Genomic DNA, 72,089 nt, shown 5'->3' with positions numbered 1-72,089 from the left:
ACATAATCTCTACGTTCCTGAACAAGCTCACCACCTGCAGGGATGAGCTTCCAAGTGTAGGGGTCATGATTTCTGATGACGACATGGTGAGTCTAGCACTCCTCGGTCTTCTTAAGAGCTGGCATAGCTACCAAGACTCAGTTAATGGAAGAGAGAAATTGCCAGATTGGGAATGACTTTGGTCGAACCTAATGCAGGAGGAGATAAGGCGGAGCACCAGGGATGGATCTTCATCAAAACAAGATGATGAAGAAAAGCTAGCTTTAGTGAGTAAAGCTAAGAAAGGGAAAGGGAAGGTGTCCCAATCCAAATCTTCTCATTGTGGGAAGAAGGTTGACAAGTCAAAGGTACGATGCTTTCACTATCATGAAGTGGGCCATTATGCTATGCATTGCCCACAGAAGAAATCCAAGAAGGGTTCCTCAAAGAGATCTGATGGTGATGCACTAGCTTCATAATTTGACCTGGATTTCTCACTTATCACATGCATGGTTTCATCCATGGTGGTATGTGTTTGGTACCTGGAAAAGGGAGTTTCTTTCCACATGTCGGGTGACAAGAATCTTTTCAGTACATTGGAGGAGAAGGATCTCCAGACGCAGATCGATATGGGTGATGATGGAAAGTACTGTGTCTCAAGTGAAGGTACAATTGTGTTTCAGATGGAGCATGGTGCTCCTCTCACCCTATCTGTTGTTAAATATGTACCAGGTTGAAAAAGAATCTGTTGTCTGTTGCTATGCTAGAAGATAAAGGCTATGATGTAGTCTTTAGTAAAGGAAAATGGTTCTTAAGGCATATCGGCACTGGACAGACCAAGCGAATAGGAATTTGAGTAAAGAATCTCTAGAAGCTAGAGGTAGATGATTGTGCTGCACTAAGTTCCAAAGCAGAGGTGGTGCAAAGCCAATACGTTGGCGAGCTATGGCATAGGAAACTGGGCCACTTGCATCACGGGACCTTGAATATCATGCAGCAAATTTCTACCGGCTTACCCAAGGGAAAACTGGAACAAACAGACACATGCAAAGGATGCACCTTGGGTAAGTATGCGAAATCTTCCTTTCAGGATCAGGATAGTAGAGCTGGAGCAATCCTAGAGCGAGTTCACTCAGGTGTATGTGGACCATTCTCTATAGCCTCCACCTCTAAACAAAGGTACTATGTTATTTCATTGATGATTTTTCTTGTAGATGTTGGATCTACTTTATGCAAAAGAAGGATCAGACCTTCTTGAGGTTTTGTGAGTTTAAAGCCTCAACAAAGAAAGAATCTAGGAAGAAAGTAAAAGCCTTGCATAGCGACAGTGGTGGAGAGTATATCTCCTAGTAGTTTAAAGACGTTTGTGCAGCAGAAGGAATTAAAATGGAACTGGCGGCACCCCATAACCCACAACAAAATGGGGTGGCTGAAAGGAATAACAGATCTATTGTGGGAGTAGCTCGAGCAATGTTGCATGACCAAGGCCGACCTCTTCATCTATGGGCGAAGGCATGCAATACAACAGTGTATCTTCAGAATAGAAATCCTCATCGTGTTTTGGGGATGAAGACACCTATGGAGGCTTTTTTGGGGAAGCGACTAGATGTGATTCACTTTCGCATATTTGGATCACCAGTTTTATGTCATGTGACCAAAGATGCTCGGAATAAGCTAGACCTAACAGCCGAGTTGGGGATACTTGTGGGGTACATAGATACACCCCACAACCATCATGTGTTTCTACCTGGTAGTCAGAGGAATGTAGTGCGCAGGGATCTGAAGTTTGACAAGCAGAAAGCCATGCGAGTGTCACTTGAGAGGGAGCTCAAGTTGCATGGCGATGAGGAAATTTTAGTTCCAAAGGAGGAGGAGCCTCCTGATGATGTGGATCAGCCACATGCAGAGGATCCAGTAGTGGAGACCAACACTCTTGGAGAGTCTTCTATAGATGGGAAAAAATGCTCGCGGGAAGCTGACATATTGATGCAGGATGCGAGAGAGAATGTGGGGTAGCCATCCTCTCATCACAGACAGAGGAGATATCTCGAGAGATACACTGGGTACATGACATTCTCCCAACCCATGAGAGTCACTACTGCGTAATATTGCCCAACCGTCACCCAGTTTGTTGCATGATCGATCATTGAAGTGTTTGTGTTTTAAACTGACATTTTCTTGTCGTGAGTGTCCGATATGTCTCTAGGTACATCATTTGTTGAGCTATATCTCAACAGTACAAGCATCATGGTTTCTAGGAGATCTGGATCAAAGGACACTGTAGAGAGTAGCATTGGAGATGTAATTGAATAGGTGACAATGAACTTATCTATCTATGTCGACATGCAATCATTCATAGAGAAGGACATGAATATCACATGGAAAGAAATAAAGGACATATTTTTAGGTAGTTTCAAGGAAGATCTAGAAGATCGATGAGTCTATGTCAACATACACAAGTCAAGCTTGTACAGGGTTGCATGTAGGTACCCTGCCTTCACGTGCATAGACATAATTCACTAGGCTGTCTCACATATTGATCCTGAGATGATGACATTGAGCAAGGCTGGTAGAACACAACATACCACCTTTGAGTCAGAAAGTTACCATCAAATGCATCATTTGTCACAGCTAGTGAATCAAATGGATGCATTGTTCTTCACTCTCAACAGGCTTGTGAACACCAGAGACATCATGAAGCATTGGGTAAAAGGGCCATCAACGTTGAGGATGACACCCAACCATCTCTATAAGACGAAGTCACTTAGGAAGTCATACCAACTCTTGGTCATCTTCGCCTGTCACTTGTATGGTCAAGAGAGCACGAAGACCTTCCCACAAAGTTAGGTCATTATGTTAGATTAGTTGGAATACGAATGAATTCCTTTTAACTGGTCTGACATGTTGGCTCTTCAGCTGAAGGTGCATGTGTCAAATGCTCAGAATCCGTCTAAGGATGGGCAAGAAAGTTTCTACATGTCTATGTACCTTCTTGATGTAATTTGTGCCCAACAACAATTCCCTAGCATGGGTTGGACATGGACACCATCAGAAGATGTTGAGAACGTATATTTCAAGTTTCTCTTTGAGTGAAGATATCGAGGAGTCATGGTGATACTATCTAACCACTTCATTGCTCTTTTTTACACGATGATATTTGAACAATATCCACCTTGCATGTCCCAAGAAGCGACGTAGGCATTTCTTAACATCGCAGTTTGGCATGCCTCACTCGATGGCACCTTCATAAGGATGTTTGGTGTAGAGAAGTCTCTGCATGAGTTACCGAGGTTTTCCACAGACATGATGGTCATGCAAGAGGTTTCATACCGTATCTCCATAATGTTATCAACAAGACTACACAAGAGGAAGAAGGGCCCATGGGCCACTATTCCTTTTCAGATTGGGTTGCACGAGATCCATACGTTGAAAGATGCAGATGTTGAGGACAAGGACTTGAAGAAGTTTGGATTTGGAACCAAGGGTTTCAATTCGTACAATCCCCACTGCATATGAAAGAACACTACGCGAAGGTGTACTACCCATGGATCCACAAGGCATGTCATTGGTGAGAGGAAGATCCTTGGAGATATTTCTACAACTCTTTTAGGCTCAATGAACCGGTCAGCATAGAGATTGAATGAAAAACAACCCTCCAGGAAGCTACACCACAAGAAGCAACAACAATAGCAATAGTGAGAAGCAAACCGATGCAAGACAAGGGCAAGAGGAAGATTTCCAATAGCGCAGAGGCATAGAAAAGCTACAAGTTCAAAGAATATCCACTTATTGAGAAAGTAGCTTTAGAGATAGAGGCGAAAAGGTGACAACGTGAAAAGGGAGTAGAATGGAGAAAGAGAGAGTTGAAAAGGTTGGAAGATACAAAGAAGAAGTTGTAGGAGATGGAGAAGAAGTTGAAAGCAAAACAAGAACTCAAGAGGAGATAAAGGAGGAAAGGCAGAAATAGGAATAGGAGGAAGCACAAGGTGCATAGACAAAGAACATTGCGTAGATACAAGTTGAAAAAGTAGATATATTACAGAGCAATGGAACACATAAAATATTGCAAAAATATAAACATAGAAAACACATAAAACAAGAGAGACACAAATATACGTGGTTCACCCAGTTTGGGCTACGTCCACAGAGAAACAACTAGTCCTTCCTTTATTATATTATCTAGCAAACTAAAGAGGTACAACCTACAACAGATCCGCTGTAACTCCCTCTTTGCTCTCAATCTCCTCTCTCTTCCTCACTCAAAATACAAATATACATGGACGTAATACAATTCCCTCATATATAGCGAGGGGTTGCCTTCTAGGGCAAAAAACCTAAATTAAACATAACTTTTGCCATAAGATCTCCACCTAATGAACAACCCAGATTGACTATGAAATTACAACATTTTGCAAGGAAATTTTACATTTATTCTTAGCTTCGGGGGTGCAGCCCCACCCCCTGCAACAAATATTTTACGGGTGGCGTTGCCACCCCATTACGAACTGGGGTCCAATACGGTGATTCCTTTGAATACAGAAGATAATCAGGCTCCATACCCAACAATCTCCCACTACGAGACTGATTATAGCAACTCCACTGCTGCTTCATTTGCTAGATAATGACTCCTCTTTGGACCTGGTTGTTTCTCATCTTCTTCATCATACTTGAAGACCAATTGAAACTAAGCAGATTCTTAGCTTCTCCCTAGTTACAACTTTTCTTAACATATTTGCAGGATTCTAGCTAGTGTGTATCTTTTCCAGCTTCAACTGTCCATCTTCCAATGTTGACCATATGAAAAGGTACTTGAGTTGTATATGCTTAGTCTTGGAATGAAATGCAAAGTTCTTTGCAAGATGTATGGCACCCTGGCTATCACTGTATAACCTGCCCAACTCCTGCTTCTTACCCAATTCATCCAGAAACCTTTGTAACCAAATCATTTCTTTACTAGCCTCCATAGTAACAACATATTCTGCTTCTGTTGTTGAGAGTGCAACAACACTTTGTAGTTTTGAGACTCGTCTGACAGCTGTTCCACCTACAGTAAATACATATCCTGTAGTGCTCCTCCTGTTATCTTTGTCACCTGCCATATCTGCATCAACATATCCCTGTAGAGCAATGTTTGAACCACCAAAGCATAATGCTTGATTTGTGGCACCTCTCAAATACCTGAGAATCCACTTTACTGCCATCCAATGTTATTTTCCTGAATTGTTCATGCATCTACTTACAAATCCCACTACATGTGCAATATCAGGCCTTGTGCATATCATTCCATACATTAAGCTTCCAAATGCTGATGCATATGGAACTTTAGACATATGAGCCATTTCTTCGTGAGTCTTGGGAACTCCTCCTTATTTAATTTGAAATGGCTAGCCAAAGGTATACCAACTAGTTTTGCATTATGCATATTAAACATTTTCAACACCTTTTCTATGTACTCACTTTGAGACAATGTTAATTTGCAATTCTTCCTGTCTCTAATTATTCTCATACCAAGGATTTGTTTTTCAGCACCCAAATCCTTCATTGCAAATGAGTTTTCCAATTTCCTTTTGAGCACATTTATTTCCTACATGTTAGAACCTGCAACAAGCATGTCATCTACATACAATAACAATATAATATAACTGCCATCATTTTGCCTTTTGAGATAAACACAATGATCAGAGTGACATCTAGTATAACCTTGTTCAGACATAAACCTGTCAAATTTTAGATACCACTGCCTTGGAGCCTGTTTTAAGCCATACAAGCTCTTCTTCAACCTGCACACTAGTTTCTCCTTCCCTTTGACCTCATATCCTTGTGGTTGTTGCATATATATCTCTTCCTCCAAATCCCCATGGAGAAAGGTTGTCTTTACATCTAACTGTTCAAGATGCAAATCTTCAGCTGCTACTAGACTTAGAATAGTTCTGATTGAATTCATTTTCACAACTGGAGAGAATATCACATCAAAGTCTATACCCTTTTTCTGTGAAAACCCTTTTACCACACGTCTAGATTTATACCTTTTTCTTCCTCCATATTCTTCCTTCAACTTGTAAACCCATTTATTCTGCAATGTTGTTTTACCTGCAGGAAACTTGACTAAGTCCCATGTCTCGTTATGTGCTAAGGAGTCCATCTCTTCTTTCATGGCTTGCTCCCACTTCTTCCTGGTTTCTACCTGCACTGCTTCTTCATAACATTCTGGTTCACCAGAATCAGTCAACAATACATAATATAATGAAGGAGAGTATCGTTCAGGGGGTCTACTTATCTTGGTAGATCTTCTAACACCACTTTCAGGTGTTTGGGGTGCTTGTTACTGTTGTGGTTGTTGTTATGGATGTTGATCATTATGATTTTCAGGCGCCATCACTCTTCCTATGATATCGTCAAGCATTGTGTATTCTCTGTTTTCTTTTTCCTATTTCTTTTCGTGTAGCTGATCCTTATACAAAACCTTTTCATTGAATATCACATCTCTGCTCCTAATGATTTTGTGTTTTTCATAATCATAAAAGCGATAACCAAAATCATTAACACCATATCCAATAAAGGTACATTTCTTTGGTTTTACCTTGAAAGCTTTGTTCTATTTTCTTTATTAATGTGGACAAAGGCCTCACAACCAAAAGTCTTTAAAAAACAGTAGTTTACCTTTTTACCTGTCCATGCCTCCTCTGGAATACCACCATCCAAGGAACCTGAAGGCCCTTTATTTATTAGATAAACAATAGTATCTACAACATCTGCCCAAAATTGTAAAGGCAATCCTGCATGCTATCTCATGCACCTTGCACGCTCCATGATTGTCCTGTTCATCCTTTCTGACTCACCATTTCCTTGTGGTGTTCCTGGATCTGTCTTCTCTCTGGGAATTCCATTCTATAAAAAATACCTATCAAATTCTTTGTTGCAATATTCACCTCCATTGTCTGATATGAGACACTTCAACCTTTTTCGTATCTCATTTTCAATCAAAGCTTTCCATTTCTTGAAAGTATCAAATACATCAGATTTATTTCAAATACAATAAATCCAGGTTTTTTTGGTTGCATCATCAATAAAAGTAACATAATAATGAGAGCCACGAAGAGATGATACCTGAGCAGGTCCCCATACATCTGTATGCACATGCTCTAATTTTTCGCTCTTCTTTTCTTTCCCAACTCTAAGGAATCTAAATCTCTTCTGTTTTCCATAAACACAATTCTCACAGAATTTTAAATCAACATGCTTGAAACCTGGCAACAAATTTCTTGAGTGAAGAATCTGCATCCCCTTCTCACTCATGTGTCCGAGCCTATGATGCCACAATGTCGTATCTTCTCCTGTAGAGGTTAAAGCATTAACAGAATTAGAAATACCATTGCATAAATATAATGTACCAACCTTTCCTCATTTCACTATTACGAGGGATCCTTTAGTGACCTTCCAGGTTTTATCTGTGAAAGTGGTTACGCAACCTTCACCTCCCAATTGCCCTGTTAAAATCATATTTTTCTTTAGATTTGGCACATGCCTTACCTCCTTTAGTAGCCATTGATTTCCATTTTTTTGTTTTATGAAAACTGTACCCATTCCAACAATTTTACAGGGTTTATCATCACTCAATCGAACCTGTCCAAAATCTCCTTGAACATAATCATGAAAATGTTTCCTATCAGGTGTGGCATGGAATGATGCCCATGAATCTACCACCCAGGCATCAATAATATTTTCTAATGAAAGGATCAAAGCATCTTGCAACACATCACCTATTACATTCGCTTCATTATTAGTTTCTTGTTGTGCGTCTCCTTGTTTTCCCTTCCAAGACTTGCAGTCTTTCTTCAGGTGTCCTTTCTTCCCGCATTTCCAGCACACTATCCCTGATCTGGAATTGGATCTGGCTTTTCTTGACTTATTGTGATATCCTCGGCTCTTTCCTCTTTCCATTTTTCTTTCCCTAGTCTCTGCAGTCGAAGCATTACCTGATGTCTCACCGGAGATTTTCCGTCGCATTTCCTTGCTAAGGATTGCACCGACAACATCATCAAACTTTAAAGTACTAGATCTAGAGACAGAGTTACTAATGGCCATAACTAAACCATTCCAACTTTCTGGCAATGAACACAAAAATTACAGAGCCCTAACTTCATCATCAAAGGTACCCCTACAGAACTTAACTGACTGGTAACTGTATTAAATTCATTTAAATGATCAGCAACAGATCCACCTTCTGACATCTTCATATTAAATAAACGCTTCATAAGAAATACCTTATTTTAGGCCGAGGGTTTTTCATATAGTTTGGCTATTTCCAACATTAAACCCTCTGTTGTCGTTTCTTTTGAAATATTAAACCCTACCGACACTGCTAGGCACAACTGTATTGTTCCAAGTGCTTTTCTGTCGAGAATATCCCATTCTGTGTCTGTCATACTCGTCAGTTTCTTTGTCTTTCCGCTCAATGGTAGGTACAGATATCTCTGATACAGATAGTCTTCCATCTGCATCTTCCACAGCTGGTAGTTTTGGCCGTTGAATTTTTCGACCCTAAACCTACCATCTTCCACCATTGCTCCCACTCGAACCAATAACCCTTCTCTCCTACAAGTTTATCAGCCAATAGACCTTCGACTCTGATGCCAGTTGCTAGAAAATTATATATTATAGAGCAATGGAACACATTAAATATTGCAGAAATCTAAACGCAGAAAACACATAAAACAAGAGAGACACAGATATACGTGGTTCACCCAGTTTGGACTACATCCACGGAGAAACACCCAGTCCTTCTTTTATTATATTATCCAGCAAATTGAAGAGATGCAACCTACAACAGATCCATTGTAACTCCCTCTCCTCTCTCAATCTCCTCTCTCTTCCTCACTTAGAATACAAATATACATAGATGCAATACAATTCCCTCATATATAGCGAGGGGTTGCCTTCTAGGGAAAAAACCCTAAATTAAACATAACTTCTTATGTCAGATCTCTGCCTAATGAACGGCCCAGATTGACTATGAAATTACAACATTTTACAAGGCAATTTTACATCTATTCTTAGCTTCAGGGGCGCAGCCGCCCCCCCCTCCCCCTTGGACCCCCCCTGTAGTGAATATTTTATGGGCGGCATTGCCACCCCATTACGAACTGGGGTCCAATGCGACAATACCTTTGAATATAGAAGATAATCAAGCTCCACACCCAACAACAGAAATACTAGTGGATGGAGAACAAGGTGAGAAGCCATAGGAACAAGAACTTGCTCAACAAGTTTAACAGATGATTGAATATATGGACATGGAGATAGTACAAGAGAATTAAGATCAAGATACCAACGTCATGCCAAAAGTAGTCGAGGTCACCCCACAGGCTTCACCAACTCCGACAGTAGATCAAGTCTCGAGTGAAGAAGGAGAGAATTTTCTCCTTGAAGTTGATTCGTGGACACATGTGTACAACATAGTCTTTGATGAGTCATAACACAGATTTGTACAGGCGTACAAAGCATGCACCCCTGATGATCATGCATCTCTTGCGCACTTTGAAGAAAGGGTGATTGTGTCAGATGTGCGAAGACATCTAGCTACCTTGGTTTATGCTACTAAGGCTTATGCCAAAGCCACAAGCTTAAGTGTGAAGTTCTTGATACTAAAGAATGAGTGCATGGCAAAGGACTTGCAAGAAGCTAGGTAGAGAGAGGAAAAATCAACAGGATCCGCCAAGTTAGAAATGAAGAAAGCGATACTTGTTGAAGTATCAGCTCTTGAGACTATCATGCAAAGATTGTATGACAAGTTTTCACTGTGCACAAGGCAATTTTCCATCTATATGGCTATCAACAACGGTGCATCAATATTGCATGCAGTCTCATAGATATACATGCCTCTATTGAACACATGCAAACATGAACAATGAGGTACAAGGGAGCCCCACTTTACTTGCACAAGGTCATGAATCCACAAGAAGAGTTGGACAAAGCATGCATCTGGAAGTTGATACGGAACTAAGAGGAACTCCCACTTCTCATTACCATCATTGAGGCTTCCTATGGATGGTCTTTTAGGAGTTTGGATGTCATGGTGAGAACACACAAGATCCCTACCATCAGAACACTCACTAAGGCCAAAGAAAAGAACCAAGTCTGAGTGGATATTGATACGTACTTCAAGCAGTTGATGCGCACGACCACCAGTTCTCACGTACAGATCAGCATTGAGAACATATAGAGGTACGTCATTGGTCCACCCACACTTAGGACAATGTTGCACATTCTACAAGACTAGTTGGGCAGAGGTTCCAGATCAGTATACCCGAAAGCAATGGAGGCAAGAGTCTGTTTCCAGAAGGACATCATCAAACACTACACAAACACCATTGAGCGCTACTAAGCTTCGAATAAGTTTTTCACTAAGGATCACCAAGAGGATGTTGCCGAGTTGACCTTCCCATAGCAGTCTGAGTCTTAGCATTGTCGTGTTTGGCTAACTCGAGCCTATTTTGTCCCACATGGGTATATGTGGAAATAGTATTGTATTTTAAATATGTTGTATGTGAAATTCCAAGTGTCATGAGTGGAATGTGAACAGGCACTATTGTAATGTGAACAATCATGAGGGTAGTCCAAGAGTCAAAGTGGAATGTCAAAGGTCACCCCACCCTTTTCTATATATAGAACCTCATAAATCATAGTACAAGCTTTTGGGAGCCAAGTGTTTGGCTAGGCATTGTTAGAGAAGGCTTGTAGAGTATTGTGATGACCCTTGGTTTCTCCACAGTGCAGAGCGAGTACATCTCTTTGGAGGAGCAGACGGTGCTGACTGTAATGTTCTAGTATTGGGGTAAGTGGTTGTCATGGTGTATATATGGATGGAACTTTCACTTAATATATATATATATATATATATAAATAAGGAAACACGTTTTCATGCATGCATTGTTATTGTAGTTGGACTATTCTGCTTGCTTTAGCAATGCATGTTATTTAACTTACACATTTGTGTATGAACTATTTTGTATGTGATTGTATGAATCTTGTTGAATATGTGTTGTTGTGTTAACCCATCACTTCGGATTTTGGACTATTCTGCTTCTAGGCCATGATGTCATTTCGCTCCTGTGTTCCCTTTAGGTTGTGTACTATTACAGGGTTCTAAGGGATACATTTCATTTCCCCCTCTGTGTGTTAGAAGTCCCATGCATCTCTCTTTACTTGCTGCAAGGTCACAAACTTGCTTTCGACAAATATATCTTGTTTACCTATACGCACTATTGTAGTCAAGGTGCTATTGTACGACCCACTATTGGGGCTCCTACTCCAAATGGTCTGAGGTCTAGTTGGGACTTCTTGCTGGGGAGATCCCCTGACACGTTGGCAGGTCCAGCACCATCAAAGATGGTTTGAGGGATTATGGCACAAAGAAGTAGATCTCATCCTTTAGATTATGGAAAATAATGGGAAATAGAGGTATGAAGTTGGACTTGCTATCGGAGTTGCACCATTATTTTTTATACTAGGTTTTGGGATGTGAGAGTGGACACTAGGCACCGATAGGAGTCTCCATGTTCTTCTGAAGTCATAGCCTTAACTTGAGCATGACATGATCTTGAGAGAATTGAAACACTAGAGTCGATGATTGGGTAAAAAATAAAACATTTACTTTTGGTTGTGTAATTCATTTGAAAAGACAAGTGACAAATTATTTGTGATGTTTGTTGTGTAAATGTTATGTTGAGTACTCTACTTGATTTATGTTTCATGTGTTTAATTCCATTGTACACATTTAAATTAGTTGTATTCACATTTTTAATATTTATCGCTGATTGCATGAGCATATATGTGTAAGTTATGCATGTTTATGCATTTTAGTTGGTATCACATACACTTTATTACTAATGTGCCTCGGACATGGATCTAGTGCTATTACGCTAATGCATTGATTTTAGTTTACACATCAATTTCCAGATGTGTTGATTTAGAATTGATGAAAAATATATATTGAAATCAATGTGTTTATTTCACTATACATTGTTAATTTCAATTTCTATGCCAATTTCAACTTCTACTTCAATTTCTATTTTATATTATTTATGTTGCCTATGTAATATATACACATGAAATTCTCTAACTAAACCAAATCACAAAAAAATAAGCACCTCACTTCACTCATTGCAAGTATAAGAGATTACATACATTGAAGTATGAACCTTTTTACCATTTAAGATTGATCATATTGGATAATTGTATTAGTGTGCTCAAGATTTCTTAAGGTTAGAAAAAATCATTCTTACAAATAATAAAGGACATGCTCATGTTTTATTTTTATTCCATCAATATGTTGGGATAATAGTATTTGAGATATTTAAAACTTAAATTATAATTTTGAGTGACATTATCCAATATCTATCTTAGTATGTTAGAGATTTGCAATGTCTTGTAAACATTGTGGCTCAGTTAAAATAAAACATAATCCTATGTTAAAATAAAAATAATATCAAATTAAAATAATAAAAATAAAAATTCTACATTGTTCTTGGGTGCAACTAAATTGACAATCCTAATGATATGAAGTATTGTGTAAATAGAGAGACTTAAGGTTCAAATTCAGTGGAGTAGCACAATCTATAGAGAGGAGGACATGTCTTAGACACCAAAAGTATAATGGTAGTGGCAAGAATTGGCCGTGTCTCTAGATTCACCAAACACAAAATGAGATCAAATTTCTTGAGATACCAACCTATTTTAAAATGAAAAAAACAATATCCAAAATATTTCTTAAATGAATAATTAACCTAAATATATATTTAAAACCATTATCCTCAGTTAATGTTATATTTTCAATTATGTTAATTTAGTAAGGAGGAAAAACCTTGTGTCATTTATAAGAATGTAATTATTAAGAGAATAAGTGTTGTGTTATAGGTTTTTTTTTTTGGTGCATTGTGGCAGCTCGGCGAAGTTGAGCTTTTGAAAGTTTAGCATGCGCTCGTGTTTTATATTCTCTACTTGATTTGCAGGTAAAAATTTTAATTTCAACTGGAATTTCTTGGGTGTTATAGTGAAATTTAATCCTATTTTTTCATACAACAACATTCAATTCAAGGCGAGGAAAATTCACTTTTTCCTTCTTTTCAATTTTTTTTTATTATTAAACCAAAGAATTTTGAGCCATTATTATTTCTTGTCTGTTATCATTGTATCTATAATGAACCATAATTTTGAAGACAGATCTATGTGGAGCTTATACATTGGAAAGTCTGGTCAATGTGTTTCTCTATTCCTGCTCATTCATGTCCAGAATGTTCGCGCATTCGTTTTTCGGTTCTTTATATAATATTTCATCTCAAAAAATTTTGGGATATAAAATTAATTAAATTAAAATTACTAATTAACATACTAATTGAAAAAATATTTAATATTTATTGAAATATATATATAAATAATATTGTTTCTCATAATAGATCAGTTAAATCAAAATCACGCCACATGGCCAAAGTAGTTTTCCATTAAACTTCAGTTTTGGTACAATATTAACTGCTTTAATTCCACCATTATTCATTTTAGGATTATTTTAATTTCATATTTGTTTCAATCTCCAGTTATACGTCGGCAAATTCCATGCCCTGGGAGTGCGAGTTTATATAAGCGGTGCCACACTGAAGACTGCCGTGGCGAAATGCAGAGGATGATCAGGTTGCTACTCCCCACAATTTTAACATATAAATTCCACGTGAAATATATGGACAGCTGGGATTAGGTTTGGTGTTTATCCGTCCGCTTTGATCTCCGTAAGACTTGTTCAGTTCATATTCCCCTCATGGAAAGCAAAGCATAGAATATATATATATATATATATATATATCACCACTTTGAAATTTGAATGAACATATCCATCTCGACAGAATGGTTATGGTCGATTGATATTAATTTAAACTTTGTAAAATGATGAAGAGAAGTTTATATTATAATTTTTCTCAACAGAATGGTTATGGTCGATTGATATTAATTTAAACTTTGAAAAATGATGAAGAGAAGTTTATATTATAATTTTTTCTTAAAATATGATGAAGTTTATATTTAATGTGATTGTGGGATAGTTTAAAAGGTATATATATATATCTATATATATAGATATAGATATAGATATATATATATAGAATGGTTATGGTCGATTGATATTAATTTAAATTTTAAAAAATGATGAAGAGAAGTTTAAAGAAATAAAATCTTCACAAAAATAATAAATATTTGAATAAATTCACATTAACATGATCAAATATATAATTTAAATCTTGAAATTATATATATGATTGAATGAAAATTTTGATTTGTTTTTTTTTCTTTTTTCTTTTTTCTTTTTTTATATGTTTTATTATAAAAAATAATCCAAATATATAGTTTAAATTTTAAAATAAATGAATTAATTTAAATAAATTGATTTATCATACATATAATTTGATTTCCCTTTTGTCTTGAGGAGGATGAACCACATTAAAGGGTTAGAAAAGCCAAAATCAGTTTGGATCACAAAAGTCTAAATTCAAGTATTGATTTTATTTCATTTATTTTAGAAAATATTCCTCAAAACTAATTATTTATTGGTGAAAACATATGACCTTCATAATTAGAAAATAGAATATGTTTAAATGATGCAAATAATACATATTTAGATGACTACAAGCATGTTTAAACCAGAAAATTAAATTTGAATTAATTAAAAAAAAACTTCTATTCATATCATTTTTCATATATATATATATATATATATATATTAAGCATGGTAGGACTACATCTTCATCATGTCTAATTTCTCACCTTGATCAGGGAGTACAAGATTTAAACCCAAGATTTCCAATTTTGGAAGACTTCATTTCCACGACTATTGCCAATAGAGCTACCCCAAGTGGATTTTGATATATTAAGTATCTAATCATAATTATAATACTCTTTTTTATTGAAAAAAATTCAATTTATTTTATAAAATTAAACATTTAATATATTATTTTAAATTTTAAATTTGTAAAATATAAAATGATTGATTGATAAAATATTTATAAAGGTTATTATCTTATATTTCATTTTCATACTCTAACTCGACATTAAAATAAGTTTAATGAGATAATTCAATTAGAAGTTGTTAATAATAATAATAAATATGGGCATTAACATGATCAAATGTATAATTTAAATCTTCAAAACATATATCTGTGAAAGAGAAAAAATTGATTTAATTTTTTTCATATATATATACATAAACATGACTAAATATATAGTCTAAGTCTTGAAATAAAATGAATGAATTTAAATAAATTGAGATCAATATATATATTTTGATTTTTCTTTGTTATATATATATATATATATATATATATATATATATATATATATATTATTTTTTTTTTTCCTTTTGTTTGGAGAATGAATTACATTAAATGGTTAGAAAGATATAGATTACAAAAATTTATAATCCAATATTGATTTTTATTTTTATTTTTTTATTTTAGAAAATATTCCTCAAAACTAATTATTGATGAAAAAATATGACTTTCTTAATTAAAAAATAGAATATGTTTAAATGATGCAAATAATACATATTTAGATGGCTACACATATGTTTAAACAAAACAATTACATCAATCATAACATATTAATATTCCTCAAAATTATTGGTGAACAACTATAGTTTTCATAATTAGAAAATAGAATAAATTTAAATAGTGCAAACAATACATATTTAGATGGCTATAAACATGTTTAAACGAGAAAATTACATGAATCATAATATATTTTTTATAAAATGTATTTTAATTTGAGTAAAATAATGATTATAAATAATTATATAAATCCCTTTTAAATTTTTATATAAATATTAATATTTTGTTTTCAAAATTTATAAATTTTCAAAATTAAAATATAATATATAAATAAAATTATAATTTAAAAAATAAAAAATAAAAAATTAATAATATATTTATTAAAAAAACCAAAATTAAAAACGTGTTAAATAATTAAAATTAAATATTCACATTGGATTGATGTGGATTAGTGTATTGTTTAAAAAGACATTTCATATGAAAACGTTGTGGGTGTTTATAAAAAAATAAAAAAAAATTAAATATTAAATATTCATTGTGGATTGATGTGGATTGTGGATTGATGTGGGTTAATGTATTGTTTAAAAAAATATCTTATATGAAAATGTGGTGGGTGTTTATGATGATGATGATGGTTAACGTCCGCTGAGACCAAATAATGGTCTATCGGACCTAAAGAAACAAATTATCTATTTTGATTTAAGATTTTATTCCTATGCTCAAAAAGCTTGGAGAGAAGCCTCCCGAGCTCACTATAATTTTGACATTGTAAAAGGCTAGGAAGGTCAATATTGTAACAAAGATTGTGAAACTGAGATCTAATGTGGTTATACGCGGGGCACTCTAAGAGGAAGTGGTTTTCATCCTCGATGTTCCTATTCTTACATATATGGCAGATCCTTTCCGTCCATGGCGTTTTAGGAACTTCCCAACGACCTCTTTCACTATGGAGCTCATGAGAATTCGTTCTAATCTTTGCTATATTAATTTTCTTCTTTGAGCTAGTTAAAATAGAGAGATACTTTTGATCTTCTAGGGTGGGGTTGATGACCTTCTTATAATAACTTAATTTTGTTTTAGCCGCTAAGTCTTTCTCACACCACATTTTTTCTTTGAACTTAGAAGTAACAATATCTTTAATGTTATTTATGTTTTGCAATGCATCATTTTCGTTGATCTCCCAATAGTTTAACCAGGCCCTTGTGTCTTTATGCCATCCTCGATTGAGCCTTAGGTGGTTTTGGCTAGAATTTAAAGCTAGCTTAGGAAGTCTATGATCGTTTATGTTACTGATTTTGTGCCTGTACAACAGAAACCTAAGCATAGCTAGGCTCTCAACAGGGGAAAGACCTGCTTCTATAAGGAGAATAGGATAGGGTGTATTACTTTTAATTTTCAGGTTATAAGTTATAAAACGCTTCTGGATTTGCTCAATCTTTCTCCATGATTCTCTGGAGATGCTGCAACCCCAAACCTCACAGCCATATAAGATAACAGGAGTGACTAAAGTTTCAAAGAGGAACTTCTTTTTATCCCACATTACAAGGTTTGCAATTTTACAATTATTTTCAAGACCATAGTAAGCTTTCCACCCCCCATTAATCCTTTTCTCAATGCTATGGTTCCAGTTGAGCTTGTGATGAATATCAATTCCTAGGTACTTGTAAGAATACACTTCCTCCAAGTTATTATTGTCATACATAAAATTAGTGTAAGTGTCCTTCTTGGATTTGATAATCATAACTTTTGTTTTGTCAGTGTTAACAGTCATACCCATGGTAGAGCAGAAATCCTTAAGAAGCCTGAGTTGCTTATTAAGATCAGATGGGCACCTTGCAAAAAGAACAATATCGTCAGCATAAAGAAGAAGGATGACGACTATCCCAGCTAAGATCGTGCCATCACATCCTGCTTCCTCTAAATAGCCTTCGAGCTTATCGATGTAAATGCAAAATAGGGTAGGGGAGAGGGGGCAACCTTGTTTAACTCCGATGTTACACTTAATATCTTTCGAACACCCTTCATTTCTCTTTAGCTTGGAAATTACATTCTCGTATAACCTTATAGTGGCAGCTCTCAATTCAAGAGGAACCTTTAGCTCTTCTAATCTATTCCAAAGGTTGGATCTAGGAACCGTATCGAAAGCCTTTCTAAAGTCCACAAAGCAACAAAATAAATTGGATTTATCATTACGACATTCCTCCGCAATGATCCTAAGCGTAACAAGGTGGTCTGTTGTTGAGTGATGCCTTCTGAAACCTGTTTGGCCTTTAGCCCGCTTACCTTCACTTTCAAGCCATATGCTTAACTTTTTTTTCCAAAATACTACCATATAACTTGGCTAAGAGAGGGCTGATCATAATTGTTCGATAATTAGAGGGGTTATTTGCATCCCCACTTTTAAAAATAGGGATAATGAGGCTCTTAGTCCAAGGTTTAGGGAACCCTTGCTTGACTGCTTGATTGAAAAGCTTGTGGATGTGGGGAATGAGGACAGGACCTCCAATTTTTAAGATTTCCGCTTGGTAACCTTCAATGTCCTTAGCTTTCCCATTAGCGAGGCGATTAACCCCAAACTTAATGTCTTCTAAAGAGAAAACTTCTTTCGTTGTGAGAAGGGTTTCCAAATTATCCATGACATTTGGAGATTCATAAAGCTTTTTAAGATAGGAATTCCAATCGCAAAGAGGAATTTTATTATTATCCTTAGTCTTCCTAGTTAGAATCTGCCTCCAAAATTTCTTAGGAGCTACCTTAGAGAGGTGTAAGAGATTCTCCTGTCTTTGACGAATGTACTACCTCTTTTTCCTTTTAGTTAGGGCTTTGTATATTTTTATCTTGTCCATTTTAAGAGATTCATCAACAGCTTCCTTAATTGCTCTCCTTGCACTTTTACAATCTTTGTCATACCATGGATTGGTTTTGCTATTTCTTTTATTATTTGAAACTTCAATTGAGAACTTGTTAATAGAATATGAGAGGGTTGTAGTAAAATTATGATAGAGGTCTTCTATGTTGTCTATATTAGATAAAGGAAGCAAATTAGTTTTTAATTCATTTAGAAAGAGATCATTTTTATTTCTATCAAATATTAAGTTCTTTTGGCTATAAGTATTATTTTCTATGGGAACTTTATGCATGAAAAAATTGAGAGTTATAAGTAAAGGCCTATGATCAGAGTCAGGTTCATGGTCGTTTAAGATGTCAAAATTTATTATTTCGTTGTATAATGGGAGATCGGAAATAACATAGTCTACCACGCTGCTATCAAGCCCATGGATGCAGGTCATCTTGCTAGAATTGGGCCACTTCTTTAGACCGTTGCAAATTATGAGATCCTGAGAACTACAGAGCTTGACTAGCTCCGACCCAAACAAATTTTCCCCGAGATCTTCAGAGTTCCTTTTGTACCTGCTAGCCAGAGTAGGGTCTTCATCTAACCAAAGAGGATTAGGGTTGGAATGATTGCTTAGAATAATAGCTTGGTTGTTTGAAGTTCGAGCATTAAAGTCACCTATTAAAAGGATATTACCGTCATTCCTTAGGCTATAAATATCATTCTCTAAACCATTGTAAGGGTTAGTTTTATCTAGATTCTTCTTCTTATAGAAGTTAGAATTAATGGGGGGAAAATAAAATATTGCTATGTAGGACTTTTTATTATTAATGTCTTTGATCTCTATCCAACTATATTGGTTGTGAGGCTCGTTTTTATAAATCCTAACATGGGGGGAGATGTTCTTCTTAATGTAACAAGCTATTCCCCCAATGCCTCTATGGTAGGATCGCTTGTTCCAGGTATACCATAGCGTAAAGCCATCTATGTTAGGCACCTTAGATTCTTCGTGCTCCCAAGTTTCAACAAGCAAAATAATATCAACATCATTTGAAATTCAACTTAGCTTGGGGCCTTTGTTCCATGGGAAGCCCCGACAATTCCAAGAAAGGATCCGGAGCATGTTTAATTGCTATTGATTACTATCTTTTTGGTTTTTATCTCGAATAAAGGCTTTTCTATTTCTGATTATTGCCCATTTTCCTTCCTTTCTAGCTTCTTTTACCTTTTGAACCTCCTTTATTAATTCTGCTTGGTCTTCTGGAATGAGATCTTCATTTATGAATATTCCCGTTCCTTTTAGACTTGAGGTTTTACTAAGTATGTCATGCTTATGATCAGTGGAGTTCACCTTTACGCAGATTAGTCTTCCTTTTTTCTCGGTTAATTTCCCCAACCTTGTTGCTTCTCTGAGACACAATGTTTCAATTTGTAATCTATTATGTAGTTCTGTCTGGGCTAAGGCTAAAGTATCCTCATCTACTTCCTCTTTTAAACTGAATATTATAAGGTTTAAGGCCCTTTTGTTACGTTCGTGGTCTAATTCTATTAATTTTTTCATTTCATCTTTACTTGGTTTGATATCTAACTTATCTACCACATTATTTAGGGTGAGGCGGCTATTAACTTTTTCTTCTAGTTCTTTAATCATGTCTTTCATTTTAAGACTCTCTAAAGTATCAACATCTCCTTGCTGGGATGGTTGGTTAGTATCTTGGTTATGTTTTTCTATAACTTGCAGTCTAGTCTCCATTGCCTCCATTTTATTCTCTAGTAGTTCTATTTTATTTTCTATTTGTTTTTGGATCGTGTCTTCAAGAGATGCAAATTTATTTTCCAGCATGGCTTCTAACTCTTTTTGTAGCTTGGCTTCTCTTTCTTCTCTACGTTTCTCTAAAGACTCTATATACTCATAAAGGCCTTGTAGAGTAACTGTGCTAGGTCTCCCCTTGGTAATCTTTGGTAACTGTGGTGAAATATTCATACTTGAAATTATATGAGAAAATATGTATTAGAAAAATAAAAAGATAAGGAATGTGTGCACCTGATATCAGAAAACTTGACTGCAGATCTCCCGTCTGCCCTTGGTAATCTTTGGTAACTGACTGCAGATCGCCCGTGCCCACCGCAACCCGCAGACTCTTTCACCGAGCCTCAGAACACTTTCACCGAAGAATATATAGAGTACGTTTTTAACTCTTTCACCGAGCCTTAGAACTCTTTCACCGAAGAATATATGCGAAGAATATATAGAGTAAGAATATATGCCAAGAATATATAGAGTATGTTTTTAACTTTTTCACCGAGCCTAAGAACACTTTCACCGAAGAATATATGCGAAGAATATATAGAGTATGTTTTTAACTCTTTCACTGAGCCTCAGAGCACTTTCACCGAAGAATATATAGAGTACGTGTTTAACTTTTTCACCAAGCCTCAGAACAGTTTCACCGAAGAATATATGCGAAGAATATATAGAGTAAGAATATATGCCAAGAATATATAGAGTATGTTTTTAACTCTTTCACCGAGCCTCAAAACTCTTTCACTGAAGTATATATAGAGTACATGTTTAACTTTTTCACCGAGCCTCATAACACTTTCACCAAAGAATATATGCGAAGAATATATAGAGTAAGAAAGTATTCCAAGAATATATAGAGTATGTTTTTAACTCTTTCACCGAGCCTCAAACTCTTTCACTGAAGTATATATAGAGTACGTGTTTAACTTTTTCACCGAGCCTCAGAACACTTTCACTGAAGAATATATGCGGAGAATATATAGAGTAAGAATATATGCCAAGAATATATAGAGTATGTTTTTAACTCTTCACCGAGCTTCAGAACACTTTCACCGAAGAATATATGCGAAGAATATATAGAGTAAGAATATATGCCAAGAATATATAGAGTATGTTTTTAACTCTTTGACTGAGCCTCAGAACTCTTTCACCGAAGTATATATAGAGTACATGTTTAACTTATTCACCGAGCCTTAGAACACTTTCACCAAAGAATATATGCAAAGAATATATAGAGTAAGAAAATATGCCAAGAATATATAGAGTATGTTTTTAACTCTTTCACCGAGCCTCAGAACTCTTTCACCGAAGTATATATAGAGTACGTGTTTAACTTTTTCACCGAGCCTCAGAACACTTTCACCGAAGAATATATGCGAAGAATATATAGAGTAAGAATATATGCCAAGAATATATAGAGTATGTTTTTAACTTTTTCACCGAGCCTTAGAACACCTTCACCGAAGAATATATAGAGTATGTTTTTAACTCTTTCACCGAGCCTCAGAGCACTTTCACCGAAGAATATATAGAGTACGTGTTTAACTTTAACACTTTCACCGAAGAATATATAGAGTATGTTTTTAACTCTTTCACCGAGCCTCAGAGCACTTTCACCGAAGAATATATAGAGTACGTGTTTAACTTTTTCACCGAGCCTCAGAACACTTTCACCGAAGAATATATGCGAAGAATATATAGAGAGAATATATGCCAAGAATATATAGAGTATGTTTTTAACTCTTTCACCGAGCCTCACAACTCTTTCACCGAAGTATATATAGAGTACATGTTTAACTTTTTCACCGAGCCTCAAAACACTTTCACCCAAAAATATATGCGAAAAATATATAGAGTAAGAAAATATGCCAAGAATATATAAAGTAAAAAATAAAATAAAAATAAAAATTAAATAATTAAAATATATATATATATGTTTATATTTAGTGAAAGCCATATTTTCAAAACAATTGATCAACTCAACACAAAATTATAATATAAAAAAATTAATCTAACTAATAATAATAGTCGTGAGTCATGACCGTGTACTTTTCATTTGACCGTCTGACTATCCGCTTTTCAGGGCGAGTCGATGACTTCTTGTGGTGGGGTCTCACTCAACGAGAAAACCTCTCTGATCTTCATCACATTCATTTTTATAGAAAAACAATAATTGAAAATTATTTTTAGAATTGAGAATTATTTTTAGATGATTTCACTCTCGGCTTCACTTGTGACCAGAACAACATATCAATCCATTATCTAATTTATTTTAAAAGTCTCTGCACGTGACTTAATTGCCTTTTGCTTTGCTTCCAAACCAAGCTTACTAACATCCAAATTCAAAATCAAAATCTACATGTTGATAATGCTCAATTTCTCTAGAATTCAATGCACATATTATTTTATTCGAAATTATTTTGCGGTGTTTATATTTTAAGCCTCAACTTTATTAATTATATATATCTATATATATATATAACTTTTTAAGTTAAATTTTTCTGGTTCTTAACCATATATATATTATATTAACAATAATTATTAAATAATTTAAATAAATAAGTGAATTATCTTCTTAAACTAACCATTAAAATATTTTATTTATTTTTTAATTCTATTTTTTATCTTAATAACCTAATATTATAACTTTAATATATATATATATATATATATAATTATTAATATATAAATTAATTAATTTTTTAAAACTAACTATTAAAAATATTTTATGTATTAATATTAAAAATAATAATAATATTAAATTAATGAATAATAATTTGACCTGGTCCAAAGGTCAAAATTAGCCATTAGAGTCTCTGCTCAGACTATTTAACTTGCTAAGTTGGATCTGTTTCTTCAACTTGTCCTGAAGATGAACCACACTGGTTGGTTCGAAACGTGTCGACAAAGGTCTTTCTATATGTGATTTACGCCGAAGCTCTTCTTATAACTGTTATGGATCACAAAAGTCTCAATTCAACAAAAAATATTTAATGTATGTGATTACATGTTACAAGTGGTATTAGAGTATCAAGGTCACAACATTGTGGCCTAATGGGAAATTGTGAAGTAACACAATATAAATGATGCACAAAGAAGGAGGATCATGAGGAGGGGAGAAAGAATCACTCCACCCAAGAGATCAGCAGGAGGACCTGGATTGGTTTCGCATAAAGAAGCTAATCCTGAAATGTGGGTTCCATTAGGGGGAGAATCTCATGACGCAAACGGTCTGTTTTTAGAAATAGTTCAGTTGTTACAAGCTGAAATGACAAATTTAAGGGCTGATAACGAGTGGGTAAGGCTAGAACAAGAGAAAATAATGAAAAGCCTCTCAGAAAGACAGAGTAAGAGAAATGTGAATCCTTGTCTAGAAGATGGAAACAGAGGAGAAATTCATCAACAAGGGGAGGAAAACCCAGAATTTGAAGGAGGTAGGATTGAGAATGAAGAGGAATTTGAAAATGCTTCTAGAGGAAAAGGGAACAAGAGGCCCCTTATAGAGCTGTAGGGAGAGTTTGAGAAAATTAAACCTCCAACATTGGATGGAGGAGCGGAGGAAGCCGTCGAGACTTGGTTAATTAATATGAAGAAGAATTTCTAGATTTATGAATACGATGACAATCTGAAGACATTGTTGGAAATATATCAACTACAAGGTAAAGCCAACTTATTGTAGGAGGAGGTTAAAATTGTTCGAATAGTGGATGAACACAAGGTAACATGGGACAATTTTCAGAAGCACTTTAAAGATAAGTATATGGCAGAGTGGTTCTATGATGAAAAAGAAAAAGAATCTCATGACTTTAAGTTGTGCCAGCAGTCCATGGATGAATTCATAACCAAGTTCACCTCCTTATTATGATATGTTCCCTATATACGGGAGAAGAAAGCTAAGGTGCAACATTTTATCAGCAGTTTACTGATTTTCATAAAGGAAAGACTGGAATTTGACAATCCAAAGCACTTGAATGAGATTATCTAGAAAGCTTGAATTTATTATTAACATTTGAGACAAAAAGACGATGCCATCAGGGAATGGCCGAATAGAAAAGGGCAGAAGGGTTTTCAAAATGCCAAAGGTGCAAAAAAAAATGGAAATGAGATTCAACATAGGAAAAACCAAATGGATCATGAGGGAAAAATTTGTAAAAACTTTGATTGCAAATCGAAGCTAGACCAATAGGCATCCAACAAGCCAGAACATAATGAAATGAAGAAACCTAGTTTATATTGTTGGGGTTGTGGGGAGCCCCAATATTATAAAAAATGTCATCACTGTGTCAAAGGAGATCCAATTGGTACTATACAGGAAGCCTCTACAATTAGGGAGGTACGAAGGAGTATACAACCCCAAACCTCACATCCATCTAAGATAACCAGAGTTACTAAAGTTTCAAAGAGGAACTCCTTTCTATCCGAAATTATGAGGTTTGTCATTTTACAATTATTTTCAAGACCAAAATAAGCTTTCCATCCCCCATTAATCATTTTCTCAATGCTATATTTCCAGTTGAGCTTTTGATGAATATCAATTCCTAGGTACTTGTAGGAAGACACTTCCTCCAAGTTATTGTTGTCATACATAAAATTAGTGTAAGTGTCCTTCTTGGATTTGATAATCATAATTTTTGTTTTGTCATTATTAACAATCATACCCATGGTAGAGTAGAAATCTTATTAAGCCTAGCCCAGTTATTAAAGACAACCCAACAAACAAATGGGAAATCTATAAATACTTACTCAGATAATCAAAATATTCAAGGTTGGCATGATGGAAAAGCAAGGAGAAATAGAAGTAGGGCAAGTAATTTGTGGCCCATCGCTACACGGATTATTGGATTCATCTTCTTGTATTTGTGGTCAATATGATGGTGAGTGCGAGTTTATATAAGTGGTGCCACACTGAAGACTAGGTTTCCGTGGTGAAATGCAGAGGATGATGAGATTGCAACTCCCCAGAATTTTAATATATAAATTCTACATGAAATATATGAACTAGGATGAAGTTTGGTGTTTATCCGTCCACTTTGATCTCCGTAAGACTTGTTCAGTGTATAATCCCATCATGGAAAGCAAAGCATAGAAAAATTATATATATATATATATATATATATATATATATATATATATATATATATATATATATATACATACATACATACATATACATACATACATACATATATATATATACATATATATATATATATATATATATGTATGTATGTATGTATGTATGTATGTATGTGAAATATATGAAGTGGAATTAAGTTTGGTGTGTATCCGTCCGCTTTGGTCTCCGCGAGACTAGTTCAGTGTATATTCCCGTAATTGAAAGCAAAGCATAGAAAAATTTATATAGATGTAACATCTTGGAATGAACATATCCATCGAGAGAATGGTTATGGTCGATTGACATTAATTTCAACTATGATAAAAGTGTGAACTTAGTCAGAGTTCATGTGAATGTGGGATATTTTAAAAGAGTGTTTTTTAAGACAAACTGAAAGATTTAGTTATTAGTCCTTGCCTCCAGCATAGCAGGGACTATAGTGTTCGATCGAATGTTTGACCGCCTATTAATTCATTAGTTGACGCGTTTTTTTTTGGGATTTGTTGGATTTTAACCAAAGTTTAATCATAATAATTTTATTCACTTAAATTTTAGCCAAAGTTTTAAGTCTAAAAGCATTCTACCTCTTATCAGAGGCTTCACATGGCCTGATGCAAGAAAATTGTGGCAATACCATTTTATCCAAAGTTCTGTGATTTTATATCAAAGCGTTTGAACTATTTTATGCAAAGTTTATCAACTCCACTTCCAATGGCAGTTGCATGCCACCTGCATGTTCTTCAGGCCACTTGTCACCTCCTCTATCTCCTGTCCCGTATTCGTTCCACGCAATAAGCAATACATGAAATATCTATTCCCTGCAATAGTTGAGCTTACAATTAACGCTATTCTTATTTGAACTTGCAGCTCCATATCATAGAGAATCGTCATGGTTTCAATCTCTTGACCTTTGAAGGTGCTCTTATAGTGTCGAGAAGTCTCTGACAAACCAACCTCAAGGCCAAGGAAATCGGCGATACCATTCAGAAATGGGGCACAAGTTACAGCTGGTGAAGTAGAGAACCGATGCAGCCATGGATCCCCTACTACCAAAGCCTACAGAATCCCTAGATTTCAATGAATGCATACATGTCCTAGTTCATGTCGATTCTGTTTGAGAATAGCTTTCCGAGGGATCTCAAGGTAAGCAATGAATTCTTACAATGGTTGTAACGATGGGAAAGCAAGTGCGCCTAATTAAAGTTCAACAATATACTAACCCATTCCTGTATATGAATGAAATATCCAGCTAGATTTCCTATTTCTAGTTGTTTCAACCCATACCAATCCTCTTGATAAAAGAAAATAGCCTTACCTGTAGCAAAGAAAATACATAATCATGCTACAGGAAATGCAAATACACTAAAACCATTCCTGTAGTGAAAATCGGTACACCATAGTATTGAGTCTCCAAGATAATCCTAAATAATATATATTTGTAATAAAAAATTCTATGTTAAATAAGAAGTGCCTGGATCCAATTAACTTGGCAGAATTCCCATTGAACCTACCTCAAATCCCCATTGATTTCGTTCCACCTCAATATTTCATTTATAAGTTCCTAAAGGTTCCCCTGGAGCCGGGTGACTAACCCCAATTAAGAAGTATTAATCCGGGTGACAAACCCTAATTAAGTTCCTAAAGGTCCCTGTGGAGCCGTGTTTTCTCTGTGACCAAATTCTATAAAGCGTAGTTTTGTGCATACTCATGTTCAAGGATTAACTTCTTCTGTATCCCTCCGAGTTTTTCATGGTTTTACTAGTTTAAACGTTGGTTAGAGTTGTAGATGCAATATAATTCTGTGTTTATTTATTTCCTTCTCTCAGTGTTGAATTTCTGCCAAATATGAAGCAGCCTATTGCAAGTTTCGAGTTATAGTTTTCATGTGCAAGAAACTACCCCCTAATAATATAGAACTAGACATCTTGAAACTATGATGCAAAGGATCTGGATAAGCAAGCACACTAAGCAACCTTTACCATGAGTAGAACAAGCATAGACATGCGAAAAATTGAGATTGAAACCATGACGCAAAGGATTTGGATAAGAAAGCCCACCAAGCAACCTTTACCAGGAACAAAACAAGCATAGACATGTAAAAAATTAACACAAAGACAAACACAAACTAATGAAAAATTGAGGCAATCATAATTATAAATGGGGTTCCATTTGCAGTACCCAACCAATAAATGCAAGAGCTTACAGAAACTACCATTGAGCATCGTATGATTCTTTGCCATAGCTGCTGCTTCCACTATGGAATAAAATACTTACTTTGTTATCGAAGAAGTGTTTGTTCTCGTGGGTAAATCTTTGCGACTAGATTCTGAGTGTTCTGCATAATGTTGTTGTAGCAGAACAGGTGATTGATTTTGTAAGCCATACCTTTCGAAGGAGAGTAGGCTGAACAAGATCCATGCAGCCTTTGCGGTAGTGTTTAACTTTTCTATGTAACATGGAACCTTCTTTGATGTTTTCAGCCTCCTGGTCTTCCATTTCATGGCCGAAATTGTTCATTAGCCGACTTGAATTGTTCTCGGCATCCATTTCTCTGATTCCAGCCTCTTGGTCTTCCATTTCATACCTGGAAAAGTAAATTATTTGACTTGAACTGTTCCAGAATCCATTTCTCTGAGATTATGAAAGGATGTACAAGTGAAAAACAAATTATATCATATTAGGTCAATCTCTGCATATAACAGTAGGATGAAATCATATAAAGCGACCATGAGAAACATATCAGACTCAAGAAAGTCCCTTAACATAAAACTAAGGAATCATGGGGAGAATTTACGATCAGAGAAGTTGTGGGATCAACACAGCAGTTGTTGTATTGAAAAAACGCCAGGTAGAGTGCACACGTGGTGCATGCATGCCAGGTATGTTACCCAAAAGATTTTTACTCTTTTATCTTTTTAATATTTTATTTCAATTATTAACATTTAATATTTTATTTTATTTCAATTATTAAGATTTAATATTTTATTTAAATAAATAAGTAAATATATTAAAAGATGTAAATTTATATTAATTTATCTGAGTTTACTCTATATGCAAGGTACAAAAATTATGGCCGACTTCAAAAATGTATTCATGGTCAATTTTCTTGCAACCCAAACTCATTCTCTTTTCATTTAAAGTTGCTTGTTTCGGCCATAGGTTGGGCTAACTAGCTTCCTATTTGGAATTTTTAGGTTCGAATTCCATCTTTTCCTAGCTACTTGCATGGTTACTGCATCTTTGAATTCACTCTAGATACTATGTTCTTGTGTTTAATACTCTCTTTGATTTATTTATTTTAGGTCACTGAAAGGTTGTGACCAAGATTTAGTGTAGGGCTTATGCGATATTTTTCATGTCTTTTGGAATTATAATTTTCACTGTATAGCTTGTATTAGGTTTATAACGTGTTTAACATCTTTCCATATCCAACGAAGATTCAGCCTTCCCAATCAAGTGAATTTGTTTCATTTGTTGCAAGTAGACAACCTTTCCCTTAGGCGTCTCCAGTTCCAATTGCCATTCTGCAATTAAGATTTTTTATTAAAAGCAGGGTCATGTTGAAATATGCAGAAAAATATGATTATTGGAAGTTTCATCTCCAGTTTCAATTGACATTCTGCAATCAAGGATTTTTCTATTAAAAGTAGGGCCATGTTGTTGAAATATGGACAAGTTATGATTATCGGATGCTTCGTAGGTTTCAATGAACTAAATTTATAAGTCAATATTAATCGAGTCTTGATGTAGAGAAATTCAGAATATCTAGAGTGAAGTCTTGGTTAGTGCTTGTTTAAAATAATGGTGAATGGAATTGAACGAGTTTCTATTTGACTGGTGTTATCGCATTAGGCATTTCGAGTGAGATTGGAATTTTTTAAAATTATGTAACTATATTTCATACTTTTGGTTGATTTATGGTAGTGTTAAAAAATTGTTTTAAGGTAACTTAAGATATGCCTTATAGCAGAGACAATGCAGAAACATAATGGACTACCTCTACAAATAGTTGGCACACAGTTCTTGCCAGGTTCTTTACGAGTTTTCGAAGCACTGTCTGAATTTTCTTCAAAGTCTTCTGGAAAACTGAGACATTTTATTCTGATATATTGATCACTTTTCCAGGGAGGACTTTGGCTTCTTTGCAGATCAACACCTTACAAATCTTTGATTCCTTAAAATACCAGATACAAGTGGCACACATGCATGATGGAAGTTGACCGGAAGCTCACATGCAAAATGGAACCACGACTATGTGGAATGCATGCATAGTCTCTTATAGGCATGGACTTCGCTACGCAGTTGCCCTTGTTATAGTTTAGTTTTTAAATTCATGTTTAAAAAGTAATGAGAGAAGTTGATATAATTTTTGTTAAATATGATAGCCATAATAATTTGGGAAGGTGGGTAAGAATTTGTTGATAAAGCTAATAGTTTTGGAGGGTGGATAAGATTTTATGTAAATATGAAATGATGTTTTTATAACATTTTTAAATTTGTTTAAAAAGACTATTTTTATTTTTAAATGTTTAATAATTAATTTAAAATTTATTATTTTTATGTAATATTTTTAAATTATATATAATTTGTAGTTTATTAAGTAATTTTTATTTAAATTTGAAATAATTAAAAAATCTTTTATTTATATCATTTTTCATCATATATATATATATATATATATATATATAAGCTTGGTAGGACTACATCTTCATTATGTCCAATTTCTCTTCTCATCTTAATCAGGGAACCTAAGACTTCCGGTTTGGTGAGGCTTCATTTCCAAGACGATTGTCAATTGAGCTAACCCAAGAGGACCCTTCTTTTGATATATTAAATATCTAATCATAAATATAATAATATCTTCTATTGAAAAATTTTCATTTTGTTCTACACCATTAAACATTTAATATATTTCTGAATTTAGACTTCTGTGATCCATAATGTTTAAAAAAAAACTTCTTTCAGAGAGATCACACCGAGTAATTACTCGGAGCCAATGTTTTGAACCCTCTACTATGGTTCATCATCAAGGCAAAGGTGGAGTATCTAATCTAACATCAACTATATATATATATATATATATATATATATATATATATGAAACATAAGAAATAAACTAATAAATTAAATAAATAATAAATAATAAATAAAATAAAATTGGAAACATAAGAAATATGCAATGTCTAAAAAAACTAGGAGTGGAGAGCAGGGATTTGCTGCTAATTTTCCATCCTCCATCCCTATTCAGATTGTTACCATGCTTCTCAATTTCTAATGCCTCCCTAAACTTCCTATGATGAAAGTGATCAATTTTGACTAAAACACGGGAGTCTTCAATACATATGTGGTGTTTATTTTAGATGCATGCTCTGCTAAGGCAGACAAATGGGATCTATTATGTCGGCATGCTCTTGGATCCTTTACTTGATGGAAGGACCCGTTTCTCCAATATAGGGTGTTCCCCATTAGCAAGGGACTAAGTAAACACCTTTCATATCTTTGGGGTCAACATGATCCTTCACTGACTTAAGGGAGCTAGGGATGGTGCTGAGGAGTTTAAAGGAAGCATGCACCTTATTCTTGCTCACAATGCTTGCGATCTTGTCAGTGGTTTCTTGTATGAAAGAAAGTTGCACACAAAGGGGTTTAAAGGAAGCATGCACCTTATTCTTACTCAGAATGCGTGCGATCTTGTCAGTGGTTCCTTGTATGAAAGGAAGTTGCAAGTAGCGTGCTATCTTGTCAATGGTTCCTTGTATGAAAGGAAGTTGCACGTAGTTAGCAAAACCAAGGGGATCCTTTTTTGGTTTAAGACCGAGGATATCTTTTCTAAAAGCTTTGAGACCGAGGCATCTATTATAGCCATTTTCTTCAAAAACTTCAAGCATATGATATTTTTCACTCTTAAAGTGACTCTCATTAGAAATCCTCAGAGCTCTAGTGAAAAGTGTTGAAAACACCGAATTTTAAAATTGTAAAATATAAAATAATTTGTTTATAAAATTCATTTATTTTTATATTTAGAAATGTTATTACCTTATATTTCATTTGATTTATTAAAAATCTTCTCACACATAATAAATATTTGAATAAATTCACATTAACATGATCAAATATATAATTTAAATCTTGAAATTATATATGTTTTGAATGAGAAAATTTTGATTTGTTTTTTTTTTTTTCATTTTATATGCTTTTATTATAAAAAATAATCCAAATATATAGTTTAAATTTTAAAATAAATGAAAATTTAAATAAATTGATTTATCATACATATAATTTGATTTTTCTTTTGTGACCCACATTAAATGGTTAGAAAAGTCAAAATAAGTATGGATCACAAAAGTCTAAAATCAAGTATTGATTTTTATTTCTTTTATTTTAGAAAATATTTCTCAAAACTAATTATTTATTGGTGAAAAATATGGCCTTCATAGTTAGAAAATAGAATATGTTTAAATGATGCAAATAATACATATTTAGATAGCTACAAGCATGTTTAAACTAGACAATTAAATTTGAATTAATTAAAAAAAACTTTTATTCATATCATTTTTCTTCTTTTAATATATATATAAAGGTTGGTAGGACTACATCTTCATCTTGTCCAATTTCTCACCTTGATCAGAGGGATAGCACAAGATTGAAACCGAAGACTTTTGATTTTGTAAGACTTCATTTCTACTACCATTGCCAATTTAGCTACCCCAAATGGATTTTGATATATTAAATATCTAATCATAATTATAATACTATTTTCTATTGAAAAAATTCATTTTGTTCTATAAAATTAAACATTTAATATATTATTTGAAATTTTAAAATTGTAAAATATAAAATGATTCATTGATAAAATATTTAGAAATGTTATTATCTTATATTTCATTTTCTTACTTTAACTCCACATTAAAATAAGTTTAATGAGATAATTAAATTAGAAGTTGCTAATAATATTATATATTTGAATAAATTCACATTAGCATGATCAAATATATAATTTAAATCTTTGAAATTATATATGTGTGAGGGAGAAAAAATAGATTTGTTTTTTTTTTTTATAAAAAAAAATTCATAAACATGATGAAATATATAGTCTAAATCTTTAAATAAAATGAATGAATATATATATATATATATATATATTGTTTGGAGAATGAATCACATTAGATGGTTAGAAACGTATAGATTATAAAAATTTATAATGAAGCATTGATTTTTTTTAATATTTCTCAAAAATAATTATTGGTGAAAAAATATGACCTTCATAATTAGAAAAAAAACTATATTTAAATGGTGTAAATAATACATATTTAAATGGCTACAAACATGTTTAAACAAGACAATTACATCAATCATAACATATTAATATTCCTCAAAACTAATTATTGGTAAACATATATAATCTTCATAATTAGAAAATAAAATAGGTTTAAATAGTGCAAACAATACATATTTAGATGGCTATAAGCATGTTTAAACAAGACAATTACATGAATCATAATATATTTTTTATAAAATGTATTTTGATTTGACTAAAATAATGATTATGATGATGATGGTTAACCTTCCCTGAGACCAAACAATGGTCTATTGGACCTAAAGAAACAAATTATTTATTTTGATTTAAGATTTTATTCCTATGCACAAAAAGCTTGGAGAGAAGCCTCCCCAGCTCACTATAATTTTAACATTGTAAAAGGCTAGGAAGGTTAGTGTTGTTACAAAGATTGTGAAACTGAGATCTAATATGGTTGTACGCGGGGCACTCTAAGAGGAAGTGGTTTTCATCCTCGATGTTTATATTCTCACATATATGTTTATATAAATAATTATATAAATCTATTTTAAAATTTTATATAAATATAAATATTATGATTTTGTTTTCAAAATTTATAAAAAATTAAAATATAATATATAAATAAAATTATAATTTAAAAATAAAAATAAAAAAAATAAGTATTATATTTATTAAAAAATCTAAAATTAAAAACGTGTTAAATAATTAGAATTAAAGAACATGTTAAATAATTAAAATTAAATATTCACATTGGATTGATGTGGATTAGTGTATTGTTTAAAAAGACATTTCATATGAAAACGTTGTGGGCGTTTATAAAAAAAAACAAAATAGAATTAAATATTAAATATTCAATGTGATTGATGTGGATTAGTGTATCGTTTAAAAAATATTTTATATGAAAATGTTGTGGGTGTTTATAAAAAATAAAATAAAAATAATAATTAAATAATTAATATATCTATATATATATATATATATATATATATATAGCAAAAGCTATATTTTCAAAATAATTGATCAACTTGTCCTGATGATGAATCACACTAGTTGGTTCAAAATGCGTCGACAAATTATATTCCATGTGATTTTCGCCGAAAAATCTCTTACAAACAATTGATCAACTCAACACAGCATTATTGACTGTGTACTTTTCATTTGACCGTCTGACTATCCGCTTTTCATGGCGAGTCAATGACTTCTTATGGTGGGGTCCCACTCAACGAGAAAACCTCTCTGATCTTCATCACATTCATTTTAATAGAAAAAAACAATAATTGAAAATTATTTTTAGATGATTTCACTCTCGGCTTCACTTGTGACCAGAACAACATATCAATCCATTATCTAATTTATTTTAAAAGTCTCTGCACGCGACTTAATTGCCTTTTGCTTTGCTTCCAAACCAAGCTTACTAACATCCAAATTCAAAACCTACAAGGGAAAGCAAGTACGCCTAGTGAAAGTTCAACAATATACTAACCCATTCCTGTATATGAATGAAATATCCATCTAGATTTCCGTTTTCTAGTTGTTTCAACCTGTATCAATCCTCTTGATAAAAGAAAATAGCCCTACCTGTAGCAATGAAAATACATAATCATGCTGCAGGAAATGCAAATATACTAAAACCTTTCTTGTAGTGAAAATCGGTACACCATAGTATTGAGTTGTCAAGATAATCCTAAATAATATATATTTGTAATAAAAAATTCTATGTTAAATCAGACGTTTTTGTTCATTCAAACACCAATTTATGTGTTTTTACGTAGTTCTTTATGTCATTTACAATTTTCAAACTAACTTTATCTTTAAGTTTGATAATTGCCGCGGCAAAAGTATTTTCATTGTAAGACATTCTTTGAAGTGCTTAGATCCAATTAACTTGGCAGAATTCCCATTGAACCTACCTCAAATCCCCATTGATTTCGTTCCACCTCAATATTTCATTTATAAGTTCCTAAAGGTCCCCCCGGAGCCGGGTGACTAACTCCAATTAAGAAGTATTAATCCGGGTGACAAACCCTAATTAAGTTCCTAAAGGTCCCCGTGGAGCCGGGTTTTCTCTGTGACCAAATTCTATAAAGCGTAGTTTTGTGCATACTTCAGTTCAAGGATTAACTTCTTCTGTATCCCTCTGAGTTTTTCATGGTTTTACTAGTTTAAACCTTGGTTAGAGTTGTAGATGCAATATAATTCTGTGTTTATTTATTTCCTTCTCTCAGCTTTGAATTTCTACCAAATATGAAGCAGCCTATTGCAAGTTTCGAGTTATAGTTTTCATGTGCAGGAAACTACCCCCTAATAATATAGAACTAGGCATCTTGAAACTATGATGCAAATGATCTGGATAAGCAAGCACACTAAGCAACCTTTACCATGAGTAGAACAAGCATAGACATGCGAAAAATTGAGATTGAAACCATGACGCAAAGGATTTGGATAAGCAAGCCCACCAAGCAACCTTTACCAGGAACAAAACAAGCATAGACATGTAAAAAATTGACACAAAGACAAACACAAAGTAACGAAAAATTGAGGCAATCGTAATTATAAATGGGTTTCGATTTGCAGTACCAAACCAATAAATTTAAGAGCTTACAGAAACTACCATTGAGCATCGTATGAGTCTTTGCCTTAGATGCTGCTTCCACTATGGAATAAACTACTTACTCTGTTATCGAAGAAGTGTTTGTTCTCGTGGGTAAATCTTTGCGACTAGATTCTGAGTGTTCTGCATAATGTTGTTGCAGCAGAACAGGTGATTGATTTTGTAAGCCATACCTTTCGAAGGAGAGTAGGCTGAACAAGATCCATGCAACCTTTGCAGTAGTGTTTAACTTTTCTATGTAACATGGAACCTTCTTTCATGTTTTCAGCCTCCTGGTCTTCCATTTCATGGCCGAAATTGTTCATTAGCCGACTTGAATTGTTCTCGGCATCCATTTCTCTGATTCCAGCCTCTTGGTCTTCCATTTCATACCCGGAAGAGTAAATTATTTGACTTGAACTGTTCCTAGCATCCATTTCTCCGAGATTATGAAAGGATGTACAAGTGAAAAACAAATTATATCATATTAGGTCAATCTCTGCATATAACAGTAGTACGAAATCATATAAAGCGACCATGAGAAACATATCAGACTCAGGAAAGTCCCTGAACATAAAACTCAGGAATCATGGGGAGAATTTACGATCAGAGAAGTTGTGGGATCAACACATCAGTTATTGTATTCAAAAAACGCCAGGTAGAGTGCACACATGGTGCATGCATGCCAGCCATGCTACCCAAAAGCTTTTTACTCTTTTATCTTTTTAATATTTTATTTCAGTTATTAACATTTAATATTTTATTTTATTTCAATTATTAAGATTTAATATTTTATTTAAATAAATAAGTAAATATATTAAAAGATGTAAATTTCTATTAATTTATCTGAGTTTACTCTATATGAAAGGTACAAAAATTATGGCCGACTTCAAAAATGTATTCACGGGTCAGCTTTCTTGCAACCCAAACTCTTTCTCTTTTCATTTAAAGTTGCTTGTTTCGGCCATAGGCTGGGCTAACCAGCTTCCTATTTGGAATTTTTAGGTTCGAATTCCATCTTTTCCTAGCTACTTGCATGGTTACTGCAGTTTTGAATTCACTCTAGATACCATGTTCTTGTGTTTAATACTCTCTTTGCTTTATTTATTTTAGGTCACTGAAATGTTGTGACCAAGATTTAGTGTAAGGTTTATGCGATCTTTTTCATGTCTTTTGGAATTATAATTTTCACTGTACAGTTTGTATTAGGTTTATAACATGTTTAACATCTTTCCATATCCAATGAAGATTCAGCCTTCCCAATCAAGTGAATTCATTTCATTTGCTGCAAGTATACAACCTTTCTTGTAGGTGTCTCCAGTTCCAATTGCCATTCTGCAATCAATATTTTTTTATTAGAAGTAGGGTCATGTTGAAATATGCAGAAAAATATGATTATTGGAAATTTCATCTCCAGTTTCAATTGATATTCTGCAATCAGGATTTTTCTATTAAAAGTAGGGCCATGTTATTGAAATATGGACAAATTATGATTATCAGATGCTTTCGTAGGTTTCAATGAACTAAATTTATAAGTCAATATTAATCGAGTCTTGATGTAGAGAAATTCAGAATATCTAGAGTGAAGTCTTGGTGAATGCTTGTTTAAAATAATGGTGAATGGAATTGAACGAGTTTTTGTTTGATTGGTGTTATCGCATGAGGAATTTCGAGTGAGACTGGAATTTTTTAAAATTATGTACCTATATTTCATACTTTTGGTTGATTTATGGTAGTGTTAAAAAATTGTTTTAAGGTAACTTAAGATATGCCTTATAGCAGAGACAATGCTGAAACATAATGGACTACCTCTACAAATAGTTGGCACACAGTTCTTGCCAAGTTCTTTACGAGTTTTCGAAGCACTGTCTGAATTTTCTTCAAAGTCTTCTGGAAAACTAAGACATTTTATTCTGATATATTGATCACTTTTCCAGGGAGGAATTTGGCTTCTTTGCAGATCAACACCTTACAAATCTCTGATTCCTTAAAATACCAGATACAAGTGGCACACATGCATGATGGAAGTTGACCGGAAGCTCACATGCAAAATGGAACGACAACTACGTGGAATGCATGCATAGTGTCTTATAGACATGGATTGTCGCTACGCAGTTGCCCTTGTTATAGTTTAGTTTTTAAATTCATGTTTAAAAAGTATTGAGAGAATTTATATAATATTTGTTAAATATGTTAGCCATAATAATTTGGGAAGGTGGGTAAGAATTTTTTGATAAAGCTAATAGTTTTGGAGGGTGGATAAGATTTTATGTAAATATGAAATGATGTTTTTATAATATTTTTAAATTTGTTTAAAAAGATTATTTTATTTTTAAATATTTAAAAGTTAATTTAAAATTTATTATTTTTATGTAATATTTTTAAATTATATATAATTTGTAGTTTATTAAGTAATTTTTATTTAAATTTGAAATAATTAAAAAATCTTTTATTTATATTATTTTTCATCATTTATATATATACATAGCTTGGTAGGACTACATCTTCATCATGTCCAATTTCTCTTCTCATCTCGATCAGGGAACCTAAGACTTCCGGTTTGGTGAGGCTTCATTTCCAGGGCGATTGTCAATTAAGCTACGCCAAGAGGACTCTTCTTTTGATATATTAAATATCTAATCATAAATATAATAATATCTTCTATTGAAAAAAATCATTTTGTTCTATACCATTAAACATTTAATATATTTCATAGTTTAGACTTCTGTGATCCATAATGTTTAAAAACAAACTTCTTTCAGAGAGATCACACCGAGTAATTACTCAGATCCAACGTTTCGAACCCTCTACTGTGGTTCATCATCAAGGCAAAGGTGGAGTATCTAATCTAGCATCAACAATATATATATATATATATATATATATATATATATATATATATATATATATATATATATATATAGGAAACATAAGAAATTAAATAATAAATTAAATAAAATTGGAAACATAAGAAATATGCAATGTATAAAAAAAACTAGGAGTGGAGAGCAGGATTTGCTGCTAATTTTCCAACCTTCATCCCTATTCAGATTGTTACCATGCTTCTCAATTTCTAATGCCTCCCTAAACTTCCTATGATGAAAGTGATCAATTTTGACTAAAACACGGGAGTCTTCAATACATATGTGGTGTTTATTAGTAGATGCATGCTCTGCTAAGGCAGACATATGGGATCTATTATGTCAGCATGCTCTTGGATCCTTTACTTGATGGAAGAACCCCTTTCTCCAATATAGGGTGTTCCCCATTAGCAAGGGACTAAGTAAACACATTTCATATCTTTGGGGTCAACATGATCCTTCACTGACTTAAGGGAGCTAGGGATGGTGTTGAGGAGTTTAAAGGAAGCATGCACCTTATTCTTGCTCAGAATGCTTGCGATCTTGTCAGTGGTTCCTTGTATGAAAGGAAGTTGCACGGAAAGGGGTTTAAAGGAAGCATGCACCTTATTATTACTCAAAATGCATGCGATCTTGTCAGTGGTTCCTTGTATGAAAGGAAGATGCACGTAGCGTGCTATCTTGTCAGTGGTTCCTTGTATGAAAGGAAGTTGCATGTAGTTAGCAAAACCAAGGGGATCCTTTTTTGGTTTGAGACCAAGGATAGCTTTTCTAAAAGCTTTGAGACTGAGGCATCTATTATATCCATTTTCTTCAAAAACTTCAAGCAGATGAGGTTTTTCACTCTCAAAGTGACTCTCGTCAGAAACCCTCAAAGCTCTAGTGAAAAGTGTTGAAAACACCGAATTTTAAAATTGTAAAATATAAAATAATTCATTTATAAATATTCATTTCTTGTTATATTTAGAAATGTTATTACCTTATATTTCATTTGATATATTAAAAATCTTCTCACACATAATAAATATTTGAATAAATTCACATTAACATGATCAAATATATAATTTAAATCTTGAAATTATATATGTTTTGAATGGGAAAATTTTGATTTTTTTTTTTCCTTTTATATGTTTTTATTATAAAAAATAATCCAAATATATAGTTTAAATTTTAAAATAAATGAATTAATTTAAATAAATTGATTTATCATACATATAATTTGATTTTTCTTCTGTGGAGGATGACCCACATTAAATGGTTAGAAAAGTCAAAATCAGTATGGATCACAAAAGTCTAAAATCAAGTATTGATTTTTATTTCTTTTATTTTAGAAAATATTTCTCAAAACTAATTATTTATTGGTGAAAAATATGGCCTTCATAGTTAGAAAATAGAATATGTTTAAATGATGCAAATAATACATATCTAGATAGCTACAAGCATGTTTAAACTAGACAATTAAATTTGAATTAATTAAAAAAAAAAATTATTCATATCATTTTTCTTCTTTTAATATCTATCTATCTATATATCTATATATATATATATATATATATATATAAAGCTTGGTAGGACTACATCTTCATCTTGTCCAATTTCTCACCTTGATTAGAGAGATAGCACATGATTTAAACCCAAGACTTGTGATTTTGTAAGACTTCATTTCACAACCATTGCCAATTTAGCTACCCCAAATGAATTTTGATATATTAAATATCTAATCATAATTATAATACTATTTTCTATTGAAAAAAATTCATTTTGTTCTATAAAATTAAACATTTAGTATTTGAAATTTTAAAATTATAAAATATAAAATGATTCATTGATAAAATATTTAGAAATGTTATTATCTTATATTTCATTTTCTTACTTTAACTCCTCATTAAAATAAGTTTAATGAGATAATTCAATTAGAAGTTGTTAATAATATTACATATTTGAATAAATTCACATTAACATGATCAAATATATAATTTAAATCTTTGAATCTATATTTGTGTGAGGGAGAAAAAATTGATTTTTTTTTTTAATAAATTCATAAACATGATGAAATATATAGTCTAAATCTTTAAATAAAATGAATATATATATCTATATCTATATCTATATCTATATCTATATCTATATCTATATATATATATATATATATATATATATCTATATATATATATATATATATATATATATATATATATATAGTTTGGAGAGTGAATCACATTAGAAACGTATAGATTACAAAAATTTATAATCAAGCATTGTTTTTTTTAAATATTTCTCAAAAATAATTATTGGTGAAAAAATATGACCTTCATAATTAAAAAATAAAATATATCTAAACGGTGTAAATAATACATATTTAAATGGCTACAAACATGTTTAAACAAGACAATTACATCAATCATAACATATTAATATTCCTCAAAACTAATTATTAGTAAATAGATACAATCTTCATAATTAAAAAATAAAATAGATTTAAATAGTGCAAACAATACATATTTAGATGGCTATAAGCATGTTTAAACAAGACAATTACATGAATCATAATATATTCTTTATAAAATGTATTTTAATTTGAGTAAAATAATGATTATAAATAATTATATAAATCCCTTATAAATTTTTATATAAATATTAATATTTTGTTTTCAAAATTTATAAATTTTCAAAATTAAAATATAATATATAAATAAAATTATAATTTAAAAAATAAAAAATAAAAAATTAATATTATATTTATTAAAAAACCAAAATTAAAAACGTGTTAAATAATTAGAATTAAATAACAGGTTAAATAATTAAAATTAAATATTCGTATTGGATTGATGTGGATTAGTGTATTGTTTAAAAAGACATTTCATATGAAAACGTTGTCGGTGTTTATAAAAAAATAAAATTAGAATTAAATATTAAATATTCACTGTGGATTGATGTGGATTAGTGTATTGTTTAAAAAAACATTTTATAGGAAAATGTGGTGGGTGTTTATAAAAAATAAAATAAAAATAAGAATTAAATTATATATATATATATATATATATATATATATATATATATATATATATCGAAAGCCATATTTTCAAAACAATTGATCAACTCAACACAAAATTATAATATAAAAACGTTAAGCTAAGTAATAATAATAGTCGTGAGTCATGACCGTGTACTTTTCATTTGACCGTCTAACTATCCGCGTTTCATGGCGAGTCGATGACTTCTTATGGTGGGGTCCCACTCAACGAGAAAACCTCTCTGATCTTCATCACATTCATTTTTATAGAAAAACAATAATTGAGAATTATTTTTAGATGATTTCACTCTCGGCTTCACTTGTGACCAGAACAGCATATCAATCCATTATCTAATTTATTTTAAAAGTCTCTGCACGTGACTTAATTGCCTTTTGCTTTGCTTCCAAACCAAGCTTACTAACATCTAAATTCAAAATCTACATGTTGATAACGCTCAATTTCTCTAGAATTCAATGAACATATTATTTTATTCAAAATTATTTTCCGGTGTTTAATATGTTGTTATCAACATATTAAACACCTGATAATGCACCACCACAGTTGGTTTGCAAATCTTTTAGGTTTTATAAGTCTTCACAAAGGTATCCTCCTTCAAACTATATTTTGTTGATTGATGAAGGTGAACCTAATTGTTTTCAAGAAGCTTGTAAAGTTGAGCACAGTAAAGAATGGAAGAAAGCAATGGAAGAAGAAATGAACTCTTCGCATGAAAATAAAACTTGGGAGTTGGTAAACCTCCCAAAAGGTAGAAAGGCTCTACAAAACAAATGGGTTTACAAGATTAAGCATGAAGGTGACGAAAAGAAGGAGAGGTATAAAGCAAGACTAGAGGTGAAAGGTTTTGCCCAAAAATAAGGTATTGACTTCACCAAAAAAATTTCGCCTGTTGTTAAAATGTCATCCATTAGAGTCATTCTTAGTCTAGTTGCTGCTTTAGGTCTAGAATGTGAACAATCATTCTTAGTCTAGTTGCTGCTTTAGGCTTAGAATGTGAGTAGCCAAAAGGCTTCATAGAAAAAGGCAAAGAAGGCCTTGTTTGTAGGTTAAAGAAGAGTCTCTATGGGTTGAAACAGGCACCTCGACAATGGTACAAGAAATTTGATTCATTCATGGTGGAACATGGTTTTCAGAGGTTGGAAGCTGACCATTGTGTCTATATCAAGAGGTATGATCAAGGAAAGTATATCATATTATTGTTATATGTGGATGACATGTTGATTGTTGGGCAGATAAGAATAAGATCAATAGGTTGAAGAAATATTTGGGTAGCAAATTTGCAATGAAGGATTTGGGACCAGCATAACAGATATTGGGCATGCAGATTATGCGTGACAGAAAAAACAAAAGGTTGTGGCTGTCACAAGAAAAATATATCAAGAAGGTGCTTGATAGGTTTAATATGAAGGATGCCAAGCTAGTTAGTACACCCCTTGCAGCCCACTTCAAGCTGAGTACTGAATTATGTCCTAGTAATGACAAGGAGAAAGAAGAGATGAGAAAGATTCTTTATGCTTCAGCAGTTGAAAGTTCGATGTATGCCATGGTATGCACAAGACCAGACATTGCATATTCAGTGGGAGTAGTGAGCAGGTTCCTTGCCAATCCAGGCAAACAACATTGGCAAGCAGTGAAATGGATTTTGAGGTATCTCAAGGGTACTAGTCATTATTGTTTATGTTTTGGTCATGATGAGACTATGTTTGAAGGATTTACAGATGCGCATATGGCTGGAGATATGGATACCAGAAAGTCCACTACAAGTTATTTGTATACATTTGCAGGTGCAACAGTATCTTGGGTGTCAAGACTACAAAGCATAGTAGCCCTCTCTACAACAGAAGCAGAGTACATAGCTACAATAGAAGCTTGTAAAGAGATGTTGTGGATGTAGCGATTCCTAGGAGAGATAGGAATAAAGCAGGACAAGTATGTGTTATATTGTCATAGTCAGAGTGCCATTCACTTGGCGAAAAACCCAGCATTTCATTCAAAAACTAAGCACATTGACTTAAGGTACCATTGGATCTGGCATGTGTTGGAGGAAGAACGGTTATCCTCGGCAAAGATCCATACAGATAGGAACCTTGCTGATATGCTCACTAAGATTCTACCACGAAATAGACATGAGTTATGTAGAGGCATGGTAGGACTCGGTGTGAATTGATCACTCTTATTTGGCTTCAAGTGGGAGAATGTTAAGTGTGAAGCCAAATTCACGGAGGATTCTAGATTAAATCTTTCTAGATCTCCAAGATTCTAGATCTTTCTACATTGTTAGTGATTTCTAGAATCACATTTCGGATTCTAGATCCTCCTACACCGCCAGTGGTTTCTAGATCATTCCAAATATCCATCACATACAGGATTCTAGATCCTTCTTCTGCCTCTATAAAGTTGTAATTTCTTTGGCCAAGGAAAGCAAGCCAAGGCCCAACCCTGTTATGTAATGCAAAGTGATTGATGTTCTCCAGTGATTGTTTTATCTATTCCGTCATTTTTGACTAAGTAATCTTGTTGTTTCTCCATTTGTCTGTCTCTGTAATTATTATTTGCTATTGCCATCTAAGTCTCTGAGTATAAATCCGTTGTGTGTCATATGTTTGCTCTAAACTAACAATTCTCATTGTTTAACCAATAAAGGTGAGCAATAAAGCAATATTGGTCTGAGCATATCTTTGTATTTCTGTTTTTTATGCTCTTATGTTCAAATCTGTTTATAACTTTACAACACATATTTTTCCCCTTGTCTGTAGTATAGATATGACTTTAATATTATTGTACAAGACTATATTCGCAAAGAGAAATGCTACAAGATTTTACTTTAAGAAACAAATATGGAACTCTTGAGATTCAAATTGAAGAGCGAGGTTGAAGTCTACAGTCTACTGCCTGGATCAAATCTAAAATAAGTGTAAATTAGATGAGGATCTAGCTTTTGCTTCTTCTTCTTTTCAGTCGAAGAAAACATCATCTTTCATTTAAAAAAAAAGTGATTACAATTGCTTGTTTCAGATATACATTCTTCACAAAAAACTTGTCACTTGATTGACACTTTACATTAATAAAAACTTAGTGCAAAATCTTACTAACCTGACATATCCCTATTATCCTCTAAGATTTTGCTTTATAAATTTATTAGCAATTTTATATCTCTAATGCGACTCTGTCCCCCTTACAAGATTACAATAGTACTTTCATTTATTAGTGCCCCTGTTGGAAAGCATGAAAGTAAATCAAACATGTTTCTGCTACAATGCCCCTTTTTGATAACATGTCTGCAACCCCATTATGTTTCCCTTACACATGCCTATATATAATCTGTCTAAAGTTCTGCTCTAGATTTTGGATACGCCTCATCCATGCAAAATGATTGATAGGATCGAGTTGAGTGAATCCCTGTAGCCATTCAATGACACTTTTTGAGTCCCCGAATATCTTTCTGGACTCAATACCCAACCATTTTTGACACAATGATGTCCCCATAATGTTATGCTTTCTGCTAGATTATTTGTACCACTTTCTCCTTCCCACGAAAAATGATAAAACTTACAAAATTCCATTACAATATATACTCCATCCACATTTCTTTGTATGCACTCCAAAAAAAACCTACTGACATTTCACTTCAAATATCAATATACTTAAGATTACCTCCGTGAACTTTTCTAATACTTAGTCCAATCTCCCCATAGTATGTAACAATCTTGATAATAGTTGTCGTGATCTCTGGTAAAGCACGTTATATATGCAACTCCGACAACCTAACAACTTGGTGTTTGAGGAAAGGACTCGTGAAAACAACCCTCAAATCCATCTCAAGGTGCAACAGTGTTTGACCTCTCAGCCTCGGGCCCAGGCTGTTGATCGCCGCTCCATGATTTATTTCAGGGAGCCTATTCCAGTCGAAGTTCATGGCTCATTTCATGGAGGCTATTCTAGAGGAAGTTCATGACTCATTTCATGGAGGCTAATCAAGAAAACGTGTATAGAACTATATCAGAGGTTCGTTAGAGTCCCATAGATTCATTCCAAATCATCAAAATTTGATGGGTGTCATAACTAAGGTTAATCCCTTTTCTCAGGAGTTTTAAGCGATAACATGCAATTCAAGGTTAAACAAAAATTTTGTTAATTCTTTGTTTTATGATTAATGTACAAGCATGCAAATTTTGCTAATTATTTGTTTATTGATCAATGTACAGACATGCTAGTTTCTATATTGAACTACATACCAAATCACAATTTGGAATACATATCCACGTGAAGCCTGTATAAATAGTTGGAGAGTCTATTCTTGATTTTTCTCTTTTTCAAGTAATTCATCTACAAAAATGTTTAATTATTATTTGAATTTTCTGTGTAACGTTTCATCTCATATAATTTCGAAATATATATTTAAATATAGATTTTAATTTATATAAATTAAAAATTAATTTGCAATTTTAAATATTATTATATTTTTTAACATAATTCTAAGAGATTAATTTTTCATATTAAACTATAAAACACGTCTTATATAATAATATCAAATATAATTTATATTAATATAAATTTTCAATAATAAATTACTTAAATTACAATTTACAATGGATTATTATAATAATGTTTTGAATAATAAATATATTAAATTACAATCGATTATTGTAATAACGATGACAAAAAATAATTAATTTTTATTGAAAAATTAAGTAAATAAAATTCTTCATTCAGATCATATTTCAATCTTGTTGCAATATTCTTTAGATTTATTTTAATTTCATCATTGTTTTAATCTCAAGTTATACGTGGGGAATTCCATACCACTTCACAGCGTACCGCGCCATCATAATTCCTGCAGCAATTCGACAACATACTCACAATCCCCTGTTGGCTAAAAATGCAATTCCATGGACGTCCAATGTTACATAGAAAGAAAAAAACTCCCCAACAGCGCCAACTCCCCACGTTTTGAAACCGGTTAGAGTGACGTCGACTTTATTTATTTCCAAATGATACTCATCTTTATTTATTTCACCACCAACCTAAATACATATGTAAATTTAATTTCAACACATTTCCAGTACTATCAATTCAGTTGCCTGCACACCCGAGCGTTTTTCCAAATTCTTCCTGCCCTGCAGAAATACCCTTTCTCAGGAGCACAGTGTTTATCCTCTCTGCACTTGCACATCTTATCTAATGCGCACCCATCTCTCAACTGCTCCACTCCCTGCCCTCCAATCCCGAACAGCCCATCTGTCCACTCATTAGAAAACACTCCTTCCGGATCATATCTATTCTTTACTTGCAAAAATTTCTCCAAATTCACTGCCCGCTTGGCTAACCCTCCGAACAAGTAACCGCCATTCTTACCCCAGTGCAGGCTCCCGCCATGCTTCTCGATCACCATCTGCTCTATCTCTTCGTACACATCTTCGTTCCATATGGGCGTCTTGGCTTCTCTCGGACGATAATATGTCAATTCCACTGTCACCACATCCTCTGCTGGTCCCAAATATGCATCAGATTTCCTAATAGACCGAAAAGACACATAGGATCCACACATGCTTTGAGGATTTAGATCTCTGAGCTTCTTTATATCGATAATTGTTTCTGGGAGGCGTGAAATGGGCACTCTCAGTTCCACGTCGAAATCGAAGGCAGTCGGAACCCGGCGGTCCCACGAACAAACGGTCTCATTGTTATCTAAAATCTTGCTGGGAGTGCAACCAGTGTGATTGTGATTGTGACTGTTATAGGTGCCCTGGCATCCTCCGGAAGACTGCATGCGATGATTGAATCCGATGACCGGGTACCCTGTGAAGCCTTTAATTTCGTCGTTCCAAAACCCGCTGCCGTTAAACGTCAGTTGCTTAATTTCTTCTCCCATTAAATAGCACAATCGGGCAGAATCTTCTGTAGATTGGATTAGGCCATCTGCGAGTATGCAATTCTTATAGTTAGAAAACTAATATAAGTTAAATGTCAATATCACATTACCCAATATAACATGGTGATATAACATATGATTTAATTAATTAAAATGAGATAAATTAATTAAAAGCAAACTAATAATCATGGATAACTAAATTAAAATTATAAAAATTTATTAAAAAAAATTCTAATAATAATAGTTAATTACTAATAACTAAATTAAAATCTTAAAAAACCTATAATAATATAAAATAAACATGTGTATCTACATAATTACTCTTATAAGTAAACATGTGTATCTACATAATTACTCTTAAACAAACTTATAAGATGAAATAAACATGTTTATCTACATCATTATTCTTAAATAAACACGTGAGAGGTAAATTAGTTAATTATGCCATAAGGAGTTTCCCTCTGAGACGAACTCCCCTGCTGTCTTCACTGTACACCATTCAATATTTCGTTAGACGATTGAATTATAATCATCCGTTGATTTGCATGTGACAGTTGTGACTAGCTAGAAACTTGCGTAGGCTAGACGCGGGCGGTTGTAACTGGCGGTTCTCGTTTCTTGATAGAATGTGATGGGGCACTAACTTATGAAACTGATTTCAAGCTGGATCAGTTGCAAGATTATCAGCAGCCGAAACCCTCAAACTTAGCACTCCTGCTCGAAAAATTGAAATGTGTGGGATGGACAGACTGCCACGAGGGTGTTCATGTGATGGAGCACTAACTTATGAAACTATTCTTGTTTTAGCAGAATGTTTTGGCTAATTTTGTATTTATTTTGATGAATGTAACAGTGCAAGATCTGTCACGGATAAAACCGCAGATGATGCAAAAGGTGCTTTCGTCAATCAAGCCTTCAGATGACAAGCAAGGCGATTTGGCTCATGTCAATCATCGAGCCAAGGGATTTAGTGGACGCTCTGAGGCATCTAGTCACACGGAATTGATGGAATTATTTCCCGTATGCACCGGTTTCAATTCAAACAGAGTTGCAGAAAGAAACATTATTATGCCCTTTGCAATCAGCCAAGCTGATCCGGTTTCGAGGTATTTTCATCTCCAGACATTTGTAATTTGATATATTTACTAATTCTTGATAGCTGAGCAAGCTTAAATGCATGATAAGGCTAACTTTGTGTTTTTCGCACTATTTGAAGCATATCAGTTCCAGCAAAAACCCCCAAGCAGTAGTCCACAGGTCAATTTGTTATTTTTTATAACGGAATGGTGAATGTTTACAATGTGTCGGCTCGGAAGGTATTATATTGATCTCAGCAACAAATTCAATACATTCACAACAAATTTCGTATATATTTTTGATGAAACATTTTCATCTTTAGTCCTCTTCGCGTTCTTTAATTTATTCGTAGCCTTATTTTGTCATTTTCGTGGTAGGCAGAAGCCATTATTAAGCTTGCCAGCTCTATAAGTTCGAGGAAGACAAGAAGACCTCAGATTAATATCCGCAAAATCCAACAGATACTGAAACCGCTGCATCATAAGCCTGCATCGAACGCTCACAACAAAGATTAGCCTGAAAGACTTTCCGTAGGTAAGACGCGGATCATGAAATATTTTATATTGACAAATGTGGTTCATAACTTCATACTATTTGACAGAAAGTAAAAAGTATAGAAAGGTTTCAAGATTGAAAATTGTGTTTTTAACATTATTTTTTTAACTTTTTTCGCGCTGAGGCCTGGAAATTACCCCGAAATTATCTGTGAAACGCTTCCTCCAAAAGTGAATGGAGAGGTAAATAAACTTTATATCATTTTAAAAAATGATGTATATTCAGAAGATTGAATAGCAAATCCAACATTTAAATCAATTACGATAATTATATTTAGTGTAAATTTAGATGACTGAGTAGGCAAATGTGTATTAAAAGGATGATTTTTTTTGGTACAGAATTAACATTGTGTCTCCTTATGCCACGATGAAGTTGGTGACATTTCCTTGGAAAGGCAGGAAAGATTTAGACGACCAAATCATCTTTTGGTTGGCTTGCTCATCACATAGATTTTAAGATGTGGGTGGATGGTATTGACCATTAATGGAATCAACCGACATTTTCTAATCTTAACCAAATCGTTTTCATCGACATTAAAATATAAAAATATATAATATGGTTAAAATTATTTTTACTACGATTTATTATTAGAGAAACTAGAGAAACTAGACCAGTAATGAAAATGTAGACTACAAATCCAAGAGACTACAAATCTAAGAAATTACGTACATATTGTAGTAGATAAGAGTATGACCAAAGTCATTAGAACATAAAGTATAACAAAAAAACAATTGAGTAACTAGGTTGTTGTAACCCTGTTGCAAGTATATAAGTGTTAAATGTAGACTACAAATCCAAGAGACTACAAATAATAGATAAGAATATGACCAAAGTCATTAGAACATAAAGTATAACAAAAAAACAATTGAGTAACTAGGTTGTTGTAACCCTACTGAAAGTATATAAGTGCTAAAAGAGTCTTCATTAAAAAAATGATGGAACTGTTGTAAGACACAAAGAAACCAATGCCAATCATATTGTAGTAGACACGCCAATGGGTGTTGTAAGGTCTTTAGGCGGGGCAACATGATGGGGGGGTCAGAAGTATCTGAAGGAGCCTAGGTGGCGAGGTCTGAAAGAACCATGGAGTTGCATGGGGAGATTGATGGGGAGGAGGTGATGGTTGACTTGGGTCTAGAAAGCTGAAGCTTGTTTTGTGAGCATGCTAAGTTGGGTAAATTCTTAGCAGGTTTATTATTAGAGAGAAAAACATGAAGGAGGATGACAGAGCTATTGGAAGCTAGAAGAATGGCTTTTTTTGTGAAGGAAATTCTCCAGGCACAAACATTTGGGTAGCTTGTCAATAGAAGTGTTTGATAAAATTTTCTTGATGGTGGAGATGACTAACATAGAGCCTCCTTCCACCATGAGCCTATTGAAACCCTGCTGGTTGGCAATTTACAATCCCAGTTCCTCTGCATAGAATTCAACTACATTATTGGTGGGGTGGCCTAAAATGCCGACAACCACAAATAATAGATTTTCGTTGTCATCTCTAAGGATGCCTCCATAACTTGTTTGTCCTGGGTTGACTTTGGATGCACTGTCGAATTTGTATTTGATAAAGCGAAGAAGAAAAGGGGACCAAGTAAGTGGGGAAGGGGGGGATGAGGGGAGAGAGAGGTTGGGTGGGTGGATGTTGGTTGAAAAATTAAAATGTATAATAGAATGGTGCTTTATATGGAGAGATCTACTAGTTGTTGGTAGTCCACGAGGAGATGAGGGTGGTCTCTATTACACTAAACGATACATTATACCAAACAGAATCAAAAGAGGATGGACATTACTTGAAAATCTGGCTATTTCTTTCTTTCCAAATCAACCAAAATATGAATCAAGGGAAGAGAGACCATGCTTTATTAAGGATTTCCATTTTGAAAGGGAATTACTTGAAAATTTAGCTATTTCTTTCTTTCCAAATCAACCAAAATATTAATCAAGGGAAGAGAGACCATGCTTTATTAAGGATTTCGCTTTTGAAAGCGAAGGGCTTCCAAGCTGAGATTGTTTCCAAGAGTGAGTTGTGTCTATCTTCCTACTTCCTTAAGTAGGAATATAATTTTGTCCAAAATTAATCCACAAATGAACAATTAATAAATGAATGCTCAACACTTTCTGGACTAGCTCTATGCATATAGAAAATAGAGGATCCTTCGTAGTCCCTTCTGATGATTTTATCCCAAGTCACGACTCTCTTCCAAGCCAATAGCCATAGGAAGTGAGAAATCTTGGGCCACATGTTAGCATTGGGGGCGTAGATGGTATTAGTGGCCAAGGAGTACGCTTCCATCATAGTGAATATGCCCTTTGATTGATAACCCCAACATAGTGTGTCAATGCCATCTGCGATTAGGATAAGACATTGCTCAAGATGACATTGTATTGTTTGCCATAACCATGAGGGGATTCCCGAGGGCCAGTCATATATTGTTTTCTAAGCACACCATGAAGATCTTTTGTGTTGAGGCCAACAATGCTGATTTACTTGCATGTAACCATTGCCTACCAAGAATATCTTTAGATCATTGAGATGCTCTTGCTGGTCCAATTTAGGCATTTGTTTTCATGAGTCCTGCCAAAAGGGCATGCATATTTCCCAAAAGATATGGGTCTGTATGAGAGATTTGTTATTTTCAGAAATTCAACTTTAGTTTTTGGATTAGAGAGTGGTGAGGTATGCATTTTTCATGCCATAAAAGTTTCTAGAGATATTGGCGCTTTTGAATCCAACACCACCACAATTTGGCACCCATAACATCCTTACTGAAAGTTTCAAAGTCTCAAACATAAGGCTCCCCCATGATTTGGGAAGGAAGAGTTTGTCCCGGGCCACAAGGGCCCACTTGTGTTATCTACTCATATGCCAACCCCATCGCCCCCTCCAAAAGACTATTTGCATATGTTCATAAGCTACCCCAAGGTTACAAAAATTTGGAATACCTTGGATGTCTCATTTGGGTTACAGCTCCGATTGTTTTCTGATATTCCAGAGTGTCTTGAATGGTGGAGTTTGTAGCATGGCACTAGGGGCTTTATTCCAACCATTGTTATTTGGGAGATCTGGAGGTGTAGGAACAATATTATTTTCAATGAGTACCGTGAAAGCTGAGCAGTGGTGATGGAAAAAATTCAGAGCACAATCTCGGCTAAAATACATGTTGGTACATCCAATAAACTGCGCCAAAACCCCAAATTTGGCCGCAGATCTCCTTCCCTATGAGATTTTTTGACGGGGCATCACAGTGTAGCAGTTGTGGATGTGGATTCATTATCCGATATTTTCCAGAGTTAACATATATGGTATACTAGGGGGCAGGAAAGGGCTCCAACACGAAGGTTGAGGCCATGGTATTATGGGGACTCCTCTAGTTCATACATTATCTGAATATTCCTACTATCGACATTTATGGGGACTCAAAGGTCATCATTGATTATGTCAGTGGGAATGCCAACATCAAAAAATCCTCTCTTCAGTGTTGGCTACAATAGATCTCTACTCTCTGGAACCCTCTCCAATACTCCACCATACAGCAAGGACTTCAATGTAGAAGCGAACCGCCTCTCCAAAAAAGGTATCATGGAATATCTGGACGGACTCCACATAGAGATTAAGATGGATGAGACTTGGTTGGAGACCGAGATTATGCCTTTACCAGGATAACTACACCCGGACATACTCTTTTTTTTTATTGCGGAGTAACTGCTATGCATTACATCTTGCTCTTCATGTTTGTGAAAAAATACAGATGTATGCCTAACATATGCTACAATATGTTATGCTGATTTATCTAGATAAAACAAACAACCTAGAATTAGCATAGAAATTTTTTTATGTATCCTAATCTGGTTATAAGGTTCATTTTTATACATGTTTGTTGATTAGCTTGGATATATAATTTTGATATGCTCCTATGAGATGCAGACTTTGAAACATATGTAATTTCTATACAAAATAAATATATCGCTTTTTTCATCTGAAAAAAAAAGAAGCAGCCAACTTCGTGTTTTTAGCACTATTTGTAGCAGATTAGTTCTTAATCCTGCAGTGTTGTCAGCTATGCAAGGAATTCATTCAAGGAACAGTAACATGAGCCAAGGTAGGATGATACAAGAATGTGAAGTAGACACTATTAGCTTGGCTTCCATGAGTATATTGGGATGTAATCAAGTTTTTCAGTATGGGTTAGTTTATTTTGAAGGGATGCAACTGCCTATCATAAACATGATATCGTCTGTGTGTATAATGTGAATTATGGCATCCCACTTCCTGACATAATTTATCTTTTCGTATGTTAACTCATGCAGGCGTTGTTGTACTTGTGTCATTTTTTAAGTTGTTACTACTGTTCCTTTTTCAAAAAATTTGTACAAGTAAAGTTAGCTTCATGTTCTCACCCATAATGATTGCCTAGTTCGTGACCAACATCATGATAGGACAGTATAATATTGTGAAATATTATCCTGGAGCATTCAAGGCATTCAACCCATATTATATATACTGTTACTTTCATGAATATCACTAATAAGGATGGATGATGCTTGGAGGTGTAGTCCTATGTATAACAAGTATTGATTGATGATATGTGTCTCATTTTATCATAGTATACTTGGATCTGTTTTCTAACTCAATTGATAAATCCATACTAATGATTTTCTCAAACACAATTCATAACTTCATCCCAATTATTTATGCTAAAGCTATACAAATAGAAACACTAACATCAGTTCTCTGTTTTGACTGGATCCAAGTGCAGAGGCCATGTTTGCAGACTTGGGCCTTTTCAACAGGAAATCAATCTAGGTCCAAGCTATATGTCAAGGACAGAATTATTAGTATTTCATCATACTTGTGTGCTTCATCCTCCTTAAGTTTTAGTAACATAATGAGAAATTTGGGTTTTTTGTTGCAGACTGCTTTCTATGTGTTGGTTTACCCATATCTACTTAACACATATACGAGACAAGCGGCTTATTTGATAAAAAACCTAGGGGACATAAGCTCTACTTTTTACAAAGAAATACCACAGCCTGTGTATTGGTCGATGTTCATTGTTGCCACTTTAGCAGCCAATGTAGCCAGGAAAGCATTGATTACAACAACATTCTCAATCATAAAATATTCCATGGCTCTTAGCTGCTTCCCTCGAGTGAAGATTGTGCATACCTCCCAAAATTACGAGGGTCAAATCTATTCACCTAAAGTTAACTATGTTCTCATCGTTATCTACATTGCAATTATCGTAGGATTCTGGGATGGAACACAAATTGGTAATGCACATGGTAAGAATATCCAAATTTATATCTGGCAATAGAATTTGGTATTTTTTATGGATTCTTTTGAGTTTCCAAGGATAATTTTAGGTATTTGGTGGTGCAGGGGTTGCAGTTGTTGGGGTTATGTTCATTACGATGTGCATAGTAACCTTGGTCATGCTTTTGGTTTCAAACATACATGTTTTACTTATACTACCCTTCACTCTGTTTTTTTGTTATCTTTGAAGGCGTTTATCTATCATCTGTATTGAATAAGTTTCCACAGGGAGGTTGGTGTCCCTTCCTAATTTTCAGACCATAATGTTCTCTTTGAACTATCGAAGGCAGAAAAAGTATAAATATTTAGCACAAAGAAAACTCAGCATAGAAGTTTTGAATGGATTGGTTATCCGAGTGAATTCACATGTACCAGGAACTTGTTTCTTCTGCAGTGACCTTATTTCTGGCTTACCACCGATTATCAAACATTATGAAAAGAATGTGGGGTATTTGCATGAAGTTCTTCTTGTTGTCATCATAAGAATGATTCCAGTCAAGGCAATGCTTTTGTTGGACAGATTTATGGTTGGAAAACTAGAGCCAAAGGGTGTATATAAATGTGTAGCCCAATATGGTTACAAAGATGCCCCAAACATTGAAGGATCTGAATTTATCAACGAGGTTGTTGAAAGCATAAAATACTATCTCAAGCTCAGAGGAACTTATTCCTCCTCACACGACAGAAGTTATGCAAGCAAAAATACAGTGGCAGAAAGTAACTACTTTGTAGATGAGGAATTGCAGTAGCTTGAATTGGCAAAGAATACAAGGGTTGTGTATGTTATAGGAAAAACAACATTGAAGACTAATAAAAGCACTGGTCCTTTTGAAGGATTACTGATTGACAAGCTCTACAGATTTCTTCAAAACAATTGCAGGTTTACTTTGTCTACCTACCATATACCACCTGCGCATTTACTTCAAGTCGGAATGGTGCAAGAAATTCGGAGTTCGTTCACACAAAACTATTAGAAGACAATGAAATCAGAAGTGTTTACTCATAATAAAGCTTTTAGGTCCGTAAAGTTCTTGATCACTGTAAAATAGGATTAATTTTGTACTATTGTTACTATTTTAATAGATTTAGAAGATTTCAAAATGCGAATTTCCGGTGAGATCAAAAGAAATGAGCATTGAGTTTTTTACCATCTCTGCAATAAATCATGCATCATTTAGAGTGAACTAGTACATACATGTTTTTTGACTCCGGTAGAATGGAAAAAAATGATAACAGTTCATTACTTTTCAGTTTCAATCCTTCTTTTACACTAAGGCTCTTATCTTTTGATGAAATGCACAGCCTGGTAAATTAAAATTTTCAAGAAATCCCAAGTAGAGTTTGTTAAGAAGGTATTTTAAATTCTAATAGTAACTCCTTTTTATCCTTTGTCCTTTGAAATTTGTACATTCTCGAGTTGCCTAGGGCTAAGTACCAATTCATGTGTTACAGGCCCAAGCCATCAAACAACACTTTTCCCATGTTGGGTTCCTTCAAATTCTGAATCTAAGAAGCCCCATAGGAGCAACAAAATGAAAATGATACCTAGAAAATCACTCTTCTTGCCTCAGCCACCAATCCTAGCAAGGCTTAAGGAGGACCAACAATAACTATAAGGATGTCATGCTTCCACTATACTCTCTATTGCTTTACTATCCAATATTTTTCTCATCTTATCTTTCCATTTTGTTTTGAATGTGGAGTCTTTAAAGCCTGCAATATAGTATGCTCTAAGCCCCTGTAGCAATATTCAAAATGTGGCCACATTTGCTTTACAGTATCTGTAGATGAGGGTACGCCCCCTTTGTCTGCTATGGTGGAGAGTTGGGCTTTTGATATGAGTACCTCATAAAACTCACCCTCATATGTTAGTTGCAGTGTCTTATTTGGGGACAAGAACACAAGTCCTTGAGCTGCGGTCATGGTTTTAATACCAATCCGCTTTTGACTTCTTCCTTGCTTGGTAGCAATTTACAAAAATCTCTATAACCCAACAACCAGTATGTTCAAAACCTATTTGGATCAAGCACTAATATATCAAGGGTTTTCAAATTGGCATCTTTGAAATTTTGGAAAAGAAATTGAAGCATTTGGCAAGTTTTGGCCTACTACTCATAAACATCAATCCGAAAAAGGGGTATGTGTTGTAGTATTTTTAAATGAGTAAACATTTAAAATTTAGTTTTATATGAAAAAAATATTTAGTATGCATAACGAAACATTAAATTAAAATAATAATAATAAAATAGTGTAATTCAATTTATTATATTAATTTTTCGTTTTTATATTAACAAAATTATAAACAACGTTTTTAGAAAGGAATCATATTATTAATGATTCATCTTCATAACCATCAAAATTTCATATTAAAATTTAATTAACATGTTTTAAATTTAATCTAAAACTTACAATAATGGATATATTGTACTCAAGAAAAAGGGGTTTGGTGCAGTGACCATTCTCATTCTACCCAGCTCGTAGAAGGACTTCATCTGTAATACTAGGTAATTGGGTCTCTCAGCTGACACATTTACTATATATGATATGTGGCCTTTTTTTGGAGTTGTGTTAGGACTTGATCTATAATATTTGGTAATTGGGTCTCTCAACTGACACATTTACATTTACTGTATATGATATGTGGCATTTTTTGGTTTGTGACAAGCAGGGGAAGATAGTATTCATATCGTATGTTCTCGGATGGGCTCTTTTTCAACTTATTTCATCGAAGCAATTTTGTTATTGGTAGGAACTTTAGGCCTTGCTACCATGGGATTTGAATGGAAATGAGTGGGCAGAGGTTGTCAGTTAAGCTTGTGGCTGCTACTTTGTAGCATTATTTTTAATTATCTTTGACAAAAGTGTATCTTTATGATACATTTTAGCCATCATATACAATCACAGGTATAGATTTTTGATGATATTTCAACTTGTTATTTCATGCTAGTTTCTCTTTCTTGGGCAATCTCAGTATTGTCAGAGGGGTTTAGTTGAAGATAGACAAATTGGAAATTTGATAGCTGCCACAAGTGTTTTTGCTAAGCATGATTTGCTAAATAATGCAGATATAATTTGCATTGGTGTCCTAAGCATGTTCTGTGCATATGTTCCTTATAAAGTTGTGGCTTGAAGCATAATTTGCATTTCAAGCCTTTAAAAGCAAGTGTTACAGAACATGAATTGGGATATTAAAAACACATTCGAGGGTTTATCCAAAAGAAAGTTCATGACATCTCATATGAAGTTAGTAGTGAAAAATGTCACTTTAATGGAGTTTTGGCAAGTTAAGGAATTTGTGCATCCCTATATTTACGAAAATTTCACCGAGAGTTTGATTTCAGTGAGGAGTTTGATGGCATTCATTTGTATTTTTGGAAACCCCTAGTTGACAGAACCACGTAGTAGGAAAATGACATTTAATTTTTACCGGCACGATGGTAAATCGAATTATACAACAAATAAAAATCATATTTATAGTCAGTGGAATATTTTGTGACAGCTAGCAACCTTGTGTGCCCTCTTTAAAAGTGACAATTCATTCTTAAATATGTAACATATGGAAAAACAAATCTCCAAATACAAAAAAACATGTTCATATAAATAACAACTGCTACATGAATAATAGATAATCTCTATATGACATTAACTATAACTCATTATCATCCACCCTTGCTTTCAAGAATGTCCATTCACATGTTGCTATTTTTCCACACACTACTATTACTTATCCATATTCAAAACACACATAACTAATAGTTTCAAGTGTAACTCAATATCATCCACCTTTGCTTTCAACAATGTCCATTCACATGTCACTATTCTTCTACACACTATTATTTACAAAATAGCTATATTCAGCATACACATAACTAACAATTTCAATTGCAACTTATTATCATCCACTCTTGCTTTCAACGATGCCCATTCACATGTCCCTATTCTTCCACACTCTATGCCTTAGGGTGTTTCCTTTGCAACATCAAATACAAATACTAGTTAATTATTCTTAAACAAACTCAACCATATGTAAATTTAGTTAATTTGAGCGAGGTTTAATTTCAAAGATTCTCCAAATAAATCGGATGGAAAGAATTGAAGATAGAGATGGCCTTCAAGAATTCAACCATAGTACAAAAATAAATAAAACTATAAAACAAACAAGTGGGAAATCTGTAAATACTTACTCAGATGATCAAAATATTCCAGGCTGGCTACGCTAGATGGAAAATGCCCAATTGCAACGTTGAGGCCGTCCCCGGGAACTTCAATAGAAACTCGATCGAATGGTCTAAACAGCGCCTTTTGATGAAAGGGAAACCAAATCAAATCTGCGAAAGCATAAGCCCTCAGGAAATGGACCGCTTCGTTTTGAAGCTCCTTATCATCGCTTAGATTCGGCCTACTTAAAGAACGCTTGAACATGGGTTGCAGAGCGAAGGTGACTTGCGAGATTACACCCAGCGTTCCCATAGATAATCCCGCAGCCTTCAGCTCATCTTCATCTGTTTCGGTACTCAAGCTCATGACTTTGCTGTACCCCTCTGATGGAGATGCGGGCACCACCAATCTCATACCCACCACATATTCATAAACACCGCTCCCTCTACCCACGAGACCGCTGCCGTGGGCTCCCGTAGAAACAACGCCCGCCGCAGAGACTCCGTTCCAGTAAATCATGGCGGGAAGAGCCAGGCCTTCCTTCGCTGCTTCCTCCATAACGTCTCTCATCATGGCGCCGCCTTGGACTGTAATGGTCATGGCACCCTTGTTCACCCCAATGACGGATGCATAGTTTTCGGTTGAGATAATCAATCCATGGTCTCCAACACACACTAGCTTTGAGAGGCTATGAGCCAGAGTGCTTACCACTTTGATCTTCTGCTTCTTTTTCACAGCCCGGGCAACAGCATGCAGAATCTCGGCTTCTGTTTTGGGTGAGACAGCCTCTGCAGCTCTGCAAATGCTGCGATCCTCCCAAATGCCTTGATAATTAAAGATCTGGCATCCTCCTCCATTGCTTTTGCATTCGACTGAGGGAGGAGGCGGGCACAACGCCTGGAGGCATGATGGAAAAGCAAGGAGAAATAAAAGTAGGGCAAGTAATTTGTGGCCCATCGCTACACGGATCATTGGATTCATCTTCTTCTTCTTGTAGTTGTGTTGAATATGATGGTGAGCGCGAGTTTATATAAGCGCTGCCACACTGAAGGCCAGGTTGCCGTGTCGAAATGCAGAGGATTAAGTGGGATTAAGTGATATTTTAATATATCAATTCGACGTAAAATATATGAAGTGGGATTAAGTTTCGTGTGTATCAGTCACCAAACTAAGCTTATATATAAATATATCAAGTGGGATTAAGTAATTTGTGGCCCATTGGATTCATCTTCTTCTTTTAGTTGTGTTGAATACACTGAAACCCGGTTGCCGTGACGAAATGCAGAGGATTAAGTGATATTTTAATATATCAATTCGACGTGAAATATATGAAGTGGGATTAAGTTTCGTGTGTATCAGTCACCAAACTAAACTTATGCATAAATATATGAAGTGGGATTAAGTTTGGTGTGTATCCGTCACCAAACTTATGTATAAAAGCATAGAAAAATATATATATATATATATATATATATATATATATATATATATCACCTCTTTGAATGAACGTATCCATCCCGAGAGAATGGTTAATTTAACTTTGAAAAATGATGAAGAGAAGTTTATATTATAATTTTTCTTAAATATGATAAAGTGTGAGCTTAGTCGGATTTCATGTGAGTGTGTGATATTTTAAAAGAGTGGTTTTCTTTTAAAGACTTATTGAAAGATTTAGTTACTATACTTTATTTTTTAATTTTATGTTTAAAAATAATTGATAGAAGTTTATATAAATTTTGTTAAATATGATAAAGATAATAAATTGGGAAGGTGAGTAATTTCATACCAGTGTGGGTTATTTTAAGGTAGTGATTTTTTTTAATATTTTTATTTTTTTTATAAAGGTAGTGATTTTGGAGGGTGATAAAATATTATGTGAATGTGAAATAATTTTTTAATTATATTTTTAAAAATGTTTAAAATGATTATAATTTTTTAAATATTTAATAATTAATTAAAAATTCATTATTTCTATGTAATATTTTTAAATTATAAATTATTTATTTATTGTTATATTTGGAAATTTTATTATTTTATATTAATTTTTTTATTCTAATTCTATATTAAAAATAAGTTTAATGAGTTATTTCAATTGGAATAAGTTTAATGAATTATTTCAATTGGAAGTTATTAATAATGGTAAATATTTGACTAGATTAATATTAACCTGATTAAATAAATAGTTTAAATCTTTAAATAAAATGAATTAATTTATCAAAATTATAATTTATAATTTAATAAAAATAAATATCTATATATAAATAAATTTGATTGGATTATATATATATATATATATATTATTTAAAAAATAATCCTCAAACTAACCATGGGTGAAAAATACAACCTTCATAATTAGAAAATAGAATAGGTTTAAATGGTGCAAACAATAAATACATTTGGATAGCTACAAACATGTTTAAATGGCTAGACAATTACATGAATCATAACATATTTCAATTATAAAATTTATAAGATGTATTTTGATTTGACATAGAATAATGATAATAAATAATTATATAAATTGTTTTTAAATATATTTAAATAAAAATTAATATTGTTTCTTTTTCAAAAATTACACTTTTTAAAGTTATAATATTGTATTTTCAAAAAGTTAAAAATATGTTGAATAATTAGAATTAAATAATCTATAAAACTTTGGATTAATAGTGGATGAGTGTATTGCTTTAAAAAACACTCAATGTGAAAATGTTGTGAGTGTATTAAAAAATATTATAAAACACTATATTTATAAAACTTTAGATTAATAGTGGATGAGTGTATTGCTTTAAAAAACACTCAATGTGAAAATGTTGTGAGTGTATTAAAAAATATTATAAAAAACTATATTTCCAAAACAATTGTAGGAAAAAAATGAGTTGACAATTTTAATTAAAAAACATTAGCTTAAATGATAAGAATTAATATTGCATTGTACAAAATGGCCAATAATATATATGTAGCTATTGGGTCATTAATGATTGAGGCAGTATTTGCCACCCATTTGATAATGTACGCAATTTTTTGGACTTTAATATCGCCAAAAATTTGAAGTGAAATTTTGATTTGTGTTATTTAAATTGGCTTTTTTATTGTGTATATAGATTCAACTCCTTGAAAAACCCTTAGAGTATTTGAATTATATAGAAGTTACCCATGAAACTTGTGAAATCAAACTACTGAGATATACAACCCCTCTTATTAATAATCCAGTGAATATATATGTTGCTAGCAGCTACATAACTGTCAAAAATTGGTAGCAAAAAATACTAGTTGGAAATTAACTTAACCATTGTGTCAGTCAATTCTTTCTAATGGCACTGGAGAAGCAAAATGCATTGTGAGTCATGACTCATGACCGACGTTTTGCAAATGTACTTGCGTGTGTACTTGTGACAAGAACGACATATCAATCCATTATCTAATTTATTTTAAAAGTCTCTGCACATGACTTAAGAAAGAAAGAAAAAAGAAATTATTTTAACGTCCACGAGGCTAAAGATAGCGTATGGAACAGATTGCTTCTTCATCTACTTGATGTATTCGGCCATTTTTCTATGAAGCTTCACAATAAATGCTCCTAGCTTCTCAACAAACCCCTCACTAAATAGATTATCCCAAGAGCTCGCTGCCAACATATCTGCATAACTTTCCCTGTTGTCTTTTAAGGCCTCACATTATAAAATAAAATGTTTTTCTGTTTCCACTTTTCCGGAAGAACAATAAATGCATACACTTTCCTCCCACACTTCCTTTGGCCTTTTCCAGCGCCCTGTTTCACAACAGAGTTGATGAGAATTAGTCCTTAATTGAGCAATAAGAATTTTACCTCTCCAAGAGATATTGGCCTCTGTGTATGCTTTAGGTTGATGATTATGAGTGGGATTAAACACTTCAATATAGTAATTTTTCTTTCTTCCTAACTCCTTATCCCAAGTACGTTTGTGGAGCTTTTCCATAACAAAAGCTTTTATCTCTTTGCTGTTTATGGGACACGCGTTCAAGCAAATACCCCACCCCATTTACTAAACCATTTGTTATTTTGTTGCATCCAAGTTTTTTTGCTCTTGCACAATCTATCATTAAAGACAACCTTAGGCCATCTACCATCTTCCATTTGCTCAATTTTTTTAAAATACCTAATAACTCGCACCATAGCAATTGCTTCAATAGGATCAGTCCCTGTTTCACTTAACAAGATATCATAAGGAACTGCACTTTTCATCTTAAATTTGTTTGTAATCAATCTCTTCTGAATTTTCTCAATTTTTCTCCACTGCATGTCGGAGGTAATGCTAGCCCACAGTTCACAACCATAGAGAATCACCAGAATCACTAGAAGCCCAAAAAGAGTTTGAGTGGTCTTCTAGTCCCATAACTCTGCCTCTCTACACATATTTTGAAAAGCATAAAATGCTTTCCAACCCCCCAAAGTTCTTTTATTTCTACAACCATTCCAGCTTAGATTTTTGTTGAAGTCAATCCCGAGGTATTTGTAATCCGCAACTTCTTCCAGAATGTTGCCTTCAAAGTAGAATTGATGCTGGTTATGTTTTCTTTTGTTAGAGAAGACCACTACTTTCGTTTCGCTGATATTGACTTGCATCCCCACACTTCTACAAAAATGCTCAAGGGATAGTAAGTGCTCTTGCAAACCAAGAGCCGATTTAGCAATCAGAATAAGGTCATCCGCATACAAAAGAAGCCTTGTAACAAACTTGCACAAATAGATACCATCACCCCCTTGCGAATTTAACCACTCCTCAAGCTTGTCGATATATAAACCAAAAAGGGTAGGAGATAGTGGGCAACCTTGCTTGACCCCAATATCGCTTCTAAAACTTTTAGAAATTTCTGCTGAAGTTCTAATTTTGACTTTCACATCTTCATACAATCTATGCACAGTTGCTCTCAAATGTTTAGGAACCCCAAGTTCCTCCATTCTCTGCCAAAATTTTATCCCTAGGAACCGAGTCAAACGATTTTCTGAAATCAACAAAGCAACAAAAGGCTTCTTCCTTTTTCTCCCAAAATTTTTCAATGATGTGCCTTAAAGTTATGCAATGATCAACTATGGAATGTTTAGGTCTAAAACCTGCTTGCCCTTTAGCACGCTTATCTCTTTCTTCTGCCCACTAGCTAATTTTGTTTTCTAGCATTCTTCCAAATAGCTTTGCAAACAAAGGGTTTATCATGATAGTCCTATAATTCGAGGGATTATTGACGTCACCGCTCTTGAAAAGAGGTATTGCCAGACTAGTTGACCAATCTGTGGGGAGCCTTTGTTGTATGATGTTATTGAAGATTTTTGTAATGTGAGGTGCAAGAATCTTTGAGCCCCACTTTAGATATTATACTTGGAGTTTAGCGAAGTCGTTTTCTTTTCCAACGCCCAAATTCTTGATACCCATATCTACCTCTTGTATCGTGAAGAGTTCAGTATCAGTGTTGACCAGGGGGGCAGGGTCAACCTTAGGAACCTGCTCATAGAGTTGTCTTGCATAATCAAACCATTTATACATTGTAATGTTATTTCCAATTTGTATCTTTTTTGGTTGGAGCTCCTTCCAAAATAATTTGGGATTATTTTTCCCAAGGAAGATTAGTTCTTCCCTCCTTGAAACCATGAAATCAGCCTTTTTCTTGCTTAATAACTGCTTGTATGATTCGAGCTTTATGTTATCCTTGTTTGACTCTTTCCACATTCTCCTTGCCTTTTGGCATTCCTCGTCAAACCAAGCATTAACTGGAAAGCAATTTGTTTCAGACTTCTTAATTTTGTTCTTTTGCACTTTGCAAGTGCGCATTGAATTAAATGTGTTAATTCATGACTATGAAGGCTGTGAATTGTAATTTTCTCATTCTCAAAGAGCCTCTCTAGCGTCATTTTGAAGGTATTACAATTTTCTGGCGTCAAAAGAATTCTGCCTTGTGGGAGATTTTATTGGACATACTGAATTTTTTACTCTAATTGTTTTTTTCCAATCCAAGAGAAACATAAATAAATTGGCTTGTGATCTGATTTCAAATCCCATAGTTGATCTCCAACCAAAACTTCTTCCATTTTCTCACACAAACCATGCGAGAAAATTACATAATCTACCACACTTGCTCCATTGTAAATATTGCAAGTGAAATTACCAGACTTTGCCCATCTAGTCAAGCCATTACAAATGACTAAATCAAAGGCCCTGCATAGTGTAAGAAATTGTTCACCAAAGAGATTGTAGCCCTTCTCCTCTGAAATTCTTTCCCACTGATGATTACTTTCCTCTGTAAGCCAAATAGGGTCACAATCATCTTTACAACAAAGAATGCTACCTTGCTCACTTGAAGTCCTAGCATTGAAATCACCCACTATAAGGACTTCACCTAGCTATGAATATGTTGCAATATCCGCTTTTAAAGCTGCAAATGGATCTTTATGGTGAAGCCCTCTACCTTCGTAGATTTTTGAAACCTGTGGCGCAAAATAGCATGCTGTAATTCTGATGTGGTTTCCATTTTATGATATTTTAAACCAAATGAATTGCTTATTTGAGTCTTCTTTTTCTAACTGAATAAGACGACCTTCTTTCTCCCTTACTAAAACCATGATACCCCCATGCCCTTTGCCATTCCCTACTTCCTTGTTCCACATTTCCATCTTCCAGTATCCTTCAAACAAAGGTGTATTGCACCCTTCATGCTCATGTGTTTCTACGAGGAAAATTATGTCTCTATTTTCCATAATAGGCCCTAACCTAGGTCCTCGTCTCCATGGGTAGCCTGTGCAGTTCCAACAAACTAATCTTAAGGAAACCTGGGTATGAATTGCTATTTATTTATACATGCAAGACTCACATTTGAGTCTTTGTCTCTGTTTTCCCATACCAACCTTGCTTTCTGATTTCTTGTTGAAGAGTTTGTTGCCTCTTCTTTATTACCATCTTGCTACTCTGTTCTGGAAGGAGGTCCAAATTTCACTATCACAACTTTGCCTTTATAAATCCATGCTCTCTTTCTTTCATCTCTTGCTTCCCTCCCTTCTTTCCTCCTATTGTTTTATAGTTAAATCTTCTTCTAGGAAAAAACAAGAACCCCTCAAGAGATGTTTCTTGCTTAGAATAATATATTTATCATGCAAGCTAAGCATAATGACTTTTATGGGCCTGGCTCTCTCCCCGTTAAACTTACCCACCCTCCATGCTTGACATGTTTGTCCTTGCCATAACAACTTGTCTTTCAAGAAGTTTCTTGCAAGGTCAAGAGTACAATCGTTTTTTGCCTTTTGCTTTGCCTCTAGACCAAATTCAAAATCTAAAGGTTTATGAGAAAGTTATATTGCACCAAATTGATTATTTATTTGGTTTATTATAATATTAAGTGGAAATCATGTTAGCCATTATTATAATAATTTAATAAAATTAAGGTAACTTAATGATGTAGGAGCATCCAGCTCATAGTGACGAGGCAGAAAGGACTCCAACCAGGTTCACAAGTGAGGAACTGAACTGTTAAAATTCTATTGGGAATAATTTTTCTTTTACTTTATTTTACAAGTCAGCAACAGTTAGATGTCTTTACTTTTCCAGTTTAGGATTACTGTAGTTTCATTGTTGATTAAAAGGTAGTTTATGTAATTAAGAGAAATAACTCTTAACTGTCCTACAAGTCTTGTAATGTCAAAATGATTATAGTTACGGATAGAAACAAAAGTTATGTAACTGTCTTTGTAACAGAAAAAGACAAACTGTAAGCCTTAACTGAAGACAGAGGCTATAAAGCCAAAAATACATGTACTGGAAAAGGGGGGTTCAGTTCAGAAGAGAATAAGTTGAGTAAATTTACTAATAGAATTGTCAAGCATTCAAAACCAGAAAAGTACTATCCATCGAAATTACTTTCTAAATTATTTGTTGATCTCTCATTCCTATGTTTTTCATCATTTAACAGACCTTTGTACTATTATAAACTAAGCACATTGTCATGGCTATTGTACAAGTACGAGTTATAGTTAAATTGTAGACAAGCAGAGAGAATCTTAAATAAATTCCAGGCCACAAGACAAGTAGTCACGCTTACATACAAGCGCACAGCAATACAATTACGGATGAGCGAATACGTTCAACGCACAACCACTAAATGAAAGACAAGAAAACAAATTGAATGCCCAGCAACGTAACCGAAAGACAAGCGAAGACATCATAGGTCAAGCATAAAACCCTAGGTTAGGGTTTGAAACAGATTTGTAACCGGGTTACGTTGAAGCCACATTTCCACACATAGGACTCAACTCAGAACGACAACGGCAAACAGAGGACCACACAGTGACCGGACAACCAACTATTGGACGGGTCGTCCTTCGAACAGTGACCCATATTCAGCAGAACAGAACAGGTTGCAGGCCTACCAAAAGATACGCAACCAAATGTCGTTGAACACAGGGGCTTGCGCCGTCCAGGTCGCCTGAGAGGACCTGCAAGAACCAGGCGTGAATGAGTTCGAGCCACAGAAAAGCTCAGAGGGACGAAACCCTCTAAAATCAACATAAAGACTGATAACGAAAAAAAAAAAAAAAAAAACCCTTACCTGGAGAACGCGAGAGGAGAAGCCATATTTTTGAAGCAGAGTACGCCACAGAGCAACTGAAGAGAGGAGGAACAATTTGGGGTTAGACCCAGAACGAGGAGCAAGTAAAAAAATTGAAGCATGGAGAAACATTTTACCTGTATCAAAAACTGAAGTCGCTTCCCGGATATTCCTGTGCTTGCAGCCACAGACAAGGCAGCGTTACCAGAAGGCGAAGGAACCATAGCATAGTGCACCCATCATTTTTCCATACGCAGAGCTCGCAAACCCTCGGAGCCAACAGAACGATAAACAGAGAAGAGTCGAGAAGGCGCGTGAAGATTAGGGTTGTATAGTTTACCAAGGCAGGGTACTGTCACATTTACGTTTGCATTCAATGCACAGCTACCACAACTACAGAGCCGCGGGAGAGACAACAGTTCACCGCCACGTCAACAAACCAAATATCATATAAAGCGCAAAAGCTTCGCCAAGTGGGCTGGGTTCCATCAGAGTGGTATCAGAGTTGTTTGAGTTGAAGAGATTTGGGAGAAATGGATATAGGTAGACGAGGACGAGGCAGAGGTGCCCGTAGAATGGCAGATGAGGCGTTAAGAGAAGAACTCAGAGTTCTTACTGCCCGATTGGAAGCAGTAGAGGCAGGCAGGAGGAGAGATCCAGAGTTAGGTGATGTGAGTGAAGAAGAAGTGGAAGTAGCGGCAGATGGGGCTGAAGGTGATTCACCAGAAGTGAAGTTATTGAAGTCTGTATTATTGTCAAATAGCAAACCAAAACCAGAATTACCAACCTACGATGGCAGTTTATCGATTGATGTTGTATTAGATTGGATTAGCGAGATGGACAAGTACTTTGAGTGCGAGGAAATTAGTGAAGACCGTAGGGTCAAATTTGCAGCAACAAAGCTGAAAGGACACGCAACCCTGTGGTGGGACAGTGTCCAGAATGAGAGGAAGAGATTGAACAAACCTCCGATAAAGACTTGGACGAGGATGGTAGCTAAATTGAAGGGCAGATTTCTGCCAAGAGATTACCAAATTGCGTTACATAGGCAGGTTCAGAATTTGAGACAGAGGGGTCTGACGGTGAAAGAGTATACAGAGGAATTTTATTGAGTAAATTTGCGAGCAGGATACACAGAGGATACAGCAGAAAGGACAGCCAGATATGTAAATGGGCTGAGGATGGAGATTTTGGATGAAATAAGTATTTTGTCTCCCAACAATACGGAGGAGGCATACCAGAGCGCGGTCAAAGCAGAGGAAAAACTTAACCGAAGGCAGAATGCTCGGAGAGGACGAGGGTCTAACAGAGGAAGAGGCCAGTCCTATGGCAGGGGCCGAACTGCCAGCAACAGTGAGGAAGCCAGCAGTTCGAGAACTTCGGGAACAGCAGAAAAAGGAGATGGAACGAGAGGTGGCAGATCGTTTCAGCGCGGCAGAGGAAATGGCCGTGGAAGGGGAGCTGGTTACTAGTGCTATAGATGCCACAAGTGGGGGCACCGCTCTTTTGAGTGCCGAGAAATAGATTCAACTGGACAGCGAGGCGCATATGTGGCGCAACTGGAGGAAGCAGCAGCACCCCCTCAAGAGGCAGAAAATGCCCCAGAAACAGGAGAAGCTTTAGTGCTGCATAAGGTGTTGTTGAAGCCAGTTGATGAGAGTATTGAGCAGACGCAACGGAAAGCTCTGTTCAGGACAGTTTGTAAATCGCAAGGTAAGTGCTGTAAAATGATAATTGACAGTGGAAGTACTGACAATTTGGTGTCAGTCGAGATGGTGGAGAAGTTAGGACTGAAGCGTCTGAAACACCCCAGTCCATATCGAGTTTCATGGCTACAGAAGGGACACCAGTTGCTGGTGGATGAGCAGAGTGAAGTGGAATTTCAGATAGGACGTTATAAGGACAAAATTATTTGCGACATTATGCCAATGGACGTATGCCACATCTTGTTGGGCAGACCTTGGCAATATGACATAAAAGTGACACATGATGGGGTGTTGAACTGCTATAAGTTCGAAAAAGATGGGGTTAGGCATACCCTTGTGCCTATCAGGGAAGAGAAAGAGGCAGCTGAAGTAAATGAACCTAAGGCGTTGCTTATGAGCGGAAAACAATTTTTAAAGCAGGTTGAAAACAACGAGATGAATTATGTTGTAGTCAGAAAGACAAGGACAGTTTTGTTGCACACAGAAATCACAGATTTGCCTATAGAAATACAACAGATGTTGGAAGAGTTTACAGATATAGTAGTGGACGACTTGCCGGATAAGTTACCTCCCAAGCGGAGCATTAGTCACCATATTGATTTCATACCAGGAGCCAGTTTACCAAATAAGGCAGCTTATCGAATGAGCCCCAAGGATAATGAAGAAATCAGAAAACAAGTGCAGGAGCTATTGGACAAAGGATTGATCAGGGAGAGTTTGAGCCCATGTGTTGTACCAACAGTTCTCGCCCCCAAAAAGGGAGGAGAATGGCGGATGTGCACTGATTCCAGGGCCATCAATAAAATCACCATACGGTACAGGTTTCCGTTACCGCGTATGGATGATATGATGGACTGTCTGAGTGGGGCAGCTTACTTTTCTAAGATAGATTTAAAGAGCGGATATCACCAGATCTGGATACGTGAGGGAGACGAGTGGAAGACAGCAAGGATAATTTTAGGGGCGAATGTTCGCCCTTTGGCGAAATTAAGGGGTTTTAAATTTTTAGTGGGCGAATATTTTGTATCATAGTACATTTTTACAAATCACCTCAAATAGCCCACCTTATTTTAAGGGAGAGGGTAAAAAAGGTAAATTTAGCCCTTGAAATTAGGACTTACAACCTTCCATTCGCCCATTTTCAAGAATAGGTTTTATTTAAGTGAATCCATTCGCCCATGTTCAAGAATAGGTTTTATTTAAGTGAATCCTATGGGCCAAATACCATATTTATAAAATAGGTATGGTAAATTAATAAAAATATAAATAAATGAGAGGTATGGTAAATAAATAAAACATTTTTTATATTTACTCCATAAGTCACCTTATATACATGTAAGGGTGTAAACAAATAAAAATATAAGTAAAGTGGAGGTATGGTAAATAAATAAAACGTCTTTTTATACTTACTGAAAAGGTATGGTAAATAAATAAAAATATAAATAAAACCTCTTTTTATATTTAGTCCATAACCCTCGTTCTATTTATGAAGGCTCAAGAAAGAGGTTTTATTTAAGTGAATCCTATGGGACAAATACCATGGACTAGATTGTTATTAATACCATGCAAAAAACCATTATTAACCCTAATATTAGAGTTAATAAAAATAAAAAATGGCACATGGTATTGACCCATGGTATTCACCAAAATGGCACATGGTATTGACCCATGGTATTCACCTAGAATGTAGCCTATTTAAATGGGGGAATTAAACCATCATGTAGCCTATGCTAAGATTTACTAGGACTTTACAAAGTTTTATTATTTAGTGAAAGACTCGCCAAGATCTTACAAGATTTAATAATTGAGTAAAATATTCGCCATGCCTAGTGAGAGATTCGCCAAAAAATTATATATACATATTATATTATTGATAAAATCGCCTTCCATTTTTCCTATATACCATGGAGATTCGCCCATTTATTATATTTATAAATTTAGGGGGGGTTCTTAAAATTTTCCCTGGAAGACAGCTTTTAAAACCAATGAGGGCTTATATGAATGGCTGGTCATGCCGTTCGGGTTGAGCAATGCGCCCAACACCTTCATGAGACTCATGAATGAGATGCTAAAGGAATATATTGGGAAGTTTGTAATTGTTTATTTGGACGACATACTTATTTTTAGTAGGACATGAGAAGAACACTTCCGGCATGTGCGTAAAGTGTTGGAGAAGCTACAGCAGAACAAGTTATTGATCAATTTGAAGAAATGTACGTTTTTGCAGAAAGAGTTAATTTATCTGGGATTTGTGATAGCGGAGAACGAATTAAAGATGGATCCGGAGAAAGTGACAGCAATCATAAATTGGCCGTCACCGAAGAATTTGTTTGAGGTACGTAGTTTCCACGGATTAGCGAGTTTTTACAGGAAGTTTATTAAAAATTTCAGCGGAATTTGTGCTCCTATGTTGGAGACCATCAAAAAGGCCAGCCAACCTTTTCGATGGACAGAAGCAGCAGAAAAGAGCTTTCAGCTATTGAAAATGAAAATAACAGAAAGACCGATTCTCAAGCTACCAGATTTTCAAAAATTATTTCAGGTACGTTGTGATGCTAGTGGAACAGCAATCGGGGCTGTACTCAGTCAGGAGGACAGACCGGTGGCATTTTTCAGTGAAAAACTGAATGAGAGTAGGCAGAAGTACTCCTCGTATGACAAGGAATTCTACGCAATGGTATAGGCGCTAAGGCACTGGAGGCATTATTTGTTGGGGAACGAGTTCGTGCTGTTTTCAGATAATTCTGCATTACAATATGTAATGCAGCAACACAAACTTAATCATAAACATGCCAAATGGGTGGAGTACTTACAGAGTTTTAATTTTGTGTTGAAGCATATCAGCGGGCAAGCGAATAAGGTAGCCAACGCATTGAGCAGAAAAGCTTTACTATTGCAGAAAAGAACTGTGCAGGTTTTGGGCTTTGAACATTTACGGGATCTTTATAAGACAGACACAGATTTCAGAGAAGCCTATGAGGCGTGCCAAAATCCTTTGATAAGAGGAAATAGTCCTTGGTTGGACTATAACATACAGGAGAAATTGCTTTTTAAGGGAGGATAACTGTGTATCCCCAGCTGTTCTATGAGGGAGAACATCATTCGTGAAAAACACAGTGGGGGTTTGGCTGGACACTTTGGTATTGACAAGAATTTGGAGCAACTTAGTCACTTCTATTTTTGGCCAAGAATGCGACGGGACGTACAACGTTTTGTGGTTAAGTGTAAGGTGTGTCAACTAGCGAAGGGGCATAGCCAGAACACAGGATTGTATACGCCATTGCCTATTCCAGGCAGACCTTGGGATTCAGTGAGTTTAGGTTTCGTGTTGGGACTGCCAAAAGCACAGAAAGGATATGATTCGGTAATGGTAGTGGTAGATCGTTTCTAAAAAATGGCACATTTTGTACCTTGTCGGAAAACTAGTGATGCCACTTACGTGGCCCACTTGTTTTTTAATGAGATTGTCAGATTACACGGGTTACCAACAACCATCCTATCAGACAGAGACGTGAAGTTCACGGGACATTTTTGGCGTACCTTGTGGAAAAAGATGAACACCCAATTAAGCTACAGTTCTGCTTACCACCCGCAGACCGACGGGCAAACAGAAGTTGTGAACATAAGTCTAGGAAATCTGTTACGCAGCTTAGTCGGAGAAAATTCTAGAATGTGGGACCGAGTGCTAGCACAAGCAGAGTTTGCTTACAACGATTCGCCGAATCGTAGCACGAGTCTCA

General features: G+C 34.5%; 1 pseudogene; it reads right to left on the bottom strand.

Annotated features, from left to right (window-relative positions):
• Positions 1-46,170: 46,170 nt before the first annotated feature.
• On the bottom strand, positions 46,171-59,032 carry LOC149197844 (L-gulonolactone oxidase 2 pseudogene; annotated as a pseudogene).
• Between the last annotated feature and the right edge of the window lie 13,057 nt (positions 59,033-72,089).

The sequence above is a fragment of the Pinus tabuliformis genome, chromosome 2_2, assembly GCF_031772625.1.
Source record: "Pinus tabuliformis cultivar Carrire ecotype Pingquan chromosome 2_2, CPIR1, whole genome shotgun sequence".
NCBI classification, from domain to species: domain Eukaryota; kingdom Viridiplantae; phylum Streptophyta; class Pinopsida; order Pinales; family Pinaceae; genus Pinus; species Pinus tabuliformis.
The sequence above is the reverse complement of the archived record's forward strand: the minus strand, read 5'-3'. Positions and strand labels throughout refer to the sequence as shown.